Source organism: Cavia porcellus, unplaced genomic scaffold, assembly GCF_034190915.1.
Source record: "Cavia porcellus strain 051 isolate PalLab524CR breed Dunkin Hartley unplaced genomic scaffold, mCavPor4.1 scaffold_1, whole genome shotgun sequence".
NCBI lineage: Eukaryota > Metazoa > Chordata > Mammalia > Rodentia > Caviidae > Cavia > Cavia porcellus.
The window spans coordinates 34,993,786-35,065,874 of NW_026947484.1; the positions used below are offsets into that span (position 1 = coordinate 34,993,786).

The following is a 72,089-nucleotide window of genomic DNA, read 5'->3' on the forward strand; positions in this document are numbered from 1 at the left end:
AAAGACTTACGGGCTAAAAACCGTAAAGGAAATAGAGTGATTTGCTCTGGAAGTCCTAGTTCTGTTCCTCTTATATGATTTGTGTCCCAGAAAATTGTCTTTTTAAAGGTAGAGCAAAAATGTAGTGAAAGTGGCTTCCTATTTTTAAAAAATCTCGTTTAAAAAAAAAAACAGTATTAAAACCCATCCATTGTTGTCTGATCTGTGTTTATTAGACTAACAGATTTTTTAAAATGTATAACAAGGTTTTAAAACCTAACAAGTTAGTAGATAAGGAAATGTGAAGACAAATATCATAAAACCATAAAAGCCAGTATGTGTATACCCGTTACAGTAACTATAAAACCATCCATCACGTGACGAATAACAAAGACACAGGTCTTTTTTAGCTCTAAACGATCAAGACAGTTTTGTGAAAAATCAGGTTTTACCTAGACTTTGAGAGATTAGTAAAAGTAAAACCTTAATTTTTGAGGATACCCTCTGTGCCCTGTTGCTTCTGCTGCTCATACAGATTTTACATTTGGTCATTTCCTTCCCTCTTGTCTGCTGTGCCTGATCTAGACACCGCTGTCTCTCACCTGAAGGCCTCGAACAGCCTCCACAGGTCACCTCCGATTCATTGGTCATGTTGACTTGCTTTCAGCTCATGGAACATTGCAAACCTTCCCCCCTCATCACCTTGTCTCTTGTTTCTATGACATTTTACAGCCATAGACATTTCACAGCACATCACAGCTGACCAATAAAACACATGAGCAGCTGATGAATACTTACTTCTTCTTCTGACTTTTAAATTCCACACAGCGTGAGACCATGTTTGTTTTATTCCTCATAGTATCCCCAGAACCCAGCACACCACCTGTCACACACGGCATGATGTCTCAAATAATTACTGGAGGAGGGAAGAAATGATTTTTAAAAAAGGATTGAAGGAATGAATATTTGGTCTGCTGCATGAATTTTCTTTAAGAACATTTTGTTGCCAGGTGTGGTGGTATACCTCTGTGATCCTGGCACTCAGGAGGCTGAAGCAGGAAGACTGCAGCAAATACAAGGCCAACCTGGGCTACATAGGAAGTTCAAGGCCAGCTGAACTATACAGCAAGCAAGACCCTGTGTCCAAACACACACACACACACCAAAAAAAAAAAAAAAACCCACATGTAATTATTCCTGTTCCTGTTATAATAAATCTTTATTCCTTTTCATAGCACATAATAACACCGTGACCTGTCATAGAATAAAAAAAGAAAGATCTATATTAGTGTTTGCTCTGTTAGAATTGTCATAACCATTTGTCTAAGTGTGTTGTTTTGAAACATGACAAATAGTCATAAAAATTCCATAATAACACCTAAACCTTACCACTGATACCCAATGTTTGTGTCTCCAAATGTTAAAAGTTAAATATGCATGTTTCATGGATATTACAAGACCAGGCACATAGCAGAAACCCTAATTAACCTTAACATAAGGTATTTGCTTCCTGCGAAATAATTACATATGCTCAGAGCAACATCGCAATGCTGGAGGTAATATTTCAGTGACACTAGCAAAATGAATTGCATTGTTTTATTGCACCAAGACATATGCATTCATTATCTGTTAGATTTAACAAACACACATAATCAAGGCAGATTCACATTTAGTACTCCAGGATGTGCCATGAAGTAATAATATGTTTTGAAAGGAAAATTGTTCTGTACCCTTTCTTGTAAGTTAATCTTTATTTCTCATTCTCCATGTGTCAAGAGCTTTTTCAAGTACATGTTTTGAAGCACAGAGATGTGCATGACACTTAACCAAAGTTGTTAACAAAATCATTCTTTAACCTACTAGGAGCAGTAATGCAGTATGAAAACAGCATAAACACAAAGAATAGAATGAGAGGATACTTTTACTGTGATATTACAACACTGCAAATACCTCTTTTGCATAAGGAATATAAAAGCATGTGATATATCTTGCTGAGTGTATGTAAGACTTCCAAGGTATAAGTTTGGCATCATTCCAAATTTGGCACCACAAGAAAAATTTGATCTCATATAGAACTCCATCAAACAAAAATTGAACTTATTTCAAGATGAAGTGAATGCAACTTGAATAAAGGATTGAAATTAAAGTTTCCTAAAACTAAACTTGTGATTTTGTTCTGACAGTAAGAGGATTGATCCAGTCCTTTTTTTTTTTAATCCATACCTTATGAGACAAGATTTCTTAAAGAACAGTACACAGAGATCTTAGAAGCTGTTTGTCTGGGATTATAACTGACCTCAACAATTCTCTTTGCTATCAGTTTTTATTATTAATTTCACTGACCTGCTGAAATGTTAATACAAATCTTCTATTATAGCAAACTAGTCAGTTTAATTCTTTGCTTTTGTTCATCATCAACAAAAATAACATACCAAGAGTGATTTTTAAAAATTCAAACAATTTAATGTTATTATTATGTATAACTAAAATATACCAATAAAATAATAAATAAAATAAATACAGGTGTTACATCCGTTTACAAACTTAATTTGTCCATAATTCTGGAAAAGATGGCCATGGTCATGTTTGTAAATCTGACGCATTTAAAAACAAAATCAAAATTTTTCAAACCCTTGTTTAGAACCAAATGGTTCACCAACAAGAGCATCCCAGAATCAAGGTACCACTGTAAATACCCCTTTTAAAAAATTCAATACATATGCAAGTTAAGATTTCTATACTGATCTTAGTCATCATCTAAATGAGAAAACTGGAAAATGCAGAAAAGCACCAAAATAATGCCATAATTCCACCTTCAAAAGTTTGTCACTAGTAACATTCTCACATGTTCTCTTCTCTCCAGGGCATTTCAAATAGTCACCCATGTAATTAATCAACAAATACATGTTGCTTTCCTCATATAATCTACCTAGGGAACAGCAGTCCTATGATGAATATACTATCGCTATGCTCACAGAACTAACATCTAGAAAGGGAAATAGGTAATCAATATAAGTATAGGAGTGTAAGAATGCTGAAGTAAAGCTGTTCGAGCTAAATGGTATCATTTACAGCAACAGGGACTACGGGGGAAGAAACAATGGAGGGAATCAAGCGTCCAGTTTTAAACATGTTCAGTGTGCAAGTGCCTTTAGCCCTCTGGGTATGATGCTACCATGTTTTCTAATAGTTGTATTCTACTTCTCTTTTTGACCTTTTGTGGGTTATCTGCCTACTCAAAAAACACATACTGCTATATAGTGATTACAAAATCCTACCTAGAAATCTACAAAACTTTCTTAACTGATTACCTATAGCTAGATATTCATTTATATTTTTTATAAATGTAAAAACTGCCAGCAAAAATTGTTTTAGATAAATAGTGACAAATATATCTGATTATTTTGTTAGAGTAATTCCTAAATACAAGAATACTTGATCAAAGGATATGTACATTATAATGTCTTTGATTAATAGTGTCAATTTTTCTCTAAAAAAACTGCCAACTTTCACACACACTAACTTGCCTTTCAATATTTTATCTTTTTTTCTTTAACAAATAAAGCAGTTATTTGCTATTTTTAATACAGAAATTATAACTAATATTCATTTTTAAAATACTGGTTGGCAAATCCTGTGTTCCATGCTTATTTGAAAATTAAGAAATCTAAGGTTGTACAGAGCCAAGTAAACTGCCAAGTATTTCTTGGCTATTAAGTCAGAGCTAAAATTTCAATTCAAGTCATCTAGTTTCATAACCTCTTTCTATTAGATCTCAATACTTCATATGATTCAATTAACTGATAACTAATTGAAATCAGTGTTTCATAATTGTGTCAGTATATCGTCGTGTATTTGCTAATTCCTGTCTTTTTGAGGCTATCAGTTCATTCATGTATTTTTTTATTCTATACCACTATACACTCCACAGATGCGGAGTGAAAACAGCCCCAGGCTGCCATTTCATGAGAACCATGGTCCAGCTCAGGAAAAGTAGCAAACAGGTTAGAAAAGAAACTGCACACAAGAAAAGATCGAGCAAAGATTTGGTTTTTAAGTCCTGTCCCAGCACTGGCAGTTGTGGAGGATCAAAGCCACCATGACAGCTTGGGAGGACTCTGGGCTGGGTTCTACGATATTCTCAGGAGCTCTGTGCCCTGAACTCAACTAACAGCCCCACTCTTGTGACAGAGCCATCAGGCGTGAGTTACAGCACAGCCACAGAAAAGTGCACTGTCATGAGGCAGTTTGCAGGGAACAGGACACAATGATTCAGTTCCCTGGGTTGCAAAAAAGAAAAAAATATAAGTGTGAAAAGTCTCTCAGCTCTTCAGCCCGGCAGGACAGCCACAGGGACGACCAGGCCCACAGTGCGCCTTCGTGTGAGACAAGGGAGGCAGAGTAGTAGGCGATGACCTCACCCAGATCACCCTCAGCTCTCTGGCTCGGAGCCTCATTTCTACAGACCCCGACCCTGCAGAAATCTCGGATTTCTATGGCCTAGAAAAGCAGCATTTTACAGAAAAGAAAGAAAGAGACTCCCCAAGTCAATAAGTTTATGGGCAAAGTGACCTTGGCTCAATCCCATCATCAGAAATTGAATACAATATGTAATTAAGAAAGATTTCTAGAGAAAAGTGAAATCGAAAAACCTTAGTCCATCTCAACATGAATGAAACATAGAAGATGTCGCCTGAACAGACAGCTGAGCAGAAGCATCCGCGGCAGAACAGACCTGAGAATATCATCTCCAACACGTTGAGAAGCTCCTCTAATCAGCTATGACAACGCTACCATAAATAACCCCAGATAGATTGCTGTGCATAATCACAGAAGACATCCATATGCATGTCAGCTGTCAGCTCTCCAGTCCCATCAGATCCAATACCTGTCAGCACACCATCAAGGACGCTCTGAGTTGTGACATAAACAAAGCTTACTTTCCCAGGAAGCTGAAAATCACGCAACATTACACAGATTTATGTTTGAAGAAAACAAAATAGTTAATGCCACTGTTGGGGGAAAAGAATGTGCACAAACTTACCTGGTCACTCAGAGCCGTTCTACCTACCCTGACACTATAAGGTAAAAACCACAAGGACAGAGATTCAAGTCCACTTTTCACTAGTGGTTAAACAAAACTCAGTGGCTCACTGCACATGGATCACAAGAGAGAAGACATTAAACTGTCCCTTGGATCTTCTAGGAACGATACAAAATGATAATTCACCTTGATGTGTGCATATCAGCCACTGCAATTTTCCAGGAACAGCTTTGATCACATAGCCAGGATTAGTTCTGATGGGTCAGTATGACCACAAAAATGCTTAGATTAAAGAGGCTATTTAATAATATGAAGCCAAGCTGGCATCAGAAGGCAGAACAGAAGTGCCATCCTCCAGGCTAGTCAGGGAAGTAGTTTTACAAATTCTTGACCCTAGAAACAGGAAAGAGGATGAAATTCCACCAGGCAAGAGCAGTTGTCAGTTAACTGCTGTGACAGGAAGGTAGGAAAGTATAATCCGTGTAGGTAGACTCCACAGGCAGGAGGAAGCCAGCAGGAAAGCCACCAGGAAATAAAAGACCCAGAGCCTGAAAGACTCTACTACTGAAATGAACAGTAACACACACAAAGCCGTAAATAGACTTCTATGGGAAGTCTGTTCATCCAAGGGCCTTTCAGATACTGTCTGGAGGGCACAGCTGCAAAGAGATCAGCAGATTCACCTCTCCTGGAAGCAGCTTCTGGTGATTCTGAAAAACATACAATGGTATATTTGCATTTTTAATAACCTAGCACCATGTATATCTGAATGAATGCATGTGGCATTTTAGCATAAGGTTAGATGCACAGATTTGTACCCCTGAATCCATTTCACTCCTGTTTATAGAAAATGACCAATATGACCCAGGTGTGATGGCTTTAGTCTCAGGAAGCTGAAGCAGAAGGACTGTCATGAGTTCAAGGCCAGCCTGGGCTGCACAGTGCAACACTGTCTCAAAATAAATGAAAAAAAAAGTAACTGATATAACTAGCAATAGCTAGGATAGTGATAAAGATAAGAAGTAACATTGCTATGTGCAGACACTTGCAGTGGATAATAAGAAAATAACTAACTATAGTAATAGCTAATTTTATTGAGCAGCTGTTAAATACTAGGTTTTGTTTTACATATTTTACATGTGATGTCTTCTTTCACTCTCAGTAATTCTCAATGAGATTCAGTTATTACAGCACACACATACACACACACACTATCCCTGGGTTCACTTCTGGCTTCAGTTAAATGTAGTCAAACATGGTCCAAAAATATCAAATGAAAAATAAATTTCTAAAATAACGATTTTACAAGTTCTAAATTGCATACCATTCTCAGCAGCGTGCTATAATCTCACATGGTCTCACTGCGTCCTTTCTGGGATGGGAACCATCCCATTGTCCAGCATATCCAGAGATACGCTGTAATAAGGTACTTGTGCCCAAGTGACAAGTGTCCAAGTGGCTAATTGCCTTTCATTCCTCCACCTCTTCTCATCACGTAGGTGTCATATCACTACAAGAAGGGTGAGGACAGTACATAAAACATCTGGAGAAAAATAGAGAAGCACTCACAGAATTATTGTTACACTTATACCTGCTCCGGTTATTGGTAGCTATTGTCATGAATCTCCTTCTATGTAACAGTTTTACAAGTTAAACTGTCATAGGTATGTGTAAAGAGCTGTTCTCCACAGTTTCAGGCATCCACTGGGATCTCAGAAAGCTTTCTTCTCAGATAAGAGGGACTGTCACGTCTCCACTTTACAGACCCGGCACAAAGACATTACATAATTCTTCTCAAGGCCATACAGCTAGTGAGTATGGATTTGTAACATTTCCCAATCTTAGCAACCGGGCGTGGGAAGCAGGACTGATGTAACACCCTTGTATCAGGCGTGAAGGAAAAAGAAAATCTCTCGCTCTATACGGCAAAATTGCCCGTCTTTTCCATTCTGATTTCATCTAGCAAAAAGCCTAAAACTCACGCTTTTCCCCCATCATCATCTCCACAGTTTGAGACCTGGAGATGGTAAAGTGGAAGAGTGACAAATGAATGTTTACAGAAAGCCTAGTTACCGCCCGCTTTTATGCTCGGTACTTACATAGTGAGCCCAGTTGGCCACCGGTGGGCACCTTCAGACTGCTTAGTTGTCCAAGCTTTGCTTCCACAATCCCTGCATGATGAATGAATACCAAATTCACTCAATATTACCTTCCCCCCAATGACATGAAAATAGGGGCAGTAATTCCTTGCTCATAATCAGATACTGAAAAATTATAAAATGCAGGGCATCTATTGGAAAGAAAATGAGGAAAGGACATTATCTTTGAATGAGATCAGACAGTACTTAAGTGGCTTTTTCCATTCAATCTGTCTACTCTAACCTTTCTCACGAGGGCGTCTCACACATTAAGAAGGGACCAGAAAGCAACCAATTAAGCATCTGTCACCACTTTCCCTTTAGTGTTTAATTTGAAACAACTTTCCATTTCCTTCTAAATGAGAGTTGATTATTCTAGGGAGAGCTGGCTGCATTGTGCATGACTTTGGCTTGGCCCAGACAAGCATTAATCAGCCAATGCATCAACAGTGAAGTCTGGAGTTTCAACAAGACGGAAAAGGAACATTTTCACAATGGTTCCACAGAGCTGCCGGCATTGCATTGTATTTACTGATAGTAACAAGATTAATGAATGCAGCCAGCTGAGTAGTGCTCTAAGGATCACCGTCAAGCTGGTTTGTCAGTTCTGCTAACCAAGAAATCAAAAACTCACATAGCGGCATATCATTCTGATGTCTATCAGTGACTGTAGGAAATGCTTCATGTTTTACTTGAATCTTGATTTGTCAGTCATCACTTTAAGGGAGTGATTTAACCCAACTGGCTTTGTGATCCACTCTGTTTGGATGGTTTGCTCTAGCTTTCAATAAGGATTCCAAGAATCTTTCTATTTCCACTCCTTTTGCTCACAAGACCCCACAGTCAGTATTTATAATGCAAGAGGCATTAATCTAAGTGTCTATTTCCTTCATGGTCACCCACAGTCATTCAAAAAATATATTCCTCCCTCATCTCCCTCCACATCTCCTCAGATTCCCTTGTCTCCAACCTCTTGCCAAATGCTCCACTTTTCCTAAACACATAACACAGCTCTGGACCTGTCAAAGCTGCCACAGCAAAATACCACAACAGGGTGGCTTGAAGCACAAAAATGTATTTCCTCACGGTCCTGGAGCCAGAAGGCCTCAGGTCAAGGTGCTAGAAATTTGATTCCTGGTGAGGGCCGTCCTCCTGGCTGGCAGGTGACCACCTTCTACTGTGTCTTCACGTGACCTTCCTCCTGTGTATGCGTGGAAAGGGAATGAGTTTTGGTGTTTTCTTCCTTTGCTTCTAATGCAGTAAAGACAGCAATCTTACTGTATTAGGGCTCCACCCGAATAACACTTAAAAAGCTAAACTAACAGTTTTCCTTCTGAACTTCCTTGAATTTTCTCTTTCACTATCGAGCCATCTTTTTGGCCCAGAACTCATTCAGCCTTAATTGCCTCCTTAACAGCTGTCTGCAGATTCATCACAGCGGGGCTTAGGACTTCCACGCAAGAATGTGGCAGGGGCATAATTCATGCAGTAACACTCGTGCACTGTCACCACTCCCAGTGTGCTTCTCTCTCTTCTCTGGAAGACAATCCACTCAGGCTTCCAGATCCTACCCAAGTGCTTTCCTCTTCAGAAACCCTCTCTGACCCCAGCCAGGAATAATTTATCCCTATTGTGGCGCTTTCTGCCCCAAATGGTTTCTCATTAGCTGCCTGAGTGTGTCATAATATATATTGTGAGCTCCTTGGAAACAAGGTGTCTTAGTTACCTTTTACTCGTCACTGAGACAAAATACCTGATGCCCAAAGTTGGGAAAGGGAGGGTTTATTTCTTACAGTTTTTGGAGGTTTCAGTCCATACTCAGTTGGCTCCAAGGCAGGCTGGCATGGCAGGGCCGCAGTTCATGGCGGCTGCAAACAGCAAGGCAGAAACCAGCAAGAGAGCGAGACACACCTTCTTCCTGCCATTACACTACATCCTGACTCCATCCCTATGTGTGTGTAGCATTGACACCATCAATCCAAGCACTAAACAATGAACCAATCACAGATGCATAATGCAAATGCATGAGGCCTGGGGGCCACGGACATAAACCATGACACAAGGCCTCTGTCAGACCCACCTTGTGGGCCTGTAACATCTCGATAGCCATCTGCGCCATCACCATTCACTCATTCTGTATCTGGGGACTTGCACAGTGAACAGACTCACAGCCCAGTCAATAAGTAAGAGTAAATGACATTTTCTTTCAGAGAATGACATTTTTCAGACTGCCCTTGTGCTCCAAAGGCCCAGCCAGCACACCACTCCTCTTACACTCATGTTGGAATAAAACTTAAAAAGCTAAACTAAGAGCTTTCCTTCTGAACTTTCCTGAATTTTCTCTTTCACAATCACGCCATCTTTTTTGCCCAGAAAAGAAAGAACACACACACACACACACACACACACACACACACACACACTCACACGTATACCTTGAACTAGGAAGTCATTTGACTTTTTAAATAGAAACTAGAATTATCCTGCTTCCCCAGTCACTAATTTAAATTATTCAGAGTACCTAAGAACTTGCACTCGATGTATTATTTATATAGAATAAGGAGAAACAATTCTATGTCACTGGTAAAATGAAGAAATCACAGCTAAGGGTTGTTCTACAGCACTGAAATGTTCGTGAGACTGTCTTAGCTACAACTAATCTCGAAATAAGTTTAAAGCAGTAAAAATATTTAATAGAGTTGCAAGACTCTCCAGTGTAGGTCATATCCTTCAGACCAAACCAATTATGTACAAGCAATGGTATGACGGTGAGATCTTAATGCCCTTATTGACTCACATCGCTCCTTAGCGGCGTTGCTAAACACTCAATCATGAGGCAGCTCACCAATATCTGAGGCCTGAGATATAATCAATACTGCAACATAGAAAGTAGGTCTATTACATTTCAACGTGCCTGGATTTAAATGGGTAACAATAAAATGGAAAAACATTTCTCTGTGTACTTTTAGGAGAGAATACAGAAAACATCCTTAACAAATGGGATAAAACCCAGTCTCACAAGCAAGAATAAACATGGATTAAGTAGCCTTGCTTGGCTTGAGGACTGCCTGAGATCTAAGAGCTAAGATTTGCTGAAATACGTGAATACCAGCCACACCGGTGAAGTGCGTGGGTGCTCTGAGGGCTGTGTGACCAAGAACTCGAGCTGATTATTCATCAGTGCAAACAGTTTAATAATGAAAATGCCCCTGAAAGAGTTATTCAACTATCAGGGTATTTAGTATGGATTTAATCATCCCTTAATTTATTTTGAAAACAACTCTTTACTAACCGCTTAATAATTGGGTTCTTAAATTTTTTAGTTCTGCTAACTACTTTTAAAATAATGTTTGGTTGCATTTAACCTATATTATCTCTTACAATACTGATTTCCTAAGACAATGATGATGAAGAGGCTGAGATTGTGTTGCAAAAAGCAACAAATTGCAATTCCTATGACTCAGGCAAGTGCAAAAATAACCCTTCTGGGAGCAGAGTGTGGAAATGTTCTCACAGCCTCCCTTAAATGTGCAGAGAGTAATCATAAATCACTTTCCCACACAAAGGGAAAAGATATCTACACATATATGTGAGAGATAAGTGTAAAATGAGAAAACTAATTTTCTGATGTAATTTAGAGTCCTATGGCTTTGTAATTTTAAGAGGTATACCTTTACCTAAAACCTTAACACCAAGTAAATTTAATTTGTATCATGAACTATAAATTACCAAGATTTTCATATACATACTTTCATGTGATCCTTACAGTGTCTCCCAGATATATTAAGTCTAATTTCAGCTGAAGAAATTAAGATTCAAAGATAAATGATTTGTCCAAGGTTATGCAACTGATAACAGCAGAGTCGGGGCTTTGTCACTAAATCTTCTAAATCTAGCAATTTATTTCAATGTACATTGCTTTCTCTATACATCTATATCTATTCTGTATGAACCTACTTCTTCAATAAACATTCAGTGAGCATCTACAATGTGCTTAGCATGTATTAAATAATAAATATTTAAGGATGAATCAGATAACCTCATCAACCTCCAGTACAACACCATTTTCTGGGAAAGCAATCATACTGGCATTACCAAAAGGCCTAGCTTTATTTTAGTATTTACTATGTGCCAGGCACTATTCTTAGCACTTAAAAGTATTTGTTCAATTTAATCTCATAAAAACTCTGAGTTGAGAAGCACTAATATCTCCATTGTGTTTAAGGCCAAACCAAACTATTCCAAAGACTGGGAAGTAACAAAAAAAGAATAGGTCCACGCGAAGACAATTTCAACAAAATTGGCACTGTTTCACTCAGTAAAGGCGAACTGGGCTACGACGGGTGAGCAGATAAACAAGCATTTCTGAGCAAATGTACTGTATAGAAAGTATTGCCAAGGCAAGGAGCTACAATGCCTTCTCAAACATGTCATGTGCTCATCAGTCTCCATCCCTGTGTGCCCTTCCTTTGGCTAGAATTCCCCCTTATCCAGCCTAATATATCCACTAAGGTTTACTGATTAATGAGATCTAATCCAAGAGAAGGAAGTCAAGAACGACTCCAGAATATCTGAGTGGCACAGCAGGAAGGATGAAGCAGCTACTAACAGAACTGGACGATGGTGGGAGTTGCCATGTGAAGAAGATATGGAAGCCACAAAGGGCCACAGACATGTGAACAGCCAAAATATGCACCCCATACACACAGTGTTTGCCTGGAGGAAGAGAAATCTTTTTTATAATTTGCATAAGAAAAAATGTCATAGCAATCCTAAGCAAAAAAAAAAAAAAAAAGGAGTTTCATTTTAGGCATGTCAAGAATTTATTAGACATCCAAGTAATTTGTCAGTAAATAAAGGAGCAATCCAAGGACTGAGAGTCCAATGTCAGAAGTTCAAACTGATGAGGAGAAACCAGCAAAAGAGACTAAGAAAGAATACCCAATGCAAGCCAGGCATGCTGGCGCACTCCTGTAATCCCAGCATTCCAGAGGCTGAGGCGGGAAGATTGTTGCGAATTCAAGACCAGCCTGGGCTACAAAGTGAACTCAAGGCCAGCCTGAACTGCAAAGAGACCTTGTCTCAAAAAGGAAAAAAAAAAAAAAGTGCGGTATGAGGAAATTCAGGTTTCCTGTAAAACGAAAGAAGAGAAAGAGTAAAGTCAAATGCTGATGATAGATCAGGTAAGATGATAACTTAAAAAGGACCCCTAGTCTGATCAGTGCAACAGCTACTGGTGACTTAACAGGAGAAATTGGGATGAAATATCTAAGAAGAAAACTTAATTGGATCGGCTTTAAGAGTGAGTGGAAGGTGGGGCATTAGAGACAATGAGAACAGACAACTCTAAATATTTTGCTGTAGGAAACAGAAATAGAGCACTTAATGGGAGGAGCAGTAACTACCATTGGTTACATTCTGAGTTGAGAGAAATAACTGCCTATGTCTATGCCAGTGAAAACAATCTGGCAGAGAGAGAAGGGAAATGGGACACAAGGAAAGAGAGTTCATAGGTAGAAGAAACAAGAAGTGGGCTTGTGGGCTCTTTGAGGGGGAGGTGGGAGGGCAGGAGGGGAAAGGGAAGCAAAAACGATTAAGCTGCGGTGTGTGTAGGGACCAGTTCCCCACAGTAAATTTAATTATTATTATGTGTCACAAACATATACCAATAAAAAAGAAGAGCGAATTAGTGGAGTGATGTCCTTGTCTGTATTGAAGGGTGGAATCTAGGGCCCAAGTGGCATGATTAGGCTTCGCTAAGAGCACAGAGAGTTCCTGCACATTAATAGGAGGAAAGTCGGAGCTCAGGGACACTGAGGCTGGCAGACAGCAGAAGCAGTAATGGGAATTGTGGTGTGCCTGTTCCCATCTGTTTTCCTCACAGATAGAGAAAGATAAGGCAGCGTCAGAAAGTCAGGACTGCAAAATACCGTGTTACTGGCAAAATATTAATTTATGATGAAAAAAGGGACTTGCTAAGATGTGGAACAACAGAAATGCTACTGGTGCACAGTGTTAGCAGACATAAAAATTTGTAAGGCACATTAGAAATGAGTGACTTGATTTAACATGCCATTCTTATAAATTTATGCCATAAAACTATGAACATATGTTTGTGGTTTGGTTTTTGTTTTGTTTTGCTTAAGGCAAGATCTTACAATGTAGCATAGCCTGGCCTTGAGGACCTCTTTTTTCTTGTACCGGGGATTGAACTCACGACCTTGTGCTTGTGAAGCAGGTGCTTATGCCAATGAGCTAGATCACTGATCCTTAGCCTGGCCTTGAACTTGCTTATGCAGGCCAGGCTGGCCTTGAACTCCTGGGGATTCTCCTGTCTCAGCCTCCCAGGTGCTGGGATTACAGTGTGTGCCACCATGCCCAGTGTGAAACCCTGTGAACATGTGATCCTGATTCTCTCCAGGAATGAGTATGGCATGACTGTTCTTAGAGTAAGTGGTTTTACAAAAAAATTTATAAGATACATGATAAGGGTTTGCCACTAGAAGGGAGCAGGGGCCTTTGATCAAGAACAATCTTGCGGAAAGACTCCAAAGGACTGGTGTGTCTGCTCTGAAGCTGGATGGCTTGTTAAATGGTCATACGTTTTATGTAATTTTGCTGTTAATACACAGAATTTGGGGACTCTCCTTGTGGCTCTCTTTTCCAGGATTTCTCTCTTACTTTCAGGTATTGCGATTACCCTGAACTCTGCCCCTAGTAAGCTTGTGGGTTTTCTAACCATGTTTTGACTTCTTAGTGTACCAGTCAAGACCTCCCACCTGGTTAAAGGAAATTAGAAAGCCTTTCCTTTCCTCTGAATGTCTGTACAAAATGCATATCTACATGTCTGAGTTAGGTCTCTAATACCGTCTGATGGCTACACTTTCTATTTTGTGTATGGTGTCAGTTATTTAAGGGAAAGTTATTCTTACAGATACACCACACTTTGCCAGAAGCAGAAAGTAAAACTCGCCATTAAATTAAAATCTAGGTATTTTCTGTCACTTGCCTGTAGTGCAATGTGTGTGTGTGTGTGTGTGTGTGTGTGTGTGTGTGTGTGTGTGTTGTTACATCAAGTTATAAACACAATAAAATCTTTCTTCTGTGCTTCTTTGGAAATTTTCCCTGGTGGGACTAGAAGATTCAATCTCGCAGTCTAATTTTAATGCCTCAAGACTGAATGAAATAAGGAGGAAACACATAGATACATGTTTCAAAGAATGGCCCTCTGTAGATTTAGATATACTGTGGGAAAGGTAAAACATTAAAACATTCATTTGGACAAATTGGGTTGCTGTCACAAAGGCCCTGAAGTTGAAGAATTTACTGGAAGAAAGCACAGAGGAGATAAAACCCAGAGACCCTTTTGAGTGGTTCCTTCCCCTTTCACGTTCACCATGTCTGTTGTACACTTTGGATCTCATTTACTCTTTCACGTTTTTACACTAGACAGACAATATGATGCTTACACATGTGACTCTGATTTATTTCACTTATGAAAAGAACAAGGGGGATGGGGGAAAGGAGAAAAGAAAGAAGGGAAAAGAATATACATATGTATGATAATTATACTACTAATCTCTGTTAGATCATCAAAAAGAACTATTTGTTTTTTCATTGTTTGATCATTTTTTCATGCCTTGTCCTATAATATGAGCAACTACTTTGACGATAACAATACACAATATATCAACCATTGTTAATCTTCTATTATGTTGTTTTGAAATTTTGTACCATCATTTTTATTCATTTTTATTTTAAAACAAACAAACTAAGCAAAGCACCACAAATCTGGGTGAGAGGGAGAGCTAGACATAGCCCCTCAGCAAGGAGCAGACGGAGAGAAAGGTGACATCTCACAAGTGAAGGAAGCCCCTCGGATGGCACAGAGCCCAAGAGGAGAATGCCTAAAATTGAGGGTTATTGCTTCACTGCACTATGACCTAAAAGATACTTAACAGAGCATCGAAACCCAAAAGCTTTATTTTAGACGCGAGGAAACTGTGTCCCACAGCTCCATAGAGTGGTCCAGACGCCTCTCCCCTCAGCACAGTGTTGGTGCCACCATGTTCATTTTCCTTAATCAAGTTTATTGGTACATTTTATATAGATTTTCACTCCTCTTTTTCCATTCCCCTCTCTTCCCTTCATGCCCTCCTCTCCTCTTTATTTACAAAGTTTTGCTTCCATTTTTCCCTTGTCATCATACTGTTTTCCGTAGCAGTCTGCAGACAGGGGTTGTAGCTCAGTGGTACAGCTCCTACTTGTCTAGCATGTGCAAGGCCTTGGGTTTGATCCCCACTACTGCAAATTTTAAAATTAACATAAAATTTAAAATCCTGAGGCCCATTCTGATACGTTTTGATCAGTCAATTTTGGGCATGCTGGCTTTTGAGCCACTTGAACCATGCTTAAACATGACCGTGCATTCTACTATAGAACTTGCTGGGCTTTTACTGATATCACGTGTTTTAATCATAGCAGAGTGAACTGAGGCTTTTCTACAATTGTGTAGAAACATGAGCTCCAACTCTCTTTTTTAATTATTATAAAGCCATTTGAACTCTCGTGGACTGCTTGGCCTAGTGTCCAGGTATTGATAGCTCACAGGATTTTGCACGAATTAATTCAGACCAGCTCATAAGTTTACTGAAGGAGGTATCTAGTGTGTGTTCCTGTCTGTGTGGCTGCTGTTGACAATAATAAAATAACAAGTTTCAAACTTCCCTGTCCCACGCTGCTTTCAGATTTAGTCATTAGTCAGAATCTGAATTCTTCCTTAAGGTATCTTTTGATCATCTTAAATAAGAATGACAAGCTGAGATCAATAAATGGAAGAAATTTTATTTTATATTATGTTTCTATGTCCATGGGTTTATCCTCTCCTCTCAATATCTGGAGTATAACAAAAGTTTATATCTTCTGGACAAATCAATATACATCAATATGAGAATAATTATCTTTTTATTCAAAAGATAGCATGTACATCTAATGACAGCCATAGCCAACTGGAGAGAGAGTAAATCATTCACAACCCAAGATCAAGAGCTGCTAGTGTTTCTTTTAAAATGATTCCCCAGGGGCAGGTTACATAGCATGGGAGCAAGGACTCTTGTCTACCATATGAGAGCTGCTGGGCTCAATCCCTAGCTCAGAAAAAAGTAAAAATAAAATAAAGTAAAACAATGCACCATATCATTCTGCCCTCCTGCCAACTGACATAACCCCCTTAGACTATTAAAAAAAAGTAATTCGATAAATAGCCTCAAATGCCCAGTGTAATCAAAGAGCTGCCTAGCTTTTAAAGAATACAAGTACAGGTATAGCAGCTTGTTTTTATTTTCCTCTCTTAGAAACAAAAAATGTCAATATTCTTTTAAAATCCAAAATACTCACCATGCTCTTTTCAAAGCTGAGATTATATACTTCAAAAGTAATTTAAATTTTAGTACCTGAAAATAAGAAAACAAATAACAACAGCAAAAAAATAACTACCTTTTTGAGCAGCTACTATGTGTGCAGCCTAAGGCCACCTATGTCTTATTATCTCATTTCCTTTTTTAGATTTGGGGGGGGCTTAATATTAGAATCCTCACTAAAAATATTTTCTCTACTTACTAGATTACTGCTGTTAGCTTCAGTGACAAACCAGATGACTTTCACAAAGCATAATCAGAATTCATGTGTGCAGTAAGTAATGTACTGTGTCCTGGTCATTTTGAAACAAAACATACATGACTCTGACCAACCAATTTAAAAACAGTCAGAGAAAGAGTCCCCAAAGAAAAACAACACTGACTTCAGAACAGCATTACAGCGGGAATGCACAAACCATGGTAAATCATAAGTATGTTAAAGACATTCAGGCAAGGAAAAGTGTTTCAAGACAAAAATGAGGAGGGCTCCATCATATATTTTAAAGCAACGATCTTTGGCCACAGTGAGTAAAACAAGCACAGTGCCAGCCTGATGTTTAGCAGGCACTGGCTGGGCAGGTGTCCCAGTAGAAGTCATTTCTGCAGAAGGCTGCAGCAGCCTCAGTGCCAATTTGTGGTTCCAGCAGTCATTTGTGACAGTTACGATCCCACAGTTGTGCATAAGCCTGTCCTCGTGGCTCACTGGTAATTTTTAAGGGGTGAACACAAATGATTCCATTTTTATTCTGACATTTCACAATTTATTATTTCTGAACAACTAGCTATATAAGTATACTACAGAATAACTGATATCTGACAAACAGATAGAGGTTAAAGGGAAAGGCTAGGAAAGGGAAGGAAAAAGAATTAAGATGCCCCACTCCTCATGATAAATGCAATCATTGTGTACTGCAAACTTGTCCTAATAAAACTAAAACAATTTTTAAAATCATTTTTTGAACCTAGAGAGTGGGAAAAAAATTGTAGACAGTTGTCCCACAAAGGACTTTTATCTAGAACATATAAAGAATTTTAAAAAATCAGACTCCCCCAAAATAAAAAATCCAATCCAAAAATGGGCATCTAAGGTGAATATGCACTTCTGAGATGAAGAAATACAAATGGCCAAAAATACATGAAAAAATGTTCAACATCATTAATCATTTGATAAATGCAAATTAAAACAACACTGAGATTCCATCTCACCCCAGAAAGAATGGATGTCATCAAATAAATCAACCAATGACAAATGCTGGTGAGGCTGTAGAAAAAATGTTGGTGGGGGAGGAGGAGCAAAGATGGCGGGTAGATAACCGTTTACAGAAGCTCCCTGAGATAGTCAACTTAGAATTCAACATAATACAGAGTGAGGAGCCCCAAACAGAGGGAGATGAATTCTCTCATCCCAAGAAGAAACTAAAGCAACTTGCCAGCCATCCGAGGTCTCACTGCGACTTGCTGAGGTCCCGCCGCTTCGACTCACTGGAGGCGCAGTTACATTGAGTTCAGGGGTCAGTGAGCAGAATGGAGAGCTGAGTTGGCAGAATGCCTACATTGACCTGTGGTGAGTGACGGGAGTAGAGCCATTCCATAAATATAAGGGCTCCTGTCGACGACATTCTGGGAACAGGCAGGACTGGCAAGTACAAGGGGCAGCAATGACTTCAGTCAATTGTTCCCTTCCCAAACAGGATTGGTGGAGTGAGCGAGGCCTGGGTCATGTGATCTGGCTGAGACCCAATAGGTTATCTGAGGTCAAGTCTCTGCAGCAATGGTGCACACTAACTACACTGGCCCAGTGGGGCCTCAGAGGTTTGGCTGGTCCAGAGGGGAAGGGAAAGCATACACTGTCCCTGTCTGCAACTAACCAGCACACTGCAGTGGGAAGGGTCATCTAGTCAGCGTACTTCAGAAGAATTGTAATCAACAAAGAAAGAAACTGGGGCGTCCTGGAAGAAGCAAAAAAGATGGGAAGAGGAAGCAACAACAAAAAGTCCATAGGCCCCAATGCTAAGAACATTGACCTAGGACAGGTAAATATAAAGGAGAATGAGAACAGCAAACATGCAATATTAGACACAGCACCGGTGGACATAAAGAGATATATTCAGGACCTCATAGATGAGTTCAAACGTGAAATATTTAGCCAAATAAAGCAAGATATAAGAAGGCTAATAAAAGAGACACTAAGCACCCCTCAAGCAGACCCAGACAGAAGAAGAGAGGAACTCAATCAAAGGAGAGAACCCCTTGGTGAAGAATATAAAAAAAGTATAGAATACATGAAGCAGATTCAAAGAGATCACCAAGAAATTAAGGACTCTATGGAAAGATGGCAAATCAGCTTGAAAGAAACTAAAGATAGATTATCCAAACTGGAGGACAATTATGCAATGTGAGAGTATGAAAGGGAAAACTTTTTAAAAATAACAAGGAAACAAGCAGTAACAATACAAAGGCTAGAAGATGACAAAAGGATCTATAACTTGAGAATAAAGAATGTAAATGAAGAAGCTGGGATACAAACAAAGGAAATACGAAGATTATTCACAGAAATAATTAAGGAAATCTTCCCAAACATAGAAAAAGGAAATGATATTCTGATATATGAGGCATACAGAACTCCAGCCACCTACAACCAAAACAGAGCTATACCCAAGCAAATAATAATCAAGATCCCAGAAATGCAATATAAGAACAGAATATTAAAAGCTGTTAGACACAAGAAACAGATAACCTACAGAGGAAGGCCCATCAGAATAACAGCAGACTTCTCAACACAAACCATCAAGTCAAAAAGAGCCTGGAGCAAAATATTCCAAGCCCTGAAAGAAAATAACCTCCATGCCTGATTGATATACCCTGCTAAACTGTCTCTAGAAATTAATGGAGAAACAAGACGCTTCCAAGACAAAGAGGAACTTTGGAAATTTGCAGCCACCAATCCTACTCTACAGAGAATACTGCAGGGCATTCTAGAGAGAGAGAAAAGTACTAGGATTCCAGGAACAGTGGCAGAGAGGCCTCAATGAATGGAGCAGAAAACAGAATGAAAAAGATAAGCAGACAACTGATTGCAAAAAAGAGCATAACAGAAATGAGGCAGAGAAGATTTTATTCAAAACTGATACGATTCATAGTATCACGTCTGAGAGGATAGGCAACTACACTGAAGATGACAAGACTATGATACATATTCTGGTTTGATAACCGCTGGGTTTTGAAGTTCTATACTATATACAAAGTTGTGTTTTTATTAATACTGTTATGTACTGATATATTCAATTATACTATGTCTGATGATATAGCCAATTCTATTGGAGATAACAAGAGATAACACAGGAACCATGGTAGAACTCTTTGTTCTTATATGTTATAGGACTTATATGTTTATTTCGTTTCATGTGTTTATAGGAATATGTTTTGTTTTGCCTTGCTTTGTTTTGTTTCTCCCTCTAATATAGAAAGGATAGAAATACATGTTAAGACTCATGCATGTGTAGAATCTATAAACAGTTTATGAGAACTGATCTTATGACACATGATGAAATTAACAGATACTTTGAAGAAAAAGAGACACTAAAATACCAAGTGCTGAACCTGGAGTGTCATAATGTAAAACCCAGCAATAGTATTATTATTATTTGTTCAGAGTGATATTAGCCTGCTTGGGTTTATTCAACCTCAACATAACTGAAGATGTGGATAATTGCATGTATGTTTAACTGTATAGGATTAACAACCCTATTGCTAAGTTTTTGCTGGATAGCTGAACAGAACTGGTTGCAGTCTCACTGTTCGAATCCCTGCTTTATAAGCTCCACTTTAGTATCTTGAATAATTATTTATAAGAAGACAATCTGTAATCATCAACTAGTGATTTCTTACTGTTTATTTTTTTCTTTGAAATTATGTATTATTTTGACCTGCTTTCTGTTTTGTTTAGTCTTTCTTAAAATTAAATTTTTTTTAAAAAGACACTACAGTACCCAGTGCTGATCACAGAGTATAATGATGTCAAATCCAGCAATACTAATATTCTTTGTTCAGAATGATTTTAACCCACTTTAGTTTGTTTAATCTAAACATAAATGAAGATACGGATAACTGCATGTATGTTTAAGTGTATAGGATTGATAACCATGTTACTAAGTTTTTGTCAGACAGTTGAACAGAACTGTTTGTGGTCTCATTTGAATTCCCATGTTACTGAAGAATTTTTTTAACTTAAAGAGAAAAAACAAAACAAAACAGTAAAAGGGTACAAGTAATACAGAATTTCAAGAAAAAAATAAACAATAAGAAATCACTAGTTAACAGATTACATATTGTCATCTTAGAAATAGTTGTTCAAATTACAGAATTAAAGCATACAAAGTGGACATTCAAACAGTGAGATTGCAAACAGTTCTGTTCAATGATCCAACAAAAACTTATTAACATGGTTTTCTGTCTTACACACTTAAATATACATGCAGTTATATCCTTTAAACCACTTTCTTTTACTCTCTTTTTTACAATAACAATTACACATTTTGGGTTTTATTACTCCCACAGTTCTTACTACTTTTTATGAAGAGAATAAAACCAAATGTGACAAAACAAAACAAAGTCAGTTAGAACAGAAGGTTGGACATGATCTAAAAACAGAATACCAGGTGATCAACAAAATAGTTACCATTAGGCCTCTTGCTATCTTAAAAAGAGTTGCCTATATCATCAGGTAAAATAGAATTGAATAAAACAGTACAGAACAAAACCAATAAAACCTAAACATTGAAAGCATTACAGGACTTCAAAGGAAGATAATAGTCAAACCAGAATGGGCATCATAGTGAATCTTATTGCCTTCAAAGTAGTTGCCTAACTGCAAGAAGATGCAAAGAAGAATAACATAAGAATGATAGGGATTAATGAAAAAGAAGGAGACAACATAAAGGATGTCAAGAGGATATTTAGAGAAGTAATAGCTGAAAATTTCCCAAGTATGAGATCAGAAACCGACATCAGGATCAGTGAAGCATATAGGACTCCAAATAGTCATAACCAAAATAAAACTACACCCAGACATATAATAATCACCATCCCAGAAATCCAACACAAGAATAGATTATTAAAAGCTGTCAGAGAGAAAAGACAGATCACTTATTAAGGAAAACCTATCAGAATTACAGCAGACTTCTCAGCACAAACAATAAAGTCAAGAAGAGCATGAAGTGAAGTATTCCAGATCCTAAAGCAAAGTGATTTCCAACCTAGACTGATGTATCCTGCAAAACTATTATTCAAAATTGATGGTGAAATATGATACTTCCATGAAAAAGAACAGCTGAAGAACTTCATGAACACCAAACCAACCCTGCAAAAAATATTGAAACACAGTTTAAATACACAAAGGAAAAAACCACTAAGCAAAGCAGATAATTAAACAGAACAGAAAGATAAAGATGCACAAGCAGAGAGATAACATGTCAACAATAAACCAGCATTTAACAGTAATAACCATTAATGTAAATGGTCTCAATGCACCAATCAAAAGAAACAGACAAGCAGAATGGATCAAGAAACAAGATCCAACCATATGCTGTTTACAGGAAACCCATCTAACCCAGAAGGATACTCACAGACTGAAAGTCAAAGGATGGAAAACAATACTTCATGCAACAGGAATCCAAAAAAAGGCAGGAGTAGCCATTTTGTTTGCAGACAATGTGAACTTTAAACCAACAATGACCATAAAGGACAAAGAAGGTCACTACATACTTGTAAGGGGAAAACTCCAGGAGGAAGAGAAACTATCTTAAATATATATGCACCAAACTCCAGAGCACCCAGTTATATAAAACAACTATTAACCAAATTATCAATAACACAATTGTAACAGGAGACCTTAATACACCATTGACACTAAGGGACAGATCAACCAGACAGAAAATGAGCAAAGAAATAACAGAACTGAATCACACCTGTGAACAAATGGATTTGATAGACATACACAGAATGTTCCACCCAACAACATCAGAATACACATTCTTCTCAGCAGGACATGGATCATTCTCTAAAATAGACCATATATTAGCTCACAGAACATATTTAAACAAATGCAAAAGAGTTGAAATCATCCCTTGCATGTTATCGGATCATAGCGCTCTGAAATTAGAAATTAATGATAAAAGATACTGCAAAAATCCCACAAACACATGGAAACTGAATAACACACTCTTGAGTAATCAGTGGGTCACAGAAGAAATTAAAGAAGAAATTAAACAATACCTAAAAGAAAATGAAAATGCAGATACAACTTACCGGAATTTGTGGGATGCAATGAAAGCCGTCCTCAGAGGAAAATTTATTGCACTGAGTTCCCACATCAGGAAAACAAAATGAATACAAATAAATAACTTGATGCTACACCTCAAACAACTAGAAAAAGAAGAGCAAGTCAAGCCCAAAGCCAAAAGAACAGAGGAAATTATAAAAATCAGAGCAGAAATCAATGCAATAGAGACTAAGAAAACAATCCAAAGAATCAATGAATCAAAGAGTTGGTTCTTTGAAAGAATAAATAAAATCGATAAACCCCTAGCCAACCTTATTTTAAAAAGGGAAGAAAAAGCTCAAATTCATAGTATAAGAAATGAAAAAGGTGAAATCACTACAGACCCAACAGAAATACAGAAGATCATCAACACCTATTTCAAAAACCTCTACTCTCAAAGGCTTGATAACACAGAAGAAATAGATTCTTAGAAACATATAAAGTACCAAAGCTAGATCAAGAGGATATAAAGCTGTTGAATAACCCAATCTCTGTTAATGAAATTGAAAATGTAATTAAGTCCTTACCCACCAAGAAGAGCCCAGGCCCAGATGATTCACTGCAGAATTCTACAAGAAGTACAAAGAAGACCTAATGCCGACACTCCTCAAACTATTCAATGAAATTGAAAGGGAAGCAATCCTTCCTAAGTCATTCCTGGAAGCAAATATTACTCTAGTACCAAAACCTGAGAAAGACCCAAAGAGAACTATAGACCGATCTCCCTAATGAACACAGATGCAAAAATCCTCAATAAAATATTGGCAAATAGGATCCAGCAAATCATCAAGAAGATTATACACCATGACCAAGTGGGATTCATCCCAGAAATGCAAGGATGGTTCAACATACATAAATCAATAAATGTAATCCACCCTATCAATAAAGCCAAAAATAAGAATCACATGATCATTTCTATAGATGCAGAAAAAGCCTTCAATAAGGTCCAACATTTATTCATGATAAGAACTTTAAGAGAAAATTGGAATAGATGGTCTTTACCTCAATATAATAAAAGCCATTTATGAAAAACCAACAGCCAGCATCATACTAAATGGCCAAAAATTGAAATCCTTTACTTTAAAATCAGGCACAAGACAAGGATGTCCTTTATCACCACTCCTATTTAATATAGTACTGGAAGTACTAGCCAGAGCAATTAGGCAAGAAAGAGAAATAAAAGGGGTAAAGATAGGAAAAGAAGAAGTTAAATTATCACTGTTTGCAGATGACATGATACTCTACATAGAAGACCCCCTAAACTCCATTGAAAGACTCTTAGATACAATAAATAAATTCAGTAATGTGGCTGGATACAAAATCAATACTCAGAAATCAATAGCATTCCTATACAAGAACAACAAAATCACAGAGAGGGAAATAAGAGAAACTACACTCTTCACATTAGCAAGCAAAAAAATGAAATATTTAGGAATTACTCTTACGAAAGAAGTGAAAGACTTATACAGTGAAAATTATAATACACTGAAAAAGGAAATTGAAGATGATCTCAGAAAATGGAAAGACATCCCTTGTTCATGGATAGGAAGAACAAACATTGTGAAAATGTCCATTCTCCCAAAACTGTTATACAGATTCAATGCAATCCCAATAAAAATATCGTCAACATACCTTATAGATCTAGAGAAATCACTCCTACATTTCATCTGGAACCAGAAGTGACCTAGAATAGCAAAGGCAATTCTAAGCAGCAAAGACAAAGCAGGAGGCATCACAATCCCTGACTTGAAGTTATACTACAAAGCAACAGTATTAAAATCAACATGGTATTGGAATCAAAACAGAGCCGAAGATCAATGGAATAGATTAGAAGATACAACCACAACTACAAACACACTTAACCACCTTATCTTTTTTTTTTAGGTTTTTTTTTAAATTTTATTTAAGGAGAAAAGAAAAAAAAAGCAGGGAAAGGGTACAAGTTATACAGATTTACAGAAAAAAAAATGAACAGTAGGAAATCACTAGTTAATGGATTACATATTGTCATCTTAGAAATAATTGTTCAAGTCACAAAATTAAAGCTTGTAAAGTGGACATTCCATCAAAGATACTGCAAACAGTTCTGTTCAATGATCCAATAAAACTCTGTGATAGCATTTTCTATCTTATACACTTAAATATACATGCAGTTATATAGTTTAGAGCACTTTCTTTTCCTCTCTTTTGTACCATGACTATTACACATTTTGGGTTTCATTGCTCCCACGGCTCTTACTACTTTTTTGGAAGAGAGTAAAACCAAATGTGACATAACAGAACAGAATCGGTCAAGTCAAAAGGGTGGACATAATAGATAATGTAAAAACATAATACAAGGTGATCAACAATGGTTACCATAATGCCTCCCGCTATCTCTAATAGAATTGCCTATATCGTTAGTTATAATACAATTGAACAAAACAGTAAAGAATAAAACCGACAAAACCAAAACATTAGAGACATTGTAGGTCTTCAAAAGTAGATAAAAGTCAACAAGAATGGGCGTTATAATGAATCTCATTATCTTTACAGCTGATGCCTAAACCTTCGAACCTGATACTATCCAGCAAAACAGAATAGGGGAACATCAGTTAAAAACCAGATGGTGAGAGTAATACAGGGCTTTAAATCAAGGTAATGAAAAGTCAAAGTGGGTTACTATAATATATCCTGCTATTTTTTTTCCTTTAATTAAAAGGATAAAGATAAAAAAGTAAATAATGGAGTGGAGATTGAGATAAAAGAGGGCATAACAACGAAACAGTGCAGATCAAAACATAACCATTTAAGCAGAATAGTGTTTCACCACCAGATAATCCTAACCTAAAAGTAGTTACCATATTGTCTCTTTCTTTGAAATCCTTGAGTACAACTTCGTATACTGTAGCATTAAGTACATCAAAACAATGTAAAACCATTCAAGAGAATGAAAGCATTACAGAGTATTTAGAATCAACTAACAGAAAATGAACAATGGTTTCTGTATAATCTCCTTGTCTTTAAAAGGTTTTTGCTTATACTATCGTACATAATAAAATCCAATAAGATACAGCCTATTTAGACCATTGGAGACAGAAAAACAAAAGCTAGATGAGACTTCAAAACAAGATGATACTAAATCAGTATTACCTATTAAGATGTCATTTTCTCCAAAATAGCTGTTCCTATCATCCAATCTTCTCTGCCTCATTTCTGTTGAGCTCTTTTTCTGTCAGTAGCTGTCAGTTTGTCTTCTTCATTTTGTTCTCTGCTCCATTCATTGTGGCCTCTCTGCCATTATTTCTGGATTCTTTGTATTTTTCTTTTTTTAGAATATCCTGCAATACTCTCTGTAGAGTTGAATTGGTGGTTGCAAATTCCCCCAGTTCCTCTTTATCCTGGAAGCACCTTGTTTTTCCATCAATTTCCAGGGACAGTTGTGCAGGATATCTCAATCTTGGCTGGAGATTATTATCTTTCAAAGCTTGAATATTTCCCCCCACGCTCTTCATGATTTGATGGTTTGTGCAGAGAAATCTGCTGTAATTCTGATGGATGTTCCCTTGTAAGTGGTCTGTTTCTTGTCTCTGACAGCTTTTAATATTCTGTTCTTGTATTGAATTTCTGGAATTTTGATTATTATATGCCTGGGTGTTGCTCTGTTTGGGTTGTAGGTAGCTGGGGTCCTGTATGCCTCATACATCTGAGTATCTTTACCTTTTGCTAAATTAGGAAAATTCTCCTGGATTATTTCTGTGAGTAGCTTTTGTAGTTCACTTGTTTGTGTCCCTACTTCTTCTTTTATGTTCTTAATCCTTAAGTTATGGATCCTCTTATCATCTTCTTGTCTTTGTATTATTGCTGTTTGTTTCTTTGTTATTTTTAAGAAGTTTTTCATTTCATTCTCCCATATTACAAGTCTGCCCTCCAGTTCAGATAGTCTGTCCTTAGTTTCTTTCAAGCTGTTATGCCAGTCTTCTATAGACTTCTTAGTATCTTGGTAGTCCCTTTGAACCTGCTTTACGTACTCAATGCTTTCTCTGTTTTCTCCATCAAACAATTCTCCCCTTTTTTTCTGTTCTTCCATTCCACCACCTGTTTTTTCTTGGGTGGTACTTAGCATTTCTCTAACTATTCTGCATACTTCTAGCTTCAGGTCGTTGATAACTTCATTCCTGAATTGGTCTATGAGGCTCTCTATATGGCGCCTTATGTGTATTGGTGCGGTGTCTGCTATTGCCTGTTTCTCAGAATTGGGGGCCGAGGAGCCTTTCTTGTTGCTGCCTCTTTCCATGCTGCCTCTTCTTCTCTGTTCCTTATATATGCAAGCTTATATAAGAGGCCCAGCTTGTCTCCCAGTCAGACACAGCCTGATCGAATTGCGCCAGTTAGGTGTTCCCGCTCACTGCTGTGCACCAGGGAGTTACGGACCAGGCAGCCTACGCGTCTCCCCTCCCGGCCACCGTCAGGCTCTGGGATCTGGGTTGGGACAGCCTACCAGGTCCGCTGGCAGTGTCACGCAGGCCAGGCACTTTTCACCAATCTCACCCGAGAGGGGGATGTGTGGCTGGAGTCGCCACCGCGCCCTGCTCCTGCAGGACTGCTCGGGCCCAGAAAGTCCTCTGCTGGAGTCAAACTGTGTTAGAGTGTCAGTTTCTCTCACTCACCTCACCACAAGTCAGTGTACGCCTCTCTGCCATTCGCAGATTGCCATTCTCAGAGCTTCTGCACGTCTCTCCTTGCCGAGCCACTGTAGAGGCAGCCAGCCGCCGCGCGGCAGGAAACCCAAATCGCGGCTTACAATGGCGCGGGGTCCAGCCTCCACACCGAGGCTTTTCTGTTCCTGTTTTAGCACCAGGACTGCATTTCAAGTTGGTTTCTCTCAGTCCAGTTCGTTCCTGAGTCAGCAGAGCATATCTCCACCTGCTTATGTCTCCTTAGTCCACACCATTCCTGGCTTCTGAGCCTAGTCTTTCAGAGAGCCTCTGGTAGTTGCTGTTATCTGTCCGCCATGTTCTCCCGGAAGTCAACCACCTTATCTTTGATAAAGGAGCCAAGCAGGTTCACTGGAAGAACGACAGTCTCTTTAATAAATGGTGCTGGAAAAACTGGCTCTCCATTTGCCGAAAACTAAAGCTAGACCCATGTCTATCACCATGTACTAAATTAAAATCTAAATGAGTCAAAGATCCGAATATTAAAAGAGAAACAATAAATCTATTGGAAGACAAATTGGGTAGAAACCTTGAAGACATAGGAGTAGGTAGAGAATTCATGAACAGGACTCAAACTGCATGGGCAAATACTTCCCAGAATCAATAACTGGGACCACTTCTTATTAAAAAGTTTCTGCATGTCAAAAGAAATCTCCAGCATAGTGAAAATAAAACCCACAAACTGGGAAAAGATTTTAATGAACTCTCTCTCAGACAAGGGCCTCTTGTCTGAAACATATAAAGAATTAAAAAAACTCAGACCCCCAAAATTCAAAGATTCAATCCAAAAATGGGCATCTGAGATGAATACACACTTCTCAGATGAAGAAATGCAAATGGCAAATAAATACATGAAAAAATGTTCATCACCGTTGGTCATTAGAGAAATGCAAATTAAAACCACACTGAGATACCATCTCACTCCTGAAAGAATGGCCAGGATCAAGAAAACCAACAACAACAAATGCTGGAGAGGCTGTGGGGAAAAAGGAACTCTCCTACACTGTTGGTGGTAGTGTAGACTGGTACAACCTTTGTGGAGGTCAGTCTGGAGATTTCTCAAAAAGCTGGGATTGGAAGTCCCATTTATTCCAGCTATTCCACTTCTAGGCATATTCCCAGAAGAACTGAAAGCATCATACCACAGTGATATATGTGCACCTATGTTTATAGCAGCACAATTTGTAATCTCCAGATCTTGGAAACAACCCAAGTGTCCATCAACTGAGGAATGGATAAAAAAGTTGTGGCATTTCTATACAATGGAGTATTACTCAGCTATAAAGAAGGATCACATTGAGATATTTGTCAATAAAAGGGCACAGCTTGAGACCATACACACAAGTGAAATAAATCAATCTCGCATGTGTCAATACCGAATAGTTTCCCTAATGTAAGTAATGATTCAAATATATAAAAATGTGTGTTAATCATGATTCCCCATTATGTAGCCTTGAAGCTTTATAAAGTTTTCACTTATTAATTGGAAAGGCTTTATTCTGGGCTTCTTGATATGGAAATATTTGAAGCTATAGTATATGAAGTTTTATTCAAATATTTCAAGGAAAAAGACAGACACTATGGTAACTACTTTTAAGTCAGGTTATTTGGTGGTGAAGCACTAGGTTGCTGAAACAGTCATGCTTTGACCTCTATTGTTATATTGTTATGTCCTGTTTTATCTCAATCTCTCCCTTATTCTTTAAAAAAATTATTTAGTTATTTTTTATGGTTTTTTTAATTAAGGGGAAAAATTTTAAAAATTAGCAGGATATATAATAGTAACTTTTTTTGATTTCCTATTAACTTGTTTTGAATCCTGTAATATTCCCACGATCTTGTTTTGACTTATTAGACTCTGTTACATTCTGTATGATTGTATCAAGTTTGAGGGTATAGGCAACTACTTTGAAGGCGATAAGATTCACTAAGATGCCCATTCTGATTTGACTATTGTCTCCTTTGGAAGTCCTGTAATGTTTACAATGCTTAAATTTTATTGGTCTTGTTCTCTACTGTTTTGTTCAACTTTATAATGTCTAATGAGATAGACAATTCTTTTTAAGGAAACAAGAGACATTATTGATAACCATTGTTGATAACCTTGTACTCTGTTTTAAATCATGTGCTATGTCTATCCTTGGTTTTGACTGACAGCTTTGTTTTGCCATATTTGACTTTATTCTCCAAAAAAAAAAGTAATAAGAACTAAGGAGTAATAAAACCCAAAATGTGTAAATTTTTTTGTAAAAAAGAGAGGGAAAAAAGTGCTCTAAAGGATACAACAGCAAGTGTGTTTAGGGGTGTTAAATAGCTGACCATATTAATGTTTTTGGTGGGATCATTGAGCAAAACTGTTTGCAATCTCACTGTTTGAGTGTCCACTTTGTATGCTTTGATACTGTTACGAGCAACTATCTCTAAGATGATAATATGTAATCTATTTACTGGTGATTTCTTACTGTTTTTGGTTTTTTTTTTTTTTTTTTGTAGTTCTGTGTTACTTGTACCCTTACACCACTTTGTTTTTTTTTTTGTTTGTTTGTTTGTTTTTGTTTTTTCTCTTTTTCCTTTTAAATAAAAATTTTTTCTAAAAAGTCTCAAGGCCCATAAGAGCCTTCTGGTAACTGTAGTAACTTCTGACATATTGATATGCTTTCTCCCCCCTCTTTGATGCCTTTGAGAAGCACTTGACGGGGTTGTTTTGTTTCTTATTGCTGGATTTTGTGCTTCTGGGCAGGGCAACTTTGGGAAAGGCAATAGCAATCCATTTGTCAGGATTGAGAGTTCACTGTTTTCCTTGGTCAGAATGTTTCTGTGTTAAATAGAGTCAGAAGGAATTGCTGACCATCATCTCAGGTGGGCATTAGCTGATGACATCTGGGCAAGGTAGGCATGTAAGGGTAATTGTGAAGTAAAAGATTCGGAGAGTGAGGCTTGTGGCAGCACCCACACACTGGCTGCCTGGGGCTACACAATACTGTTGGCTGGAACTGGCTCAGTTGTTTGGCGAGGTGGCCCAGTGTGAGCTTCATTGCTGTATGTCAATGTGGAATTCTCAGATCTCTTTTCAGATGGCCAGAGCAGCTGTTTGGCTTCTTTTTAACTCTATATATAGTCACCAGAAAAGTCCTTGCTAAAATTTTGGAGTCTACAATCAAAGACAATGGATTTGACCAGCTAGGTCCTGTTGCTGACTCCTTACAAATGTATGGTGTACCTTTGAATGGAGCTACAACAAAGTGTAGGTACCCCTCAGTGAGAGAGACCAGAAATGATGCCTGCCTGACTATATGACTCTTAGCAAGTTGGGACCATCTGCACTAAGGAGGAGCTCATGACTGGAGTCTCCATTGTACCCTTTTAAACACATCCACCAAACCAGCAGTTAGGGCCCAATCAACAAACTGAATGGTCTCTGCAGTTCACTGTGAAGCATAAATATTCAACACCCTCACTTAACAGGCATTCAAAGGTTAAGCTTTCCAATCCCTGTCCCATGGAGGTGGCCCTGACAAAAGAGTGGTGCTCAATCTCTCCTTCTTAAGGTGAACAGGAATGACAGAGTGAGTAAGATGCTCCAGGGGAACTTATGTCATCTGATTGATACACACCACTGCATCTTTCCCCACCTGGACTTGTGGGTAATAGCATCCAGCAATGGCCTCATATCCAAGCCTTCAAAGGGACTCCAAAAACATCTTCAGGGAGAGACTTCCCATTGAACGAACTGGAGTTACCTGCCTCATACTGGGCCCAAATGGTGGCCTACAGAGCCTGTGGAGCCATTCATTGTCAGTAAACCATAATGTTGCGGCAACACAGCAACCAGGGAAAGCAGTGCCTCAGGAAGTTTGGAAGCAATGAACAGATTCTTTTACACTAATGGAACTGACTAGGATTACTCCCAAAGAATACCTTTCCCAAACACTCAGTGGTGACTGTTTTATGCAAGTGAAGTACAGAGGCAAAGTTGCTTGTCACACCGGGATGGATTTTTACAATCATTGTTGCATCATAGTGGCCAGCTGTTTCTGGGAAGCAAATCCCAGGAATTGAAATAACCTGGAAGTAACCTGTGCAAATAACAAACTGAAGCATGGTGGCTTAGAAGCCATTTTATGCTATAACTTGTTCTATGGTTGTGAACCTGTCTTGATTCCTAATGAGTGCAATGTGTGTGGAGCTGGGCTTTGGGTTGTAGAATCTAGAGGTTGAATCCTTTTGTGGGTGGTCCCCTTTCAGGGATGCCTAGATGGATTGCTCTGGGGCATAGCTCTCGAAATTGATGAAAAGGATTTCAAAGAAACAGGAAATATGAAGGGTCCTTCACTATCTCTGTAATATTAACAAACATGCACAAAGGAATTTCAGCTATCAGTAAGTGGTTAAACTTTTACATCAGTTGTGCAGGTGCACATGGTGGTATGAGTCTACAGTTACTCTAGCAGAATGGATTAAGTGTCCAAAGTGTATGTGCCCTAGGGAGCTGTGAAGATCATGGCTGGGAAGCTGGTAAAGTATGAACAGTCCATTTTATTTAAATATCCTTTGGTATCTGTGATTCTTCTAGAATGAGAGGCTGTGATTTTGGAAGTCTAAGTTAGTTGAAGGTCAGGACCCAACTCCCGAGTCACTATCATTCGACCCTGAAAAGTACTTGATATTGTCTATAGCCTAATCTATTAATTGGGTGAAAATTTAGGCAGGTGGTGCCCAAAATGGAGACAATCCCAGAAAATAGGCTATTGAAGACTCCAGACCAGCCCTGTGCGTAGTTGTGTGATTCTAGGTGTGGACAGTGTGCAGGTAGGAACATGTAGAGAGGTTTGTGGTTGAGAGTGGGAATGGGTTACAAGTGTTTCCCCTTGAGATGATGAAAATGCTACAAACTTCATGGTAGAGTGAATGCCAGTGGACTGCATTTTTAAGTGAATTTCATATGGAGAATTCCCGCTGAAGACTGTATTTTCAAAATCTAAATTAGTAGAATTCCATAGTGTGGGTCCTTTGCCCTCAAGCAGATGACCCTACTCCTTTCCATTCCTGTCCCCCAATTCCCACCCACCAGCTCCACCCCAAATTATGATTTTGACCCATTCCTCCAGCATTCTAAAGAAACGCATCTGCAAAGCTGATGCTTGTATCCTGAGCTGCCTGAGGATGTTACTGTGCTCTTCTGCCCTGAAACTGAGTCTGAATGTCCTTAATGCCCAATTCTGATGGCTGCCATTTCAGAAAGTGGTACATGTCAGATCTCAGAAAAGCAGGCCCGAACTGGATTCTAGATTTCCAACTTCAAAGTTTGATCTTATAAACATGTGGAAGCAGGGCCTTGGAATCGAGGTTGAACACACTAGTGTTGGCACTCGCACACTCTGTGAGGGTTTCAGGGAGATCTGGACCCAAAGTGACACCTTATTGGCTCTGAAGATAGAGAAAAAGACACCACTGCTAAACTGGCTTAAAAAGGGACACAGTGAAACTGAACTGGTGTGTTTGCAGTTAGCTAAGTATGCACCTCTGCAACCTTGGACCAAGGAGAATTTGGATGCCTTGATTTCTATTCTGGATCAGGTTCTAGGTGGGCCGTGTGCTGCTGGTGCTCATTTAGCTGCTGTCCATAAGACCTCTGTGAACCCACGCAATGCCCCCTTGTACCTTCACCAGAGTTCAGCCGTCAACTTTCCCTGCGTAGGTTTACATGACCCAATAATGTTGGAGATGAAGGCTACATCAGAGGGCCTGGCTGCTCAGTCACATGGCAGGAGGCTAATTTCCATAAGGGGGGATATGATACTTTCATGCCCATCTTGTGGCATCCTGGACCTTACCCCAAACATGTTCTTCTCACTACAACTGAAGATGTATTGTCCCCTATAATTTTACCAGAACGTGATCTTTCCATGTATTTATGATCTCACTTCTTGGGCCATTTTGTCTCAAATCTTACTTCTCTTTGCTCATTTCTTCACCTGTGTGCCCATATTCCCCAATTCAGTGTTAAGTTCCTCAATTTGATGGACCCTTTCATCTCCAGCTGTGCCAAGGGAAACCAGAGTGAACAGCAGCATCTCAGAACTCAAAAGACGACTTTTATTTCATATTCTATGGGCTCTACTGAATTCCTCTGCTGAGGACTTATGTTCGTTCTATGGAGAATAAGCAGCTTATGGTTCTGTTTCCTCTCAGCATGACATTAGATTCGCCAAATTTTAACTTATCTATATCTACATACCATGGGGAAAACTATTTGGAGGCCAAGGTGGCTGGACTCTGCTGCTGCCTCTTATCTTGCATACCCATAGTACTGGGCAATTTCCCTGTCTATCTCTCTCTGCTTAAAGAATTGCAGTTTCCCTAAGGATGTGTACTGGGCCGCAAGCTCCCGCTCTCTCTGAGCCTGCCTCTTCATGGCCTCGCGCTCTGGCCTCTGTTCCGCTGTGATGGGGCTGGACATGACAGGCTCAGGCACGTTGGGTTCCCTCCAGGGAATTGGTTGGCGACTGAAGTCTTCCAGTAGAAATGGGTTTGGCCGCTGAGGTGGGGACCTGCGCTTAGTCACAGCACAGGCAACAGGCTCCCTTCTGAGAGAGGCAATCAGTGGTGTCACCTGGCATGGAGGCTTACACTTTGCAGACTGAGGAAGTCCAGGCTGGGTGGAGGTGGTCAGTAGTGGTGGGCAGGTACCATTTGGCATTGTCTGAGCCGGTTTGACAGTGCATATCATAGAAGGGTTTGTACAAGCTCTTTGGGATGGGTGAGCTGTACTAGTAGCTGCAGGTCCAGCATGGTGAGCTACAGTGGGTCTCCTTGAAGCAAAAGCCTGTGGCCTTCTAGAGACAGGCTTTTCCTGAGGCTTTACAGGACTGGGAAACTGCAAAGATATTAACTTCACCTGCCCAGGTGGCGGGCGCTCACACAGGGATGCATTTGAGTCCTCTGTTCGACCAGGCTTCTGCAAGTTCTGGGAGTTGTCCCTAGCTCTTTCAGTCCCCTTTCCCACATGTGGGGCCCTTGGCCATGGTTTGGTGGCATGCGAAGTCTTGGCATCTTTGGTGACATTGGATATTCCCAGGGCCTGGGAGGAAATAGGCCCAGCTCTCTTATCTAGCTTCTTCCCTAATGGATGGAAAACCTGCACGGATTCTAGCATGTGCATCCCGAGGCAGGTACGAGGCATTTTGAAGGACTCTTGGCCAAGCACGGGTGGCTGTCTCTTGCGCTTCCTGTTTGCAATAGGTTTGTCTTCGGCCTTGATTTGGGGTGTTGGCTGCCTTCTCTTTGCAGCCTTTCTGTTGGTCTTCTTGGCCCGAGCTTGCCTACAACCCTTGTCTTGGTTGGGCCTGCCTGATGCTGCTCTGGGAGACTTTCTATGTGTCTTCTGTGTGTTGCCCTCAGGAGCCCTGTCACTGGCCACTACACTGCAAAGGCCCTCTGGTCCACCTAACTGGCTCTCCTTCGCCTTCACCTGGATCTTAGCTTCTGGGGCAACAGCCATGGGCTCTGAGGCCTTATGTTTACTCTCCCTCCCTTGAGGAGAGGGACACTTTTCTGTCCCTGAACTCTCTTGTACCCCACTCACATCCATGGCCCCATCATCATGGGCTTCCATGGCTGTGGGCTGTTTGGAGTCCTCAAGATCTTCTAAGGGATGGAGCACTTGAGGAAGTTGAATGTCCTCCACCAGGGCCCCAACATCTGCCCACCCTGGGCTCCCCTCCATTCCCTTATCAAGTGTCCTTGCTTGCTGAGGACTCAGGTGGTGTTTTCCGCCAAGGCCATCTGAATACCCCAACTGTTCGGGGATTGGACACTCAGTTGAAGCCAGCAGGCCTGGAGGTTCAGGGACCTGTAAAGAGAGGAGAAGGCAGGTGTTACCAGTGTAAATGAGGTGGGTTTTCATAGGCTTTGAATCCTTGCCTCTAACAACACTATTGGTGTTTCTCTCCTGGTGGCTCCCAGGTACGATCCAAAATCATGTGATGAATGGAGTTCTTTGAGTCACTCTCTGTGAATTATCACCAAACTCACTTGTTGGGCTTACCTCAAGCAACTGAGTACAGCTGCTTGTGCAAGACTGGATGAATTCTCGAAGTTGTGAAGCATCCACTTCCTGGACCTGATCTTCTGATCCCAGGGGTCTGTCTTGCTCTGCGCAAGTTTCTTTCACTGCAAATGAAACAAGGAAGAAGATCTATACCAGCGCAGCCTTCAGCAGCCCTAGGAAGAGCATCACCTTTCCTTGAGCTCTTTCTGATGATGATGGACAGGACTAGTTTGTAGCTAAGAGGTATCTGTTATCCTTCTTCCTGCTATTCACCCCAGGTTTGTTTTTCCTGACTTATAATTTTCTAGTGTTGTTCTGTTTTAAAGGAATGGGAAAGTGGTTTTCAAAGCACAAAGTGATTCGAGTACAGTGGTAGGTTACTGCTTATGAGGAACAAGTCCCTGGGCTCCATGACAAGTGGAGCATGCACATTCATTTTCAGCAAAAATGCACACACTTACACAGATGTGCAAAAAGCCTCACATATTCACAGTCAACGATAAAGCTGATCAGTTGTAGCTATCAGATTCACCCAGTCCTTTCTCCTCTCTTCCTTGTAAAGAACACTTCTTTACATGGAGCAAGAGAGACAAGGATTTCATGTTCTCAATTTAAAAGACAGGCACCAGGGAACATGAGTTGGACAGGATCTGTGAAATACAATACCATATTTCCTGGTGCAAATATTGGAAAATGACTCTGTCCTTACCAACATAAAATTGTACGCAGCTGGGGTTCTCCTCAGTGCAGCAGGGGTAGTCACTACAGTGTCCTGCATTCCCTACATGCAGAGCTTAGAAGTGGAGTGAGCTTCGTAAAGATAGTGAAGTCTCAGCACAGAAATTTTGTCTGTCCCTTTACTTAGGAGTACTAAGATGCTGATTCAACCCTCTTTAGTGTGCTAACCACATTCCTTTTCCTTCTTGTTGTCAGTACCCACCTGGATAACGCATTTTGGTGTTTGCTTGCGTAGACTCTGAATTGTACATGGTTGGAGAAGCAGAGGTCGATGTTATCTTTGTGTGCTGGATCTCCTTCAGCACCATCACAATGTGCTGCTGAGGCCCAGAGGCCCCACTGCCTGTGTGTGGCACCCACTCATATGGGTACGGTGCTCCATCCTCTGCAGACAGCAGAGGCCCCATGGCACCCTGACTGTAGTAGTGGCCGTGTCCTTGACTTGCCATGTGTGCTGGTAGTGTTGCAGGAACCAGGCTGGCAGATGGATATACTGGGATCATGGCAGCAGCACAGGCAGGCATGGGTGTTGAGGCCATTACCGTGCTCTGCTCAGTGACAGTCATGGCAGTGTTGTGGAGGGGTGGATATCTATATGCCGAGCTTACCCTCTGATCCCACTGCCAAAGGCCTGGGTATGGCAAAGCCAAAGTGGACAGCTGGCTCTGGCCAGAGACCCCTGCAAACCTACTTGTGCTACAGTGTTGGTAAATATGGGTACTGGCCATGACTGGCTCGAAGTAGGTGGCAGAGGTGGAGGGCAGGAGCCTTGCTGAACTGAGGCCTGGAGGTGTTACTCCGCTGGAGCTGCAGGCACTTGGTGGTAAAGAAGCAGCGTTGCTCATGATGCAAGGTGAGAGCTGCTGAGCACTGGAGGTCCCAGTAGATGGTGGAATGTGGAAATGTTCTGCAGGAAGCAAGAGGGCCACGAAAACACGGGTGAGACTGACAAATTCTCAGAGTGGTTGAGCATCACTATTACCTGTCCTAAGGTCCTTGTACCTGGAATGCCTGTGGTACAGTCTTCAGTCTTAGGCCAGCAATGAGAGACATTCCTGTGCCCCAGCTGGCTGCAGCTGTTTCAGTATTTCTCATAAGTTATGTATCTGCCATCTGGGTCTTGGAAGACCCCACACATCCCATTCACAGGTGCTCCATGGTCCTAAGTCACCTCTTTCTCCTTAACCTGTCTGTCCTTGATTGCCATGGTCCTTGCACACACCCTGACTTATGACCCTGAGAGTTGGGTTTGAAACCTTTCCCACTTCAGAGATCTTTAAGAGCATTTGTAATCTTACTGGTGTTGAGTGAGGACATTCACAGCAGGGAGGTCCCATGGACTTCTTCAAGTGCTCCAAACAATTAGTATCAGGATCAGGTTACAGACCCTGGGGGAACAAAGGCCACGAAGGAGTTGGAAAGAAACTCTTTGTAGGGATTTTGTTACTCACATGCTTGGGGACAGTATGACTCTTAAGCTTGTTTTCTTTGGTGCCTCATTGTGCAAGTGCAGGACCCTGCCTTTCTCCTATGGCTCATTATATCCCTGGTTGGTTGGTAAAATGCAGGACTCTGACTTTTCCTTCTTCACACCTAGCCTCTGACACTATGTCTGCATGAGTACCTGAGGATCCTTTTCTCCAGAAATGCCACAGAGAAGAAAAATGTATTTTAACCTCTCTGACTTACAAGTTACTCATCTTCAAAGTGGTTCTAAACAAAACACAGTGACATTTCACTCATGCTTGGAAGCGACATAGGACACAAGATTTGCATGGAGGAAATAAGGGAGGCTCTGCAGATGTGGAAAGAGTTAAATGAAGAACTATAGCATCACAGAGAGAAAGAAGCATATGGAACATAATAAAAAGTGTGGTACCAGAGTCACAGCATAGTTCATTTGCTAGTTTGTTGGCAAGTGAGAAAGAATAGTGGATCTATAGAGAAAGCGCTGTTATACTGCTACATCAGCAAAATAAATGTGATTTCCTTATTGTAGGAAACGTGATGAACCAAAGTTAGTCCCTCCTAGGAATACATTTTGAGTGCAGTCGTCCTAAGCAAATGTGAGCATGGAAACTCTTTCTGTGAAAAGTGTGCAATAGGCCTCAAATAAGGATTATGTATCCATCTCAGAAGTCATAGTTTATGCATTTTAAATCCAGTCCCAAGGTGATTGAGAGTGGTACATTATCTGTGGTGGTACTTGGCCTCTGTTGCCAGCTCTCAGGAAGATTCATCAGTTTACAATTTTATTTGAAACCCTGTCTGGTTAACAAACAGAGACCTTATCTCAAAAACAAAGAAGACAAAAGCAAGAGAAACTAAGAACAAAAACAAAAGTAAAGAAAGAAGAAGCCAGCACAGCATGAAGTACAAAACAAGTATAAGTGAATTCCGTGATTCTGTTCATGCCCTGTTGTTTCAGTTATCACCCACCTAGGAATAAATACTCATCCCAAGAGCCAGATTTCACAGTGGGTATTGTCACTGGGGAAGGGCACACTGAAAGAGAATCATGAAAGTTCCCATTTCTCTCTCATCTTACTCTACACAGTCTTTTTTAGCAATCAGGATGTGTTCCACTCCTAGAAAGAAAACTGTCACCGGGTCATGGATGTAGCTCAGTGGCACAGCACCTATGTGGCAAGCACATGTTCCTGAATTTAACTGCTGATACCAAGAAAAGAAAGACAAAGGAGGAGAAGGAGACTGAGACAGAGGAGGAGGAAGAGGAATAAAAGAAGCAGAAGTGCAAGACAGAGAGAAAGAGGAAAAAAAACTGTCACTTGTCACTGTTAGACTACAAGTCAAATTCTATTGATACATATTATTTCATTTACTTTGGGCTCTTTTTTATTTTATGTTCAAAATACATTACTTAGCACCATCCTCCGCATTTTCTTTGTTTTTCATTTCTTTTGTTTCCCCTTTAAGAGTCTGTAACTGAAGCCTGGGACACTGTCACTCATCTGAATCCCCAGGTCTTCCTTTCCTTTTCTCTTATGTTTTGTTGTTTGCCCACATGGGTTTTTACTTACAATGATTATGCCTCAGCCTCCTCTGTACCTGGAAGAACAGGAACTGAAACAATTCATTGAAAAGTAGGGGATATCACAGCAGCACCCAAAATTGATTTAGATGAAACTCTAGTGAAAGAAGCGGGGCTTGTCGTTTCCTTTTTAATTGCAACCAACTAATTGTTTTGCTTCTCCTGTGTGAAAAACGGTTCTTGAGCATGAACATTAGTGAATGATGTAGATACCAAGGGTGCAATCTGAGTAAACTGTTATAAAGGTGATGATCACTTCTGATCCAAAATTTACGGAGCACACAGAGCAAGCTGTCTTTCTGATACACAACTAGTAGTAAACATCATTTTATGAAACTTGTTTAGCAAAAACTCAACATGAAATGGAGTGCTCAACACTATTTTGCTGGCCCTCTGGATGGTGACATTACTTATCACATATATAGGAAGAATCATGTGCCACACTTCGAAAATATTCACTCCCAAGTATTTTGAAGTGGCCTCTGTGGTGGAAGGAGCAATTGGGAACAATAGGCCAGAGAAGGTGGCACTTCTGATAAGGCTCATTCTCCAAGGAAAATCCTATTCCAGCCTCACTTTCCCACTCACACCTTCCAAGGAAGTTTGCTGTGCACGCAGCCTCTCTTTGCCCTTGTATGAGGAGACTGCTCTGTGTGTTCATTCTGTGGTCTGCTGAATTCCTTGTTCTCCGTGAAGTTTCCATCTCATCCTCATCCACAGAGGATATTCCTTTGCGGTGAATGTCCCCATGCCCTTCCTTTTTATTTTTGTGCTCCCTTCTCAGTCTGTATACTGTCTTCCACCCCAATCACCCTGGCCTACACAGTTTCTGTTGACTTCTGCTTCTTGGAATCCCTCATAAATGTCTTCTCCTAAAGTATCTTTCTGGATCTAGCACAGTCCTAGGGCCTTGGAGCCTCGCTAACTGTGTTTTCACCCACTTCAGATTGATGGCTCTGTAACATGTGAACAGCCATCGTCACTGCAGAGGTGGAAGCCCTAGTGTAGGGACACAGTCAGTGGTGAACTACCTTGACACAGACTTGAGTTTTCTGAACCAACTGACTGTGGTGTCACTTTCTGCTGAACTTAACATGGCTTTGGTTAATTTTCTTTTCCTGCAGCCTATAATATTCCAAATTAATAAAGAAAGGGAACAGAGCAAAGTGAGTAAATCAGACCTCAGAACAGATTAACAAATATTTTTTGGCCACGGGTAAACCATGTGTCCTAAGTCACATTCCTATACACATTCAGACCTTGAGTCAAAGTACATATTTAGATTTCCTGTTCAAGAACATCCTCCAGTCTCCCAAGGTAATTGATCCCCACTAAGCAACTTATTTGGGGTAGGAAGTAATGTGTAATGTCAGAGACATGGGAATTGCGGTGTGCTTACCTGACATAGTCAGAGAAAGGATAAATCAAGTAGTGAGGCAAAGGATAAGGAAAGGGTATTGAAGGATATCTGGGTGGCTGAATCCAAAGTGTACAATTGTCCAGTAGGAAGAGCAGTGTTTGCTGTTCACTGGTGGATATCCAGTACTTCCTTGGGACAACTCCATGGAAACCACAACTTTGCCCAACCAATGGCAGCTCTGCTGGTTGGATGATGTCACAAAGCAAGTAGTTGAAGGCCTGAGGCAGCCAATAAGGCAGTCAGACTCCCAACCAGAAGATGTGATTGGTTGGAGTGAATATAGGATACTTAGAGCAGTAGTTCCAAGGTTAAGTGAGCTTTGGGCTGGTGATGTCCCAGGAGACACTATGTGTCCCACCTGCTGCTGCATGCTCTCCTTCTAGGGAGTACATCCAGGCGTCTTTGAAACTGTCCATAGCATAGTTATCTATTGTGTGTGTATTGTATGATCAATGACAACTACTAATACCCTACCCATCATCATGGATCTTATGTAGACCTCAGATCCCAGTGGTCTTAAGTTACCTCCAGGTAGAGCAGTGTTAGTGTTCTGAAGCAATCAGAGTGTTTATGGGTAATGACATTATGTCGTCTTTCAACAACCAAAGGAAGAGGACTAAGAAGCTCTTTGAGCATGGTGATTGCAAAGCAGGGTGAAGTTCCTTGAGTGCTCCTTGAAGGGAATGAGGAGTCTGAGACTAATACATCCCATTCCTTGCACTGCACTTGGCCACACACGTGGATTTGCACCTCTGTCCTTTCCTTTTCCCTGCTTCCTTCACTGTGGCTTTGTTTCCATAGCAAACCTTGATTTTACATTTCTACAACCAAGGATGTTATTTCCTGTCAGTTTCCCAAAGCCTGCAACCCCTTTCTCATTCATCCATAGATTTGTTAGTTTGTGTGCTCATTCATTCATATTGTTGCATTCCTTCATCATTCATTCGTTTGTTAGCAATGTAGTATGTTTTCGTTTTTTTGTATGGCTTTGGTTTGAGGTGCACCATTCATATGAAATCCTTTTTTGACTCATTTCCCTGCCTTACCTGCATCTGGTATTAGTGCCTTTATTCTGTGACAGCCAAACTCTCTCAATGAACACCAAACCTCAGAGGCAGAGGACAGTCCTGACTGCAAACCAGTCTTGCTATGCACTTCAGTCACAGTTACTTGACCATAGTTTGCTTTCTCTTGTTTCTTTTCTATCTGGCTTTACCCCACAGGATAAGATTCTCCTTGCAGAGAACCTGGTGCCTCTCCTGCTATTAAGTCTGCCAGTCATGGCTGCAAGCATAGGCAGAAACAGAGAGGAACACAGTTGTAGAAAAAAGTTCAACTGAAGCACAAAGGGGTAGGGAAGATGCTAGACAAAACCTGCCTATGATCTCTGACTTTCTGTATGGCAGAAATCAACAATTCTGGCCTCTCCTTATATCCACACCATAGATAATTCATTATGTTTAAGGAGAAAAGCAACCAAATCATGCAAACAATTCCACGACTTGAAGAAAAATCTGTAATATATTTTCCCCACAATACAAATTACATTTCTTTTTTGTTTTAAAAAAAGATTAATAAAAGAGTACATAATAATACAACTCACAACAGAACAATTTAAGCAACATAGTGTTTCCCCACAAGACAATCCGATATAACAGTAGCTATCATAGTGTCTCTTTCCTCGAAATATTTGAGTGTACCTTCATACACTATAGTATCAAACATAACAAGACAGTATAAAACCATTCAAGAGAATGAAAGCATTACAGGGTATTCAGAACCAACTAACAGAAAACCAATAATGGTTAGTATATTACCTCCTTGTCCATAAAAAAAATTGTTTATATTATTACATATAATAAAATCTAATAAGATATAACATGATAAAACCGATTGAAGAACAACAGTTTGGTGGGACTTCAAAACAAGATGGTATTAAATCAGCACTAGCTATTATGATGTCTTGTTTTCTTCAAAATAGCTGTTCATTTCATCACAGGCAATAATATCAAACAGCCCAGAATAAAGCCATTCCAATTAATGAGTGAAAACTTTATAAGGCTTCAAAGCCACATAATGGGGAATCATGATTACCACATAATTTTATATATTTGAATCATTCCTTACACTAGGGAAACTATTCGGCATTCATACATGTGAGTTTGATTTATTTCACTTATGAGTATGGTCTCAAACTGCGTCCATTTATTTATAAATATCTCAATGTGATCCTTCATTATAGCTGAGTAGTACTCCATTGTATAAAAATATCACAACTTTTTTACCCATTCCTCAGTTGATGGACATGTGGGTTGTTTCCAAGATCTGGAGATTACAAATTGTGCTGCTATAAACATAGGTGCACATATATCACTGTGGTTGATGCTTTCACTGCTTCTGGGAATATGCCTGGAAGTGGAATAGCTGGAACAAATGGGACTTCCAATCCCAGCTTTTTAAGAAATCTCCAGACTGACCTCCACAATGGTTGTACCAGTCTACACTCCCACCAACAGTGCAGTAGAGTTTCTTTTTCCCCACAGCCTGTCCAGCATTTGTTGTTGATGGTTTTCTTGATCCTAGCCATTCTTTCAGGTGTGAGATGTAATCTCAGTGTGGTTTTAATTTGCATTTCTCTAATAACTAATGATGATGGACATTTTTTCATGGATTTATTTGTCATTTATATTTCTTCATCTGAGAATTCTGTATTCATCTCAGATGCCTATTTTTGGATGTGATCTTTGAATTTTGGGGGTCTGATTTTTGTAAATTCTTTATATGTTTTAGACAGAGATCCTTTGTCTAAAGGACACTTCACTAAGATTTTTTCCTAGTTTGTAGGTTTTCTTTTCACTATACTGGAGATTTGCTTTGATGTGCAGAAACATTTCAATAAGACGTGATCCGAGTTATTGATTCTGGGAAGTAGTTCCAAGCAGTTTGATTCCTGTTCTTGAATTCTCTACCTACCCATATGTCTTAAAGGTTTTTACCCAATTTGTCTTCCAATAGATTTAGTGTTTTAATATTCAGATCTCGGATCCATTTAGATTTTAATTTAGTACATGGTGACGTCATGGGTCTACTTTTAGTTTTTGGCATATGGAGAGCCAGTTTTTCCAACACCATTTATTAAAGAGACTGTCGTTCCTCCAGTGAATATTTCTGGCCCCTTTATCAAAGATAAGGTGGTTGAGTATGTTTGTAGTTGGGGTTGTATCTTCTAATATATTCCATGGGTCTTCAGCTCTGCTTTTTTTCCAGTACCATGTTGATTTTGCTGCAGTTGATTTGTAGTATAATTCCAAGTCAGGGATTTTGATGCCTCCTGCCTTGCCTTTGCTGCTTAGAACTGTCTTTGCTATTCTAGGTCTCTTGTGGTTCCAGATGAATTTTAGGAGTAATTTCTCTAGATGTATGATATATGTTGATGGTATTTTGATTGGGATTGCTTCGAATCTCTATAACAGTTTTGGGAGAATGGTCATTTTCACAATATTTATTCTTCCTATGCATGAGCAAGGAATGTCTTTCCATTTTCTGAGGTCCTCTTCAATTTCTTTCTTCAGTGTATTATAATTTTCCCTATATAGGTCTATCACTTCTTTCGTGAGATTAATTCCTAAATATTTCATATTTTTGGTTTCTGGTGTGAAGGGTGTGTCTTATTTCTCTCTCTGTGATTTTGTTGTTTGTGTGTAGGAATGCTATTGATTTTTGAGTATTGATTTTGTATTCAGCTACATTGCTGAATTTACTTATTATATCTAAGATCTTTCAACAGATCTTTCATCTTTTTGGGTTTTTCTATGTAGATTATCATGTCATCATCAAATAATGATAATCTAACCTCCTCTTTTGCTGTCTTTACCCCTTTTATTTCTCTCTCTTGTCTAATTGCTCTGTCTAGTATTTTCAGTACTATATTAAATAGGAGCAGTGATAAGGGACATCCTTGTCTTTTGACTGATTTTAAGGTAAAGGCCGTCAGGTTTTTGGACATTTTGTATGATACTAGCTGTTGGTTTGTCATAGATGGCCTTTATTATATTGAGGTAAAGACCATCTTTTCCAATTTTCTGTAAGATTCTTATCATGAATGAATGGACGTTATTGAAAGCTTTTTCTGCATCTATAGAAATGATCATGTGATTCTTACTTTTGGCTTTATTGATATGGTGGATTACATTTATTGATTTAGAATAGCAAAGACAGATCTAAGCAACAAAGACAAGGCAGTAGGCATCACAATCCCTGACTTGAAGTTATACTACAAAGCAACTGTAGTAAAATTAACATGGTACTGGAATCTAAACAGAGCCAAAAATCAGTGGAATAGATTAGAAGATACAACCACAACTACAAACACACTCTACCACCTTATCTTTGATAAAGGGGCCAAATATGTTCACTGGAAGAACGACAGTCTCTTTAATAAATGGTGTTGGAAAAACTGGCTCTCCATTTGCCGAAACTAAAATTAGACCTATGCCTATCACTATGTACTAAATTAAAATCTAAATGGATCAAAGATCTGAATATTAAAACAGAAACACTAAATCTATTGGAAGACAAATTGGGTAGAAACTTTGAAGACATGGGGGTAGGTAGAGAATTCATGAAGAGGACTCAAACCGCATGGGCAAATACTTCCCAGAATCAATTACTGGGATTACATCTTATTAAAAAGTTTCTGCATGTCAACAGAAATCTCCAGCATAGTGAAAAGAAAACCCACAAACTAGGAAAAAATCTTAGTGAACTCTCCCTCAGACAAAGGACTTCTGTCTAAAACATGTAAAGAATTTTTTAAAAGTCAGACCCCCAAAATTCAAAGATCATATCCAAAAATGGGCATCTGAGATGAATACACACTTCTCAGATGAAGAAATACAAATGACAAATAAATACATGAAAAAGTATCTATCATCATTAGTCATTAGAGAAATGCAAATTAAAACCACACTGAGATTACACCTCACTCCTGAAAGAATGGCCAGGATCAAGAAAATCATCAACAACAAATGCTGGACAGGCTGTGGGGAAAAAGAAACTCTACTGCACTGTTGGTGGGAGTGTAGACTGGTACAACCATTGTGGAGGTCAGTCTGGAGATTTCTCAAAAAAGCTGGGATTGGAAGTCCCATTAGTTCCAGCTATTCCACTTCCAGGCATATTCCCAGAAGAAGTGAAAACATCATACTACAGTGATATATGTGCACCTATGTTTATAGCAGCACAATTTGTAATCTCCAGATCTTGGAAACAACCCACATGTCCATCAACTGAGGAATGGATAAAAAAGTTGTGATATTTTTATACAATGGAGTACTACTCAGCTATAACAAAGGATCACATTGAGATATTTATAAATAAATGGACGCAGTTTGAGACCATACTCAAAAGTGAAATAAATCAAACTCACATGTATGAATACCGAATAGTTTCCCTAGTGTAAGAAATGATTCAAATATATAAAATTATGTGGTAATCATGATTCCCCATTATGTGGCTTTGAAGCCTTATAAAGTTTTCACTCATTAATTGGAATGGCTTTAATTCTGGGCTGTTTGATATTATTGTCTGTTATGACATGAACAGTTATTTTGAAGAAAACAAGACATCATAATAGCTAGTGCTGATTTAAAACCATCTTGTTTTGAAGTCCCACCAAACTGTTGTTCTTCTGTCTCCATTGGTTTTATCATGTCATATCTTACTGGATTTTATTATATGTGATAGTATAAACAAAAATTTTATAAGCAAAGACATGATATAGAAACCATTGTTCGTTTTCCATTAGCTGGTTCTAAATACCCTTTAATACTTTCATCCACTTGAATGGTTTCACACTGTCTTGATATGTTTGATGCCATAGTATACAAAGTTATATTCAAATATTTCAAGGAAAGAGACACCATGGTAACTACTATTAAGTCGGGTTATCTTGGGGTGAAGCACTAGGTTGCTGAAATTGTCATGCTTTGACCTGTATTGTTATGTTGTTATGTCTTCTTTTATCTCAATCTCCTCCTTATTCATTAAAAAAAATATTATTTATTTTTTTATTATTATTTTTTTCATTAAGGGAAAAAATCAAAAAAAAATAACAGGACATATTATAGTAACTTTTTGATTTCCTATTAACTTGATTTGAAGCTCTGTATTACTCCCACTATCTTGTTTCGACTGATTTTTACTCTATTCTGTTTTGTTTGATAGTATCATTTGACAGTATAAGCAACTACTTTGAAGGCAATTGAAATGAGATTCACTATGATGCCCATTCTGGTTTGACTATTATCTTCTTTTGAAGTCCTGTAATGTTTCCAATGTTTAGGTTTTATTGGTCTTGTTCTGTACTGTTTTGTTCAATTTTATTATACCTAATGATATAAGCAATTCTTTTTAAGGAAGCAAGAGGCATTATGGTAACCATTGTTGATAACCTTGTATTCTGTTTTTACATCATGTGCTATGTCTATCCTTTGTTTTGACTGACTGCTTTGTTTTGTCATATTTGGTTTTATTCTCTGACAAAAAAAGTAATAAGAACTATAGGAGTAATAAAACCCAAAATGTGTAAATTTTATTGTAAAAAAGTGAGAAAAAAGAAAGTACTCTAAAGGATACAACTGCAAGTGTGTTTAGGTGTGTTAAGATAGATGACCATATTACTGAGTTTTTGTTGGATCATTGAACACAACTGTTTGCAGTCTCACTGTTTGAATGTCCATTTTGTATGCTTTAACCCTGTAACTTGAACAACTATTTTTAAGATGACAACATATAATCTATTAACTAGTGATTTCTTACCATTTTTTTTGAAATTCTGTATTACTTGTACCCTTATACTGTTTTGTTTTTTTTTCCTTTAAATAAATAAATACATAGAAAGAAAGAAAGAAAAACAATATACAATATAGCAGCTATGGGGGGTTTCCTTCTGTCTTGCTTTTGAAATCCATTATTGTTCTCATTGTTTGATTCCATTTGTTTTGTTTCATTCCCTTGAAAATAAAGCAAATAAATAAATAAACAATAAATGTCTGATTAACTTAGCCTCTCAATAATAACGAGCCCCGCTGGTCCTCAGAGCACCATCCTGACGCTGCCATGTTGATGCCACGTAGCGACACTGCCTGGGTCTGTAGTTAGTTAATGGGCTGTGAGCAGGAGCAGGACAAATGGTAACAAAGATGTGTTTTTTGCACTTTCCATGCATCTCTCTGAGGTTGCCAGATTTTTGTCTCTGCCATGTTCCTGGCAGTCACCCAAGGCAGAGCTCTTGGCCTGGGCAAAGTTAATTAACCAATTCTAGCTCCATTTCAACCCCAAACAACTTCATTCTGTCTGAATGTAGTATGATATTACTGAGACACACTGCAACTTCATTTTTGTTAATAATGTCCTAAGACTAAGTCAGAAACTTGCTCTCCTATTAATTATGAGATGCATTCATTGAATAGACAAATATTTGAGTGCCTGTTTGTGTCAAGCAGCATAGAAAAACGGGAAGGAAGAGGACACAGGAGGGGACATGAGGCTCTCCACCAGAGAAGGGTGTGGTGTAGTTTTCCCTGGGCCACTCAGCTGCTTCTGCCCTTCAGCAACAGTGACACATAGGAGATCTTGAGTTCTGACTCAATGCTGATCCATTAAAGAGACACTCAGCATCAAGAAAAGCAGATACCAGCCAGACATGGTGGCACCTGCCTATAACCCATGAGACTGAAGCAGGAAGATCACTGAGAGTTCAAGTCCAGCCTGGGCTACAAAGTGGGCCCCAGGCCAGCCTGAACGGCATATCAAGACCCCTGTCTTGATATGTTTTTTTGTCTCAAAAAGACAAAAAAAAAGAAAAGAAAAGGAAAAATCAGATTCCTTCATAGGAACACTTATTTTAGGAACAGCTTATAATTCAGCCCAAATTATTGCTAATCTTTGAAAATTAACCCAATAAGTTAATTTTCATGAAAATAGTACAGCCAGATATTATGGTAATGATTAGACTTTCAGTGTGACAGTACCAGATTTTCACCTGGAAATTGTATATCTGCTTACATGTAAGGACAGTCAACAGCAGGAATGGCTACATGACCAATAAGAACAAAATCAGTATGACCTTTAAAAATGAATTGTATTTTATTTCATTTTGAAGATTATTTTCCAAAGACTCTAATACCCTTTGAATAAACTGCCTAAATAAGTAAAGTCTTAACTAAGATACATGTAATTTTTGGCTTTTCGATACTTTGGTAACAAGACAATAATCTGTTTTTCATATCTGCATAATTCTTTTAAGCCTTACTGAACTAATCCATTTTAAAACAAAATGAAACATAACAAAATGAAAAATAACACAGAGCTAGCCTTGGTTTGAATGGAAAAGAATACATTTACTTGTAGTTTGGCACTGTACTGATACTTTTAAAATACATAGTATGTCTCTGAAGGTTTTACCTTAGAAATATTCCTTGAAAATCTACTTGTAGAGATTAATACATAAACATATGTATATTTGTCGTTAATGTATTATTAATAAATACATGCAGTGTCTTGAGTTTTCAATAACTGAGTTCAGTTCCTTTTTTAATTAGTGTTTCACGTGACTCCACAAAATGGCATTATTCAAAATTAAAGCTGAAAAATAGAAACCAGATCCAAAACAATCTCAAATTCATTCCCTTAAAGTATGTAAAAAATACAAACATAACTCAGTGAAGAGCACATTTAGTAAAATTAAGAGCGTCCTTGTGGAAAGACAACACACAGAATCTTTTTGTTGTTCATTGCAAAAGTTTTGTTGTGAATCACTTTGGAGAGTGATAAAAAATCAGTGGCATTTTAAAAGCTGAAGAAATCTCACTTAGGGCATATAAACATGGTCCCTGCACTGGAGCCTCTGGGTCCTTTATTCTCAAGACAACGAAGTCCGCGTTTACTTGGTGCTGGGAAACAGTCCTGTGGACAATACTCAGACATTTGAAGGATGGCCCAGAGATATACTTAACCCCAGGGACAGTGCCGTCCAGAACACATGGCCAGGGACCTTGCCAACAAGGAAATTATGAACACATATTAGTAGGGTGGCTGCAGTACTCAATTTGCAGCTTAACCGCCAGTGTCAGGCTCTGAAAAATCAATTCAGCAGAGACAGATATTGATCATGAAGACAGTGCGGGCAAAGAGATCAACTCTGACTGTTTCTTCTCATTTTTCCCAGAGCTCCTCAAGGTCAGGGAACACGGCTGCTTCATGCTGTAAATATCTTCACGTAGGACGGGACCTGCACAAAGGAGCCTTTCCCGGTGCCCTTGTGGAGGAGAAGACAGTAAGCAATCCAGTGGGTTGCTCTCACTAGAAAAAAGTGCAGAGTCTCGAAAGGGAGGATACATGAGTGTAACTCAGAAAAAGGTGCACGTGAGAGAGGATGGAGAAGAGTTTGGAAAGGCCGGCTGGTGCCTGGCTGAGGACACACTGAAAACCCAGGTCAGGGAGCAGGAACTCTGCTGAAAATGAAAGCACAGACAGGAGCTCTGGTGGCACTGGAGGGGGAACAGGTGGAACTCGGGGAACCACCTGGATGTAATGAAAGGAGAAAGGGAAATGTGCAAAGGCCAGAGGTTCACTGCTGATAGTACCGTGACAATCAGTGGTAAGAAAAACTATGGGCAAGGAGAGGGAACTGCAGGGCGTTCCACTGTCCCCTCGGTGAGGAAACCACTTGATCTCCAGGAAACCAAGACCCCAGGAGAGGAGTTGGTCCAGAGGTGACCATATTTTTTGCTGTCGCCTGCGGGCCCAGCACTGTGCTTGGTACAGGGATAAAGAAGCAACACTCGGAGGTCTGGAATGCTGCTAAGAAGGTGGTAGCCAGACATGATGGCACATGCCTGTAATCCCAGCACTTGGGAGGCTGAGGCATGAGGATTGCTTCAAGTTCAAGGCCAGCCTGGGCTACGTAGTGAGTTCAAGTCCAGCCTGAACTACATAGCAAGACCTGTCTCAAAAAGAAACAAAAAAAAAAGAGGTGGAAAACTAAATATTAAAACCTGGAGGATTTCTCTAATCTGAAAAATATTCTATCACTTCAAGAGGAGAAAAAATAATGAGAGCAAATAAATAAGACGTGAGTAGTCCTGGAGCTAAAGCCTAAAGGAGCTCAAGGAAACCAGGAAGAGAAGTCTTCAGATGGACAGAAGAGAATATAGGAAAGACCTGAGCAAGAAAAATTCTCACCATCACTTGAACTAGACATAAGAGGGCAGGGACCCAGTTCAGAGCAAACAAAGGACCGAGCACGGAAGTAGGTTAAAGAGGTAGGTGTCACTCAGGTGAGGAAACTGATGCTCAGAGAGGCTAAGAAATAGACCTAAGCTCACCCAGACGTACACTGAAAGTCAGTCCCTGAATCCAGATCAGCTGGACACAGTGTCTACGCTTTCAACACCCCTGGCAGACCCCTTCATCTGTCCTGCTCTCACAACTCCCCCGAGTGCTTGTTAACCTAGAGTCCCCAGCCCTGCCCAAGACTTCAGAGTCAGGTTCCCATGAAGAGTTAGGATACAAGTCTCACAAGAAAGAGGCAGTCCACCGTGCCCATCCCCAGGCTCCTGTCTGTTTTCACTGCAGAGTTATGATTCTGTTGATTTGCCTTTCACCTTTGGATCATTTCTCTACAATACATGATTACTACAGCATGAAACTTAAAGGTTTTTGCCATTCTGCAGGACCTGCCTGGAAGATGAGATGCAAATTAACACATAATGTAATTATAGCTGTTCTCGCTCTGTGCAAGTGTATTTTTCCTCTCCAACAAGCTTAGGTAAGTCACCCTTACTTTAATCTCCAGAATCTTATTCTAGGCCCACCTCTCCACTGTGGTGAGATGCCTAACATTATCACAAGAGTGGCAATTTTTGTTTTAAACAAACAGACCAGAAGTTCTGCACCCAACCAGGCTTATCCTCCTTCTAAATGATTACCTTCAGCAGCTGAATATGTAGTCCATGTGGCTGCATTTTATACCAGTGATTTCTCAGTAAAATATCGTACAAAGGGGCTAGGGGTATAGCTCAATGGCACAGTGTCTTCCTGGCAAGCACGAGGTCCTGTGTTCCAGTCCTGATCCCAAAATATATATCATAAAAAGACAAACCCTAAAAGAGAAAAGAGTTGTCAAAAGGTAGCACTCGCTGGCTTACAGTGGTCCTGTGGCACAGAATGCACCAGTAGGCATAATCCTTTTTTTGGTACTAGGGATTGAACTCACCTTGTGCTTGCCAGGCAGGCGCTTATAGCGCTGAGCAAAATCCTCAGTTTTTTGTCCTTCTTTACCACAGCTTTAAAGCCTCTCTGTTTGATGCCCACCCCGATTAGATCCGGTTACCTCACCAAGTCAGAATGAAATTCCTTACTGATCTTGCCCATGTACAGTTCACAGTAGTGTTTACAGGCCTATGGGAATCTAATGGCAAACTCCTGGGCCCCAGTGGTGCTCTGGCCTCAGCTTCCCCAGGAGCTAGGACTCTAAGCTAAGGGAGGACCCTACCATAGCTGGCTAGCGAAGTTTTTAATTATTTACCAACTTTCCATTGTCAACATAAAATATCTAACAGGATTTAAAGGAGGACAAGAGAGGAGAGGGGAGGGGAGGGGAGGGGAGGGGAAGGGCAGGGAAAAGGAAAGGAGAAAAGGCATTATCAAAGGGAGCTGTCTTTTGGTGACTATCGATAATCTGGTTTCAGTATGACATTAACTACAAACATGTGCCAATGTCACATAAGGAATGTGGACATTATGTACTACAAATGTGTATTAATGCAAATTTATTTTAAAATATACTAAGCACTTAGGATTGTATGTTTTTACCCAGAAATACTTGAAATGTTCAGTCACAGAGGACCAGTTAAATGGACCATACACACAATAGAATAGTTTGCTCGGATTTAAGGTTATAATAGAAACCTATTTTCACAGACTTGGAAAACTATTAAGTGAAAAAAGTTACTGAACTATATGTATAATATGACCTCACTTTTAAAAATGTATGCACACACATGTGACTATGTATATACAGAGACAGGAAGACACAGACAGGATGAAGGATTCTCATTAAACATTAAAGCCAGGCACAGTGGCCTATGCCTGCCTAGTGCTCAGGAGGCTGAAGCAGGAAGATTCAGAAGGGTCATAATTTTAAGGCCAGCCTGGGACATAGTAAGACTGTGTCTAAAACCAAACAAACAAACAAAAAAGGTATAAATACATATTTTTAGTGATAAGGTTATGAGTGATTTCTTTCTTTTTTGCTTTCTATATTCCAATTTTTGTGCAGAGAATATGACTTACTAGTACAAAAACATAGAGAAGGCCATCAGAAAACTGCGGAGCTGTGTCTAAAGATTATCATCCAAGTGTTACTGAATACTTGGATTCTATGTCATTTTGTAAAGCATGCAGGAACATGGTGACACAGACGCAGTGATAGATTTGTGCACGGCTCTAGAGTCACATTTAGAGCTCCTTTAAAATCATCAGATTTTTTGTGCTGCCAACATGTATTATTAACTGAGAAAAACAAGATTAAAATGCAGAAAATGAAGAGCATGCAACCAATTGCTTACAAAAGAAGGGAAAATAAGGAAGATCTATCCAATTGGCTTATATGTGCATAATAATTATCTGGAGGAATAAATAAGAAATGTATACGATCCCTAGTACCAAAAAAATGTATAAAAGTAGTTTACCTGTGGGGCATAGGAACCAAGCTGTAGGACATAAAGATAAACCATTTTATATTCCTCGATGTGTGAAACTTGTGAATGTGTTGCCTAGAGCAAAAAGAAAAGCTTTCCATTGTTTTGTTTTGTTTTTGGAGATGGCTTCTCAATATGTTGTCCTGGCTGACCTCAAACTCTTGGGCTCAAGTGACCCTCCAGACTCAGCTTCCCAAGAAGCTAGGACTGCAAGGGCATAAGTATGCGAATTTTCCCAGTGCCAAGACACCATAGCCAGTGTTCACCACTTAAAGGAGGACAGGTTTACTTTGGCTCACAGCTTAAGGGGATTCCGTCCATGACTGGCTGGCTTCAAAGCAGAAACATCATGATAGAAGGACATATAGTACAAAGCTGCTTAGTTCACAGTAGTCAGGAAGCAAACCAGGGGACAGCACCAGAGAGGAAGGGGCTGGGAGCCACATACAATAGCACCCCCCACACACACACTTTCTTGGCACCAAGAACTGGTTCTATGGAAGACAATTTTTCCACAGGAGGAAGGTGGAGGATGGTTTTAGGATTAGATTCTCACACTGGAGGCAAAACCTAGATCCCTCCCATGCACAGTTCATAGTAGAGTCCACACTCCTATGGGGGTCTAATGGCACCAGTGACCTGACAAGAGAGCTGTGACACTGATGCCAGCAATGCAGAGCAGCAGTGAATATACACAGAGCCCTGCTGGCTCACTGGCCGCTCACCTCCTGCTCTGTGGCCTGGTGTATAACAAGCTGTGGGTCACTACTTACCTGTGGCTCAGAGTTTGGGTCCCTGATGTATAGTAGTATCCAGGGTCACATCTCCATGACCCACCCACATGTATGCTATTTTAATCCCCTAGGTGGTTCCCAGCCAATCACACTGACATATCAAATTAACAGTCACATTACCGTTTCCTTAATCTAATTTCCCTAAGATTACACCTACCTCTGTGATGGACTTAGTGGGTTAGTCTTGATTTAATACATGATTATTATTAATTCTCACCAATCTCTTTTCAGATATTAAAGGCAATATGGGCTGGATAGAAAAGGACAATCTTAACAACAAATGGGAGAGTTTCTTTTCCCATTCCTTCATTGGTAGGTTAACCAAGAAGATCAAATAGAAACCCACAGAAGAGGGTTTGCTGCTCACAGGCATGGAGGAGGTGCATGTCCTCCTTCATTATTCTACTTTGGATTCAATATTCCCTTCCCTGGGGCCCTAATCCTGCCACCATTGTTTTCCATTAACACGGGTGCCCAGTGAGAGCATCTGCCCAACATTAACGAGCTACTCGTAGAAGAAACGAGAACGGGTACCAGGAGCCAAGGTAAAACAATTAGTGGGAAAGGAAGCCAGTTGGCTCCTGACCTAAATTGGATTTCTTTCAAGAGACAGACACAGATTTTTTTTAATTATGTAATGCCTTTGTTTCTCATTTCCTTTAAAATGCAAAGGTCACATTCTCCTCTGACATTTATCGCATCTGTGAGGCTGACTGGTCTGGAACCATAAGAGAGGCCCTGGGCAGCCTGGATGGAGCAAAGGCCTTTTCCATTTTTTGTTGTTGTCTACAATGATGCTTGGAATAAACAGTTAATAATCAAGATTTTATCCTTGTGCACCTCATTCTTCCCTTTTAAATAATACTCTTAGAGAAGCTCAGTCTGCTTTATAAGGAAAAGAGCTGTTCGAAGGCATGAAGATTTGACTAAGCAGAAGTCCAGTTAATTTCTGTGCTTGCAAGACTTCGTTTTGCTTTGCTTTGCTTCCCTGTCTCATATTTTATTAAGCTTGCCTTTCAAGAATGGAAGAGATTGTGCTTCTCCCACATTTCCCTTTGCTGTTTATTCTACCTCTTCTGTCCCCTGCCCCAGCTTACTTCCCCCTCCAAAGCCCAGCTAAGTCCACCCCTTCAACAGCAGCTTCCAGAGTCAGGTCACCTCCCCTCACTTGCTGCGCTCTGATTTCCCGCCTCTTTCTGTTCACAGCATACACTCTGGGTTGGAAGCCCACATTCTCTCGTCTTTGACGATGCATGAACCATGTCGTTCACATAACGGGACACAAGGGGAAGGGAGGCACGGGTGGTGCAGAGGTTCCATCGCTGTCATGGGACTCCCTCCCTCTCTCCCTGCTTCCCCATCTCTGGGCTCTGCTCTCCCTTGTTCTGTTTCTTCCTCGGCAGAGTCCTGGAGGCTCCGAAGAGAAGAGGGTCCAATTCCTCCTGGTTCTAGCACAAGCCCCAGGGCTGACTGTAGGAGTCCCAGCACCAAGCTGCACGCTCACCTCCAGAAGGGCAATAGAGATCGCTGTGCCCATAATCTTTGCCCTGAAAGAGGTAATAGAGTGGATTCCAAAAGAGAAAAGAGCTACCTTGACAGTAAAAGGAGCAAAGCTGGACAGACAGGCACACAACAGAAAGAACACAGGTGCTTTCCTAAGTCAGCACCCGCCTTTCCCCAGGTCTGCGTGTGAATCCCACCTCACCCGCACAGGCAGTGTGTTCTTGAAGAGGAAAGATTCATGATATATATGTATATGTATGTATACGTGTACATGTATGTGTTTGTGTTTGGATGTACGTATACATATTTTAATAAGAAAATTCCTTTTGCCCAAAAAAGCAAGAAAGCTGAGCACAGTGGCACACACTTGCAATCCCAGCACTCTGGGAGGCTGAGGCAGGAAGATCACAAAGTTCAAGCCCAGCCTGGGTACCTTAGTGACTTAGTAAGGCCCTAACTCAAATTAAAAATAAAAAGAGCTGGGGATATAATCCATTGTAAAGGCCCTGAGTTCCATCCCCAGTAACACTAAATAAATAAAATTTAAAGATCTGCCTCATTCACTCCTTACCCTGACCTTGTCTGGGCACTCCACTCTCATACAGAACTCTACTCCTAGCTGAGATTTGGCCCTTGAATACAGCCTAATATCTTACGTTTTACTTAACAAGACTTTGTCCCCAGCCACAAGGTAAGCTATAGACAAAGCTTTGCCTTCTTGTATCCCCACCCCTCTGTCAGTGTGAGTCTCCCCAGGAATCACTGTGACAGTATATGCACCACGGGCTGCAAAGAACCACAGCTCCCAGGACCCACACATTTGTGCACTTCCCTCTCATTTAGCGGAGCCAACTCAAATCATAGACACAGCGCCAGTGACCCTGGGTCAGTTCCCAGCCTAAGACTTGAAGAGACCTGGAGCTTCTGCTTTGGAGCCCAGGGGAACTGTGAGCTACTTCTCCAGAGAGAAAGGCCCTTCCGTCCTGGGCTCTCAGTTCAGTCCTGCTCCAGCTGATCCACAAGCTGAAAGAAAAACAGGAGTGGCCATCAGTGAAATCAACACAATTATCCAGCTGAGCCCATATTTCAAAACCACAATAAAAATAGAGATTTGTTGCTTTTAGCCATTAAGCTTTGGATTTAGTATGGTGCAGCGGGCAAATGAAAGAGGGTCTCAGAAAATATTTGTTGGCTGAAGAATTAACTGAATGGATGAATGAATGGAATCCTTGGTATTTTTATTGCTTTTGCTACAAATCTACCATAGCAACAAATGTGACATTAAAAACTCATAAAGAGTGAATCAAGAAGAAAAAACTTCAGAGGGAAAAGAACGACATTGATCAAGACCCTTCTTTGTTGCTGGCATATAACATTTTCACGTTCACATTTCAATTTCTTACCCACAGTCCAGTGAGGCTATTATTATTTTGCTATATTTTCTTGTTGGTGAAGAAACCAAAACGCTGGCAAATAAGTTAATTTGATCAAATCAAATAGTTTAAAGACGTAAAACTTTGGCCTCAGATACAAATATGTGTGCTTACAGTGTTCATACTATTTCCACTCCGTCACGTTGGCCTCACGGACCATGTAGCCAGTTGGTAGCCAGTTGGGATAACCAACATGGCCAGCTTTGCCTTTGGTTTTCCAAGGGATTTTGAGCTTCTTCCATGAATTTATAAAGCCAGGTTTCAGTTCCTTGGTTCCACACTACCTATCCAACTCCTGGAACGGTTACTTACCCCTCCAGCACAATCTGGATACAAGAAGCAATGGTGGGATCAGATTCACTGATGTCTCTTACCCAGATACACCAATGCTGGCAGTATCCCAGGTGCTGAGGAAAGCAAGAGGAGTGTGCCCCGGTCACATGGCACCCCTTTAAAATGGACACCCATATCCTGGCACAACCATGTAAATGCTGCCTCGGTAAGTCTGGGGGTGACAACAGACAAGTATGCATTTTGATAAAATAACAGATTACTTCTCTTCCCAGCCAGGTTGGAGAACCGCCATGTTATTCCACTTAAAAATGCAACCTATTCAGGAAAAACAGTCTTTACTCCTAGAGCACATGTTGTATTGATGGGATGTGAAAGATGGTACATTTTTAATTATGCAGATTGTGTCTTGACATCGTCAGTTCTCTAGATGCCATCAACATATTCCTTAATGCTGACTTATATAAAAACCAGTCTAATGTCTCAAAAACTGAGATAAAACCTCACTAATCACTCTAAAACTGGTGCTGTTACCCCCATGAGGTGACAAAGTAGATTAAGGTGTAGTGCTTTGAACAGACAGTGATGTATCTTTGCTACATGATCATGTGCCATCTAACAGCGTTTTGGTCAAGTTAGACCCCATAAACACTGTACGCTGTGCAGTCTAGGTCAGTGGTGACAAAACAACGGATATCGTGAAAGAGCAGTCGCATCAGCAGGATGTTTGTATCATCAAAGCTCTAAAAGGTGGACTGGGGATTTAGCTCAGCAGCATAAGTACCTACCTGGCAACTCTAAGGTCGTGAGTTTGATCCCCAGTACCAAAAGAAAAAAAAGCTCTAAAAGTTTTGCCATCACTGGTCTAAGTGAGTAGTAGGTTGCCCCATCTATGTTTGTATCAGTACACTCTTTGATGTTCACACACTTATGAAATATATGCATTTCCCAAAATGTTTCCCCATTATTAAGCAACATATAACTGTAATTCAGTAAATTCAAGAACATGTTCCCTGCCTTCATATTTCTTTCCTTTTCTAATTAAATGTAATATGTTATGACTTCCATATCAAAGTAAAATTTAGTTACCATCTTCCCATTCAGCCCATCACATACTGTTTGCATCATGACAAAGAAGCCATTTGAAAAAAAAATAGTGCACAAGCCAAAAACCATGTTTCTATTTTCCATCTACTCCCCTGACTCAGAATAATGCAGCAGCTAGAACAGAAGGGCACGCCCTGTGCTCCTGGATGTGCTTCTCAGCCATGGTCTCCTTCTTCACCCCCCCCACACACACACACCTCTGCCTCTAAGCACAGATGACAAATTTGAGAAAATCACAAGGCAATAAGTTTCCGGACAGAAGCAGGAAGAGACACCAGAGGGACAGATGGCAGGGGGGTTCGGCAGGGGGACACTGAACACTGCGGGCTGGAATTTGTTTTTGCACCGTGGTGGCTCACACATCACAGAATCAAACACCGGAGAGAGAGGAAATGTGAGCTGAGCAAATTGTGTAGAAAACTGAGTGCATCGACCTGCCCTTCATCACTCTGGAAAGAATACTTTCTTGTGAAAGACGTGGGTGTGGGGGGAAAAAGAAAAAGTAAGTCCGGATTCATATCACTTTATTCAAGGAAAAGCAAAAAGAAAAACCAATGTGAGTCGATTGGAAAAGCTGCTAGTTAAGGAAAATACTAACAGAATTAAAGAGATCATGAAAAAAAGCTAACTTCTGAAAATTAATTTAATTTAATTTAAATTCTAATTAAATTATATATATATATATATATATATATATATATAAAACAGGCTATGAAAAAGAGAAGCAGAAGACAATGCAATGGTAAAATGATGAATTTTTTTATTTTATGAAAAGAGGTAAATCAAAATTTCAACAAAATAATAGGAGAATAACAATAGTTAATGTATTACATGTTGTTATCTTTAAAGTAGTTGCTCAGGGTACAAAATATGGGCATAAAAACTTCTCCAGTTGATAATGGCACAACCCTTTCTTTTTAATGGATGAAGAGACACTAACAGTATAGCTGACTTACATTTTGTCCCTTTTCCATACTGTCTTTTCCTCTCTGCCCTCTTTCTCCTTTTGAACAATTTCTTCCCATTTCACACTATCTTTAGAGATACTGACCTTTTTAATTTTTCAGTTTCTCACACAAGGAAGGCAATACAATGTTTACACATGTAAGTCTGATTTTTTTCACTTATCAGTATGGTCTCAAGTTGCATCCATTTACCTATATACGTCTTGTTTATCCTTCTTTGTGACTGAGTAGTACTCCATTGTATAAAAATACCACATCTTTTTAATCCAGTCATCAGTTGATAAGTATTTAGGTTGTTTCCAAGATTTCATTATCACAAGTTATGCTTCAAACTTGAATCCCATCTTATTAAAAAACCTTTTTCATAGCAAAAGAAATCACCAACAAAGTGAAAAGATAACCCACAGAGTAGGGAAAAACGTTAGCCCCTTGTCCCTCAAACAAAGGACTTCTTTCAAGAACATATAAAGAACTGAAAAAAATCAGACCTCCCAATTTCAATGACAGATGATTTTAAAAAAATTTAAAACAATATACAATGCAGCACTCTTTTGGTGAATTGTTTGGCAAAATTTACTAAAGCTGATTTTATGTGTGCTCTGTTTGCCAACACACTCCGTCATTTACCCTAGGGTAAATATCCTAGGGAACCTCACAGGAGCATCAGGCTACAAATAGTAAGAACAGCAGCATTGTTTATAACAGCATTGTTTGTAGCTGCCAAAAACCAAGGCAACCCAATTAGCCCTACTAACAAATGGGATAACACAGTGCTGTACACAACGGATGGAATATCGCACAACTTGAAAATGATTGACTCATTAACACTACAAAATGACTTGTGAAAGGGGCCAGACCAAAAAATCCGTGTTGGCTGATTTCATGCATATAAAGTTTAACAACTGAGCTATAACCCTTAGCAATGCACAGCTAGGCTATCAAGCTAGTTAAAAAGAAAATGGTAGCGACTGCTAACAAGGCGGAAGAGTGTGACCTTTTAGAGCACCACAGGGATTGAGCTTGGGAAGCGACAGTGACCATTCTCTGAACCTGAGATGAGACACACACAGTTTATCCTAAGGCCCCAACCTGTGCATTTAGGATTTATATACCTATCTTCATCGGAGTTGTCTTATTTTTTTATAGTATTATAAGCATATTAGTAAAATTAAAGTCTAGGTTAAAGGGAAAGACAGGTTCGATTAAAAAAAAATGTGGATGAATTTGTATCTTCTGATAGAATATAAAGGAAAAAACTAAAGATAATAACAATGAGAGGTAAGATGATGAAATATGAAGGAAATCAAATACAGAGATTGAAATTTAGACAACAGATGTTCCCAGAAAAAATTCTGAAATGAAACAGAAGTTTATAATAGGTATGAGGCTAAGAACCTTTACATAAATTAACTTACCGAGTCCCTGAAGTTACCTATGAGATTAATGCCATCATTACGCTCCTTAGGCTGGTGGGGAATGACAGTCTGAGCTCTCCACAGCCTTATGAGGGACACAGGGGCAAGCTGGAGGTGGGAGCCAGGAGAGCTGTCAGTGAGCTACTGAAGTCAGTCCCTGCAGCCCGCTACCACCTGCTCCTTACTGTTCCTGCTCGGGACTAAAGTAGAACGTACTACAGCACCCAAGCTCAAAGGAGGGTGAAAAACACTTCTTAAAATTTCATAGTCGGTTCATAATTTGATCCAAGAATTATACATGCTGTGTTCTTACCCTGTTTGGGCTGTTACTGCAAAACTATCATTGACTGGGTGACTTATAAACAGAAACATATTTCTCATGATCCTGGCGAACAGGAAGTCCTAGTCAAGACGTCGGTAAATGTGGTGTCTTGATGAAGGCTGCTTTCTCACAGCCTTCTCACCTTAATTGGCAAAAGGAGAAAAGGAGCCTTTGTTGGGCGATGATGGCTCCACCTCCCGTCACTCCTCCAAAGACCCTGTCTCCTAACGTCCAGACCTTACAGGTGAGGATTGCAACACGTTAATTCCAGAGGGACACACACATTAAGGTCACCACAGCAGCCAAGTAGTCTCATACTTGTGAAACCAGTGAAGCAAATTCAGTTATTTCAGAAAGTAAGGCCACACATGTATAATTTTTAAACAAACTTCAGTTGAACAACAGAAAACCCCAAAAAAGAGGTGAAAATGAAGAAGGAATGATATTATCCCAAAGTCTTGTCCCAAAATGAATGAAGCAAGGATAGATTTAAATTTGTAGGAACATTTTTAAAAAGAAAACTAAAAGCAATGCTGATGCATTCTTGATGAATGTACGGTTTAAACATTTCATTATGATAACCTAGACTTCTAAAGCAGAAAAGAATACATTAACAAAAACTGAGTGGGTGGGGAACAATGAGCAATGAGAACGTGCAGAGGAACCCAACCCGCTCCACCACGGTGATCAGTGACAGGGGTTTCCTCCTTGACACTTAGAGAATGCTTCTGAAAACCTGAAAGCTAAGTAGTACTAGATGAATTGTGTGTTTGCGTGTGTGTTTAAGACTGTGTGTGTATTCAAAAGAAGATAAAAGCAAAGAAAATGAGATCCATATTTCAAAGCCATGGAAAGGCAAAGAAATATGAAAACAAAACATGAAGCAAGATGACAAATAAGTCTAAATGCATTAAAGTCCAAGGGCTGCCGACTGAGTGCAAAGCTGTTGTTTTTAAGAGGCCTGTCCAATATAAAGTGACAGAAAAGTAGAAGAAAAAAATACATATTAAGGACAAAGGCAAACAAAGAAGCAGCAATGAAAATACTATCATTGGCCAGGGATGTAGCTCAGCCCCTGCCTGGCAAGCACAAGGCCCTGGGTTCAATTCCCTGTACAAAAAAAAACTATTATTGAATTAAGAATCTAAGACCAAAAGCATTACATATGGCAAATAAGATCCCTGTGCATTGTATTGATAAGTAACACGTTCCTTAGTACCACAGTAATAGTCTTATCTTTCTATGCTGACTAGAACTGCATTGAAACACATACTAGAGAAAACTGTTTAGAAAGGCCAGGTGTATTTTCAGTAACTCAGCAGTAGCAGGAGACTCTGTCAATCTCTATTTAGACAAATCAACTAGGCAAAAAATAAAGTATGGGGGCTGAGGATTTAGCTCAGCAGCCTAAGCGCCTGCCTTGCAAGCAGGCAGTAGTGAGTTCAATCCCTGATACCGATAAAAACGAAAAAGACCAAAAAAAAAAAAAAAGAAAGAAAGAAATTTATTTATGACCAGTCTAAAGGTAACCTAATGCTAATTACCTGAAGGTAATCTAATTATGCATCCAATGAACCAGAAAAATATCTTCTGGAAACCTCCTAAGTACACCAAAAAAAAAAAAAAAACCCTCAAAATTACTGTTACATTAATTTTAAAATGACCTGAGAACACAACTTATAAATAGACACTCAGGAAAACATTCATAAAAATTTTAAATGTCACACAAGAAAATATCAGAATAAATAAATTGAGCACTTCTTTTTAAAAAAAAGTAACTAAGCAAACTAAGAGTAATCATAGGAAAAATTAATAAAAGAAGAAAATAATAAATATTAAAAGCAAGAAAATTCTTAAACTGATAACGCTAAAAGATGCTTCTTTAAAAGAACCAATAAGATAGACACATTTCTGTCCAGCACAGTCAGGAAACAAAGATAGAAAATATTCACAGAAAATCAGCAGTTCAGATATAAAATTTTTTAAATAAGTGACTAAGACATTTGAAAATCTGACTCAAATAATGAAATAATATGTATTACTTAATCCAGGAAAAAAATCACAACTATCTGACAAATATCAATCTTAGATGTCCTGGCTGGACCACAGAAAATGGCACTGATTTTCAGGGCAAGCAAGACTTGCAACTTTCATAGTTCAAGTGGATCCTCTCAAAGCGGAGAACAGACAATGCTGAGAGCACTCTCCTGAGACGCAGGTGGGTGCGTGGAGCACCTGCTTACTTCCCTTGCATTGCATTGTGACATACTGGACTTTCTGCATCAGGGGAGCATAGAAAGAAGGGCTTTGTTCTGTTTTTGTTTTTTAACTTCCCCAACACATTAAAGCCCAATTTTTGCTGCTCAAGGAGCCAAGGTGAGTCAGGTATGGTGCTTTATGCCTAATTCTAGCATCTGAAAAGCTGAAGCAGGAGGATCACTGAGCCTGGGCTATCCAGTGAGTTGAACACCAGTCTAGACTACAGAGCAAATCCTTGTCTCAAAAACGAACAAAGAAGAAGCTAAGTTGCCTATATCTACCATTCAAATTCCACAATTTGATGTTCATATTGGGCCAGTTCTGGGGTAGTATTTCTTTTCTGCACTATAGGATTTAGGAATTTTCCGCTTACATCCCCTCAGGGCTTTTTTGTTAATTGGTGCATGTGAGGAGTCCAGAATGGTGTGGTTTCTTTTGGGAAACTGGTGAACGCATTTAGATTACTTTCTATCCCATTTTCCCATTCTCCCTTTCCTGCCTCTTCCTCATCTCTCAAAGTCCATCTTCTAATTTGCTGTCATCTCTTCTTTATTTTATCTAGGTTATTTTTAAGTTTCTTATACAAGAGAAAATATGCAATACTTAACTTTCTACTCAGAGAACTCTGAAGCAAAGGTTTGGTCAAATCTTTCACAGAGACACACTTCTGAATTCACATCTATGACCCTCATTTTTAAATTCTTTTTTCATTCAATTTATTTAACAAATATTCGACAGCCTTTTGTATGCCAAGTAATGTAGTAAGCACTTGGAATACAAAAATTTTGGCCAAAAGTAACTGCTTTTAATAAGGACGGCACAATCTCATGGGAAAGACAGATACCGTTTAAAAAAAAAAAATAATATATATATATATATATATATATATATATATATATATATAAAATATAAATTGTGTACTGGTAGTCATGGAAACAAGCCAGTCAGGGTAAGCTTCACTGGGAATTATCTGAAAGAGAGAGAAAACCACAAAGAGAGACAGAGTTTTCCAGCCAAAGTGAAGTAACTCTAAGCAGAGCTACCTCTGTCCTTCCATCTCACAACCTACCTTCAGAGTCTCCCTTCTGCTTCCTCCGCTGAACAGCACCCTTCATGCCTCAGTGACCGCAGCTAACTCCCAGCTGCCTCGCTCCACAACCATGCAGCTGAAACTCTCCACCAGGTACACTTCCTTGCTTAAATCTGCCGCGGGGGTCCTCACTGCCTTCAACACAAAAGATAAACTTCTTCACTTGACTTGGCCCTTCAAAATCTAGCCCATATTTATCTGACCTGTATCATCTACTGCATTTTTCCTGCTGTATTAATTGGTAGAGATACGTAGTAGCAGTAAGATTCCAGATTAGCATGGAAATCCTCAGTCAAAGGGACCGAGGATTCCCCTTCCTGGCTGGAGTTTTGCTATTCTGCCGCAAGCAGCTATAGTAAAGCAGAGAGCAAAGCCAAGAAGCCATCAAAGAACATCTCCAGCCCCAACTACAGTGTAGTAAGGTGTGCTCAGAAAGCCAGAGAGCTCAAGAAGTTTTAGGCACAGGAAGTATCGGGAAAGTATGACGACTCAGCACACTGAGCTTGGATTGGAGTGAGAGTGAGGGAAAGGCTGGCAGACAAAGACCAAAAACATAGCCTTCTAGCCAGCAGCTACTGACCCCCAAATGCTAGAGAGGACCATACCCTCAGGGAAAAGAGCAAGAAAGGCTCATGGATTCTGGAACAAACAGGCTTACAGTTCAAGCCTACCACTAAATAACTATAAGGAATGATCAAGAAATGAGGTGTGTGTTTAAATTTTTTAAATTACAGTAAAAGATGCTGGTAATGCCCTCCAAAAGTGTCCGCTCACACACTTCAAACATACTTATCCCATTGCTACTGCCCCTTTTGAAACAGTTCTGGAAGCTCCCTTTTATGAGTGTCTTAAATTGTGCTGTTGGGGCTGCCACACTGTATACCTTTAGTTACAGCTTGTGTCTGGATGCCCTCCCAAAGCCCATGCACTCATCAAAGAGGCTTTTTGGAGTCGGCTGGATCTAAGGCAGGTGATGCTGGAACTGATCCACGGTGTGGTGCTGGGATTAAGGTCTGTCCCACGCTGGCTGTAACTGCCACCCGCCCTAAGGGTAGGTAGCCCGGACAGGATATAAGAGACAAAAAAAGGGTGACTGCTGGCCACTGCTTGCTGCTTCCCTGCTTTGCTGCCTTCTGCCTTCCACAAACTCTTCCCCCTCTGTGGTGCCCCGTGCCAGGCCCTGCCTTGGAGTCAGCCCTTATGGATGTAACCTTTACAAACTGTGATCTACTGTAAACCTTTTCTCCTTGAACTCTGGGTGTTGGGTATTTTTCCTCAGCAACAAGTAAAGTAGCCAAGACAATTTTTTGTGATTGTTTTGACTCTGGAGAAAAGCCTAAAGTCAAAATGGTGCCAGATCCTGTGAATAAGGCAGAAAAGGATGTACTACAATGTTTCTACAAGCCTCTCTTTCCACTGGATGTCACTTGGAAGCAGCATTCACTATATTTCTGATCACACCTCCTAAAAGTAGACCTCCAGGACTGCTTCATAAAGGAACACTGAGATAAGTGTCTTTGAAAAAAGAAGTATTTTGAAGGGGATGAATGGAGATGTTTCTTTGACTGCAATAGTTTTTCAAATTTAGAAATGTACCATATTTTTTATCACCCATGTTCATGATGTTGTACTTTATGAATCTCTGTGTTAGCTTCCTTGTTCACAGAATGGAATAGCAATGGTACCTACCTCAGAGGTTATTTTACCCACAGCCATGCCTGCCGCAAGGTGAGGGCCCCGTGTATAGTGTCGGTTACTGTTAAAGATTTTATTAGCTAGGCATAGTGGCACACACCTGTAATCTCAGCACCAAACTGGGCTGAAACAGGAGGATCATAAGTAGGTCCTGCTGGGTAATTTATCAAAGCTCTGTCTAAAAGTAAAAAATAAAAATTGGGATGTGGCTCAGTAGTGGAACATTCCTGGATTCAGTAGCACATAAAATAAAGACATTAGCAGTTTGCATTCCATGACTCATTTGTTCCCAATCTATAAGGCATAATCACTACTTACCAGCTGTGCAGGCTTTTGTAAAGTCTTTGTTTCCTTCTCCCTAAGAAGCAAGTAATAATGTGGGGCACCTATCAGGCACTGAAGAGCCACAGCAAGGCCTCCCACAAGGATGACAGCCATCACTTACAGAGCATTTTTTTTTTTTGTACTGAGAACTGAACTCAGGACTTTGCACTAGCCAGGCAGGTGCTTATGCCACTGACCTGTATCCCCTGCCCTAGAGCATTCTTGCATGTCAGGCTGAGTTATAAGCACAGGCACTCAGTTACTGAACCCTCAGACTCATCTGTGAGGTAGGTGCTATGATTTTCCCCAGCATGCAGCTGGGAAGCAGACTCGGAAAGATCAGGAGGCATTCCCAGAGTGACTCAGCAGGGGACAGCAAAGCAGGCCCTCAGCATACCCAGTGTCCCAGAATCTGTGCTCCGAAAATGTTTCATTCTGCCACTCCTCTGCTCTTTTGCACTTGTGTTTAAAACACAAGTCAACATTGAGGGGTCTCTTACTTAAGAGATAAGGACTACACAAGTTCTTTTTTATTCTTGAGAGATAAAAATATATTTGATTGTACTAAAAAAAAAAAATCTCTGAATCTAAATTTCTGGATTACCCCTAGTGGAAACAGTAAATACACAGAATTTGATGCTTGGAAATAGCTGAGACACCCACTGCTTGTAGCGTTTGCCAAAGCTGTTTGTCACACAGAAGATTGCCACTCATATAAGAAATTCACTTAAGTGTGGAAACTGAATAAGGCAACTTTTAGCACATTAGAATCTTCCACTAAATATAGCTTCCAGGCGTCAGCTCCCTTGGGTATGGTTCTTGTACTTTTGTTGAATAAAAAGTATCAACGTACTTTAAGTGCATATTCATGTTGTGGGGAAATTAGAAATGCAGCCAAAATATTAATATTAATGTTCCTTCAGAAATTATAGGTCAAAATGTGGTCTCATCTAGAGATGGGAAGATAATGTGACCTCAAGATCCCAATCAGACTGCCCTGTGCTATGGAACTCATAACCGCTGCTTCTAAAAGAATTGACTCACAGAGCAAATGCAAACTCTCACATGTTTATTTTCTTCTGATAACTCAGGCAGTGAAAGCTTTTCATGCATGACAGGGAGCTAAAGTAGTTTCCCATTTTTGTGCTCTTTCATCAAACTATTTTTTTTTACTTTTGGGGTTCAATTATTTTGGAAAGAAACAGAGATTTGCTTTCAAAAATCACAGACCAAAAATGTATGTGTGTTGTTTAAAAAAATAGCACATAAAGAATTTTAAAAGTTCTGAATTCAAAGTGGAGAAAGGTTTTCAAGGGAGATGTTTCGTGTTCTGTAGGAGCTACTGCTTCCTTGTGGTGAAAACGTGTTAGTGTCTTTGAATTACGTTTTCTTGATTCAAATGGACTTAGCCTTGGCACATTCTGAAATGTTACTCTGCAGTGCTTTCTTCTTTATGTTCAGTATTCTCATTCTCTATTTTCTTTGTTTAGTCATTCACTCTTTGTGCACTGAAGGCTTGGTATAAAAAGCCAGAGTGAATTTAAATGTTTACTTAACTCAAGAGCCAATTCAGCAATTCTCCAAATAGGGAAAAACCAGAGAAATGTAATGACTCATCTCCCAACAAAAAGGAAGCACAGAATAATATACATCTTGACAACTTCTGTTTCACAGATCTCTGAAATTTTCGTGGTAACAAAGATGGGCAGAAATAAAATCACAGTACTCACTTTTTTAATCACAGGGTTTAGAGATAAAGAACAATATCCTCCAACTCATGAGTCATCTAACACATGGGAAAGCCTTCCATTGATGATTTGAAATGAAATTATCTTCTTCTTCCAAGGGAGTATTTTAGGAGGATAAATCATTAAATACCTTTTGCCTCTCTCCCGGCAGGTATCTAACTGGAAAGTTAGCTCTATTTCTAACTTTCTAAACTCATTAGCAATGGATATTTTTAGCACAAGGCACTGCTCTATAAATCATCCTCAGCTCTAGTTATCAGCACTTATGTAACCTACATACTATTGCGTATGAAATATTTGAATGATAGTACTGCTGAACTAGCTTTAACTATGATTGCCAAAACCTCTGCCTGATGTTATCCAAGGTGACAAAGGTTGTGCAAATGAGGGTCCACTTTGATTCAGACTCCAGGCCAGCAGGGACGCTCATCAGTTGAATGTCCTCCCCATGGCAATGGCCCATGAAGAGTCCCCACAGGGGAGGAAGGACCCTTCTCCACTGGTGGTAGAATTGTAAACTGACACAACCACTGGGGAAGTAATGGAGATTCCTCAAAAAGCTAAAAATAGAAATTCCATTTGGCCCAGCTATTCCTCTTCTAGGTATCTTCCCAAAAAGAGTTAAAGACATCATGCCACAGTGGTGTATGCATACTGATATTTATAGCGGCACAATTTTTTGAAAACAGCCCATATATCCATTGACAGATGAATGGATTAAGAAAATGTAGTATTTACACACAATGGAGTATTACTCTACCATAAAGAAGAATAAACAAGTCATTTTTAGGCAAATGGATGAATCTTGAGATTATATGTTAAGTGAAGTAACTTAGACATGCAAAATGAAATATCATATGGTTTCCCTTACATAAAAAACTCAATATATGTAAAGTACAAAATAAAAGACAATAGGACAAAAAAGGAGAAGGTATTGTAATCCACTGCAGACAATGTATCTGAAAGTGTTCCTTGACTTAGTACAATTCTTACATGTTTTAAATGTTCTTAGGCCTATTAGTCTAGTTTTCAATCTCTAACTAATAATATAATAATTAACTTTATAAGGCCTTACAAATAAATGAATCTGATGCTGGGAAAATAAAAGCAGGTGAAGGAAAGGAAGAAAAAGAAGTGAAATGTGTTGTGTGCGTGCACCAATTCCCTACAGTGAATGTAATCATTATGCACTTCAAACATGTACTAATAAAAGTCAGATAAATAAATAGAGATCAGAAAAAAAGAAAAAAAAAACCCATCCACACAGCAGAGCAGAGCCAGTGGGGAGAAAGAGTGCAAACACACGACATTCGACACCTCGGCACCCCTCTTCAGCAAGAGGAGCAGACCGACGGCCCATCCAGCACTCTGGTGGCAAGCACACTTTCATTAGAAGGTGGTGACAAAAAGCTGGGCCTTGCACATTGCACATGAGACTGAAATGCCTCACTGTATACCATTTACTACTATTACAGGTTTATGCTTAGAGAGACTCCACTCCAGGGGCTTGCTCTGAGAAGCTCCTAAGTAAATTCATTGACTAAGAAGAAAAGAACTGAATATCCCACAAACACTGTAGGGCAAGAGTAGAGTGTACCGGAGTTCCTAAAAGAAAACTGTCATGCCCTGTATAAAGAAGAGTACTACGAAGAGCAGAGCTATCCCCAAGACATACTGATTAAGAAGAAATCTTCAAGAGAGGCTGAATCAGGAGGATCGTAAGATTGAGGCCAGTCTGGGCTGCACCAGTTCAAGGTAAAACTCTGTCCCAAAATAAAATAGTAAAATAAAATACAATAATCCTTAGGAACAACAGAACAGGTCTGGGACCTACCTTAGTGAAAGATCACTTTGCCTAGCATGTGTGAGGCTCTGGGTTCAATCCCCAGAACTGAAAAAAAAGAGGGGAGGGACAGGGAAGGAGAAGAATGAAAGAATACCAAGGGAACGGGGAGAGTAATCACAACATTCTGATGGGTAAACATGTAATGAGAGTGTTGGACTGGAAGGCCAAGCTCACAGCAGAGTCCAGGTCAGCTATGAGTTAAACCACGGTGCAGAAATGTAGATGAGATGGTGTTTCCCACCTAATATGCACAAGGCCATTGCTAAGTGGGCTATGTGTATAATTTAGCATGATCTGTTAGTGACCCTAAATTCATCAGCCTGCTAAAATCTTCATCAAGCTGTCACAGAAGAGAGAGACTACATATATTGAGCAATTCAATTGAGCAGGGATTTTTTTTAAGAAGCACATGAAAGATTTATTTGGGGGGGAAAAAAGGCACCTTACAGTCTGAAGCTGAGAATATTTATGTGATTTTTGGGCCCTCGGCATCTGTGGAATTTGTGAAGTTATAGAAAACTCAGACTTGTTTACTCTAGAAGCAAAGCAGTGGCCCGCCTGCAGGTAGGAAGATAATGGCTCAAGTCACCATGAAAGGGTAGAAGGGTAGCTCATTGTGCGAGAGACAGGCAGGGCCCGGTCTGTGGTGTTTCTGTTTTAACATGCGTGATCTATGATGTTTTGCCTGAAACCATTCTCTGAACTCTGAATCTCTTTTTGTATCCTGAGGTTAAGTTTCTGCCCTTTACTCTATCAACAAAGCTAATTTAGGGATTTGGGCTGTGCTAGACCTAGAAGAAAAGATGCTAAACAAGCCCAGATATGGATACTCTTGGGTTACTTTGTATTCTGAAGTCGCTGTCTTCTTAAAGGTACAATTTTAAATTATGATTTTACTCATCTCCTGCTACCTATCTTTATGTCATTTGTCCTCGCTCAGTCCCCTCCCTGCTGCCCCAGACTGATCCCTTTTTGTTAAAGGATGGAGAAGAAGTGGGCGTGGTGGCTCACACCTGTAATCCCAGCACTCAGGAGGCTGAGGTGGGAGGATCGTTGTGAGTTCAAGAGCAGCCTGGGCTACTAAGTGAGCTCAAGGCCAGCCTGAACAGCACAGTGAGATCCCGTCTCAAAAAAGACAAAAAAAAAAAAAGGATGGAGAAGAAGAACCAAAGGTCCATCGTCTCTTGACCACCTCAGGCTAGGGGCAGGGATCACCGCCCCTGGTTAGCCAGGGTTCTGAAGTCTCACTTTGATCTAAAGGAGACACCAGATGATTTTCATTGTTTGACAAACCGTTATCCTTTGAATTATCTGAAAAAGAGGCAAAGGACATTAGGAAATCATTGGTGCCTCAGCTTCTTTTTATAATCATGTTAATTAAGCAAGCAGGGGCCAAAAATTAAAAGTAGAATATTGATGGCTACTGGCTCAAAAGTGTTGTTGAGGTCAGACACAATTAGGCAGCACTTGGCATAAGCCCTTTAACCTCTATTTGTCCAGAGGGTTAACCCAAGTATAATAAATGAAATTTAAGTGTATACAGACTCCTTCTTGTTTTGTCAATAAGAAATCCGATCTCCTGCCAAGCATGGTAGCACATGCCAGTAATCCAGCACTCAGTCGTCATGAGCTTGAGGCCAGCCTGGACTGTGTGGTGAGTTTAAGGCAACCCTGAACTAT

The 72,089-nt window shown here is 39.8% G+C and overlaps 1 protein-coding gene across 1 annotated transcript; it reads right to left on the reverse strand.

Moving 5' to 3' along the window:
- Positions 1-33,882: 33,882 nt before the first annotated feature.
- Positions 33,883-55,673, reverse strand: LOC101787977 (uncharacterized protein C2orf78-like). The gene is made up of 4 exons (XM_005004587.1): positions 55,580-55,673; positions 36,584-37,288; positions 35,641-35,765; positions 33,883-35,445 (listed from the first exon to the last, which is right to left on the reverse strand). The coding sequence occupies exons 1-4, from the start codon at positions 55,671-55,673 to the stop codon at positions 33,883-33,885; spliced, it is 2,487 nt and encodes an 828-aa protein (XP_005004644.1).
- Between the last annotated feature and the right edge of the window lie 16,416 nt (positions 55,674-72,089).

Excerpts from the sequence above, each read along its gene's own strand:
- LOC101787977 (XM_005004587.1), bottom strand. The coding sequence starts at position 55,673 with ATGGTTCATGCATCGTCAAAGACGAGAGAATGTGGGCTTCCAACCCAG. Across the intron at positions 37,289-55,579 it reads GGGAAATCAGAGCGCAGCAA|AACATTTCCACATTCCACCA; the intron begins GTGAGGGGAGGT and ends TGCTTCCTGCAG. Across the intron at positions 35,446-35,640 it reads GCTGTACTCAGTTGCTTGAG|GTCCCTGAACCTCCAGGCCT; the intron begins GTAAGCCCAACA and ends CTCTCTTTACAG.